The following is a 72,089-nucleotide window of genomic DNA, read 5'->3' as shown; positions in this document are numbered from 1 at the left end:
GCTCATAATAGTATGCTGATATTCAAAACTATCATTTCAAAACTAAGGCAGGATTATGATGCTTTAGGCCATAAATTTTTAAGGCAAGGGACAGGGATGCCTTCCCTCAGCCCCATTTGCACCGGGACTTGGGGCTGGTCCACACTCTTCTAGGTTCTTGGGGGAGAGATTTGGGCTGGCTGAGGACCTGGCGCACCCTTCTCTACCTGGGCCGGCCAGGCAGGCACAATTTGTTTCCCACCTGGGTGGAGGGCACCACAGGAGATGAGGACCGCTTCAGGCCCTGTCCCAGCCCGGTTTACGCCACCATTTCGGCCCAATCCCGCGGCACCTCCGGGCTCCAGTGCCTGGACACCAAGGGTGACCAAGACGCTGAGCAAGGAGTCTGCATTCCAGCACTTTTTGCAGCTTGGACACCTCTGGGCCAACGACCACTCTGGCTTAACCCTGCTGAAGCAGACGCCCCTGCGGCAGGAAGAGAGGCCCCCCAGGATGAGAGGCTCCCAGCCAGGCTGGTTTGCATTTGCACCTCCGCTGGCCCAGCTCCTGACCATTCTACAGACTCGCTCACAGTGCTAGGTCGGCCAGTGGTGAAGCTGGGTCCTGGTGCTTAAAGCCTAAAAATAAACACCCACTTCCCTTGGGGGCATTGGGATTTATTCTGTTTGGATTGTACAGATTGTTTTCATTCCTTGATGTCTAAAGCAGTGAAGGCTAAAATCTGCTTCTCAGCCCTTTGCATATATTTGTTTAGGGATGGAGTTGTCCCTGCAACAGGGACTGCTCCTATAGCAACTGCAGCAAAACAAGATCAGGCCTCCACCAAGGTCCAGGATGAAACCTCCCAAGCAAGCCAGGCGCTGTGATTACTGGCAGGGATCTACTTTTAGGCTTGAGAAGGGAGGGCCTGATTAGGAAGCCTAAAGAAAATCCTGTGTGTATGACAATGATGCTCTCATGATGAAGTTCTACTTACTGTGTACTATCTTGACTGAAAAAAAAAAAAAAAAACCTGACATATGCTCTTCTCATCGGGTTAGAAGGAAATAACTGGAATTCAGAGTTGCATTATCCTTAGTAGTATGAATGCATACACAGTGTATATAATGTGGAATGCATATATAATTACATAATTGTATCATATACAAGACATAGTTTCAGAATAAATGGCTATGTCTTATACATATAGTACTACATTTATTCTGAAACTTTGTAATTCAGAGCAGATATTTGGAAAAAAACCTGTGAACTTTACTCTTTGAAGTTTAAGTTCTTATATTAGTTAATTCCTTTGGATTCAGCCTAAAAAGTCAGGCTTCATTTTCTTCTAAAGGAAGAGTTCTCAAGTCTATCAGACCCATGATCACTTTTGTTTTTGGTGGTGGTGGGGGTTTAATGGGGATTGAACTCAGGGGCACTCAACCACTGAGCCACATCCCAGCCGGATTTTGCATTTTCTTTAGAGACAGAGTCTCACTGAGTTGCTTAGCCTCAGTTTTGCTGAGGCTGGCTTTGAACTTGTGATCCTCCTGCCTCAGCCTCCTGAGCCACTAGGATTACAAGCATGTGCCACCGTGCCTGGCCCAATGCTCACTTTTTATTAAAAAAAAAAAAAAATTCAGCAACAAATGTATGGTTTATTGAAAAAGGTCTAATTTTTAGAGCAGTTCACAGAAAAATTGAGTGGAAAGAGAATTCCCATGTACCCCCTGCCTCCACACATTCATAGCTTCCTCCATCAGAGTGGTATGATACCTTGTTGCAATCAATGCCCCTGTATTGACGCATCATTACACACGGAAGTCCACAGCTTACCTTAGGATTCACTCTGTCTTTAGGGTTCATTGTCTTAAAATCACTTTGCGCTGTTTATTCATTTCCTCCCTTTCCCCTGTTGTCTGGTAAACATGATCTTCTTACTTGTCTCTAAGGTTTTCCTTTTTCCAGAATGTCATATAGAATCAAATGGTATGTAGTCTTTTCAGATTGGCTTCCTTTACTTAATAATATGTGTTTAAATTTCCCTCTTATCTACATGTTTTCATGACTTAAAAGCTCATTACTTTTAGTACTGAATAATATTCCACTGCCTGGATGTATCACAGTTTATTTGTCTACTCACTTATTCAAAGGTATCTTGGTTGTAGCCAATACTTCTCAATTATGAAGAAGGCTGCTACAAACACCCACACATTTTTATGTACAAGTAAATTTTTAATTCATCTGGAAAATACAAGGAACATCATTGCTGGATTATATTGGTAAGAGCATCATTAGTTTATGAGAAACTGCCTAAGTGGCTGTACCATTTTGCATTCCTGGTAGCACTGAATGAGAGTTCCTGTTGCTCCATATCCTGGTCAGCATTTGATGCTGTCAATGCTTTAGATTTGGGCCTTTCTAATAGTCATGTAGTAGTATTGTCATAAGATAAGGGTTCAAGGAAGTCCCTCCAAGGGGGAATTGGGACCTTAGCTTGGTCAGGGCAGGTTCTGGCCTTACACCATTGAAAGCAATTTCAGGACACATTGAAAGCAAGGTATAAGTAAAAAATTATATATATTATAAATTATGGTAACAAAGGTATATGCATCCCCAAAGAAGGGTATGGAGGCCCCTCACTTATCAGAGAAGAAAAGACAAGTGACATGTGAGGGTTGGGCTTCCTTGATATATATTTTTTTCTGGGGAAGAAATGTGCAGGTTCCTAAGCCAGCTTTTGTGAAAATCAAATCCCATTCATATTTGGGGTTCAGAATGTTTCTGCTAGGTTAAGCATTCTAGTCATAAATCAGTTGCGGACACATTGTGTAGGTCTTTGAATCTGGTGACATTTATTGATTTTGTTTTTGTTCTAATTGATTGGGTATAAACATGCACTGGAGGTTTTGTTCATCTGGCAAAAGAGACAAGTATGGATGGTCATGCTCTTGGATCTGGGTCTTCCCCTGCTATGGTGTCTTTCTCACTGTCTCCTGGAGAGTCCACCTACCTCAATATCTCTCTGTTGCTTTAATTTGTACGTTCCTGCTGACTTATGATGTGGAACATCTCATATGCTTATTTTCCATATCACGACAAGTTCTGTAACATCTTCTTAATTATCCTCAAATGCGATTCAGTCAATATTAATTACCTCCAGCATAATTTTGTAAGAAAAATTGATATAATATCCCAACTAAAATATAAAGGAGAAATAAAAAGAAAGTGATTAACAATGATATAATATACAGAGGCACAAGAGGGGACATAAAGAACCAGACATATGCTTGTCCTTATATGTAAAATCACCATGAAAGTGACTACAATGAAGACTAATACAGGCATCTCATATTGTCGCAGGAGAAGAGATGCCTCCAACAAAGGGTCTGCAGAGTTCTATGAGAGAAGGGGAACTTGACTGAGGACCAGCAAGGTTCTTGGCATATGTGATGGAAAAGAATTTCATCACTTGCCAGAGGCATAGATAGAAGTTTATTTAGGAAAGCAAGGGCACATTCAAGGGAGAATGTGGGCTGTCGCAAGAGTGGGAAGTTTGGGGTAAAGCAAGAAATACACATTCAAGGGACAATGGGCCATTTCCTGAGGGAGAAACAGCAGCCTGTTTGGTGTGAGATTTCTATCATCTTGGGCATTTTCTGCATTACTGAGGTTCATGGGTGCTTTCTTTGAGATTCAGTATATCTCCCCCTTTACACCAAATTCCCATCTCAATATTGGCAGGTAAAATGTCCCAAATCACCTGTGGAATTTTCTGAAATGGCCAACAACTCATACTAAAGCAAGGGGAAAATAAAAAGTAGAATCTTCTCTCTTTCACATTGTAGTCACATTCACAGAAATTTAGTGTGTATGGAAATCATGTAAACAATATTTTATATTTATAAATAAAATGGATCAAATTCTGGGCTCAGATAACATAAATAGGGTGGTTTTTCCTACATATATATCTGATGGGATATTAAAAACTTGGCAAAACTGTTTATGCCAATAGTGCTACTTGATAGCATGTAAAAAACACCTCCCCCCCCCGCCCCCCGTTCTGGGGACCAAACCCAGATTCAGAGCTCAAGATATACAAATGCTCCACCACCCAGCTATACCACCAACTCCTTTTCTACCTTTTAAATCACTCTTGTAAGAGATAAAACTCTGAGTTAACAGGAACATTGTGTGTTTTGATCATTGTCTTGAGATTTGAATCAAAGAAAGGAAGGCAAAGTTCCTGAAAATCAGACTGACTTAGAAATCAAAGAATATAATGAGACCTTGTGAAAGGGTCCCTTCCTATTGCCTGGCACTGAAGGAGAGGAATGAAATGACGGGTCTATTCATAGACAAAAAGAGCCAGGTCTTCAGAATTTTCTCCAGGCACTTTGAAGCTGCAGCTGGCGCCAAGTCCAGGTGCTGCCTTAGGAGCTCAGTCATGGGGAATAACATGGATGACGCAAATGCGTGACCAACCACGAGTGAATGAAGAGGGGAGAAGGAGATGGAGTAGTCTCAGCCTCTCTGTCTCCAAACAGCTGCCTGGCTGTAGATGCCATGTCAATCCGGCTTGAGCACAGCATCCCTTCTGCAGGCCTGAGTGTCATTGGCTTGTCTGCTTATCTCACAGCAGGTCCATATGCCATCCACCAAACAGCAGAGTGGACATGCGCAGGGCAGGAAGGCTGGATTGAGGGGAGAGAGGTAGGATGTTATTCCCAAGCCTGGCTGCACTTTGGGATCTCTTGGGAAGTCTTTAAAATATACTGATGCCTGGACCCATTTCCATAGTGTTCTCCTCTACCCCTGACAAATATTAGCTGTGTAATATTATACATGTATGTGTATATATATATATATATATATATATATATATATATATATATATGTATATATATATATGTACATATATATGACACACATATATATGTATATATGTTTATCTATATACATATATACTAAATATATATTATTTTTGAGAATTACCCCTAAATCTTGATTGTTTTCTCCCTCCAGATTCAGAGCTCAAGATATACATCCTAGCATGTCATGCTATGAAATAGGAAAACAGATGACCCGACATTAGTTTCAGTACTCGTCACCCTCTCCTTATAATCGCTCACTCACTGAGGCCAAAAGCATGGTCCCATGCTCTTCTCCCTCTAAGTGATACTCTTCTAACCATGAACTTGCCACCACGTTTTCAATACAAGTTTAGTCTTTTGTTCTTTTTCCATCTTCATCCATGTGGTGTGAAAGTTGTCAAGATCAAAGCAGAGTCACTTTTTTCCCCCTCTTGCTACTAGGGATTGAACCCAGGGGTGCTTTACCACTGAGCTACATCTCCAGCCCTTTTTTTATTTTTTATTTTGAGACTGGGTGGTGCAAACTTGCTGAGGCTGACTTGGAACTTGGTGATCCCCCTGCCTCAGCCTCCTACATTGCTGGGATTATAGGTGTGTGCCACCACACCTGGCTAAAATGGAGTCACTTTTGTCCAATTCTAACCAAAAAAGAAAATAATAAGAAAGAAAGAAAGAAAGAAAGAAAGAAAAAGAAACATGGGAGATGGTGAAGGAGGTGATCTCATGCATGTGTGCCTGATAATAAGAACTACTCACAAAAGGCTTTGCCAGAACCACAGCCTTGCAAAAAGATGATCACAACATTACAAAATAAATAAATAAACAAATAAATAACCTCCACAAGGACATCTGTCCAACAACTGTTCGTTTAATCTTGGACTGACACCATCCATGTTGTTGATCTTCATAGCCAAGGACTATTATTTCAAGATATCTCTTGTAATCCTCTTATTTTAAAAACTTCCCCTGCCTCACCAACCTCCTTGAATTTGCTCATAGTTTACTCTGACACATGTATTCCCCATTGCAAGGCTGTGTAAGACTGTGCTCCTCTCAAATAAATGTAATTAAACTGTAATGAAACTTTCTCTGATTGTCATTTAGTTTGATAGCAGTGAGCTTAACTTATTCTATAGTGATATCTACCTGTGGTATTCTGACTTAACTGGCTGAAAGTATGACTTTGGTGTTGGTAATTTGTGTGTGTGTGTGACTAGAGATTACACCCAGGGCTTTACAAAATACTAGGCAAGCACTCCACCACTGAGCTACATCCTCAAGATCTCACTGAGTTGCTGAGGCTGGCTTCAACTTGTGATCCTCCTGCCTCAGTTTCCTGAGGATTACAGACATGCAGAATTGTGCCCAACTTGCTATTAGTGATTTTAAAGAGCTCATCAGGGTCTGGGGGTGCATCTCAGTGGTAGTAGTAGAGCACGTGCTTAGCATGAGTGAGGCCCTGGGTCCAATCCCCAACAGCAGCAGCAACAACAGAGACTCGTCATTCTATCCTACATTTGGGGTGGAGAACACCTACTGGTGACTGGAAACAAAGGAAGAGTGAAAATTTTCCCTTTTGCAACCAGAAAGTACTTTTTACAAAATAATTAAATAGATATGGATACTGGAAAAGAGAGTCAGGGCCACCATATTGTGTTAGTCCTGAAATACTGGTTTTGTATATGATTCTGTGTCATCTGCAACAGAAGGTAAGTGACAACACCAGCCTATGACTAGGGTTGAGAGTATGAGCTCTTGTGGCAATCACTTAGCTGGCACTTGAGAGGAAGTGATCAGGAGATAACTGCTATTTCATTACCACCATTGTTATTATTTAATGGAATAAAACTTGGAAGATTCATACACATTATATTGGCTTCCATGAAGAAAATGTAGACAATAAATCTTTTTAAGTGATTTCATATTCTGAGGCAGTGTCTCCTTTGAACATAGGCTGGGGGAAGCAATTTAGTAGATTTTGTGCTCATAATTGGATCTCTCCCCAGTTTTTTTTGGCATTCCCAACTTTGAACCTCTGCCTTGTTAATCCTCCTCCACAAAAACCCATATGAGGCTTTATTCATTTTTCTCTCAATATGTCCCATGTCTAGTATCTATGCATTATGCTCTATAAATACTAATTCCAGACTTGTGTAACCAGCACTTTCTGGCTGTAAAGGCCCCACAAAATGGACAAGGATCTTCACATATAATGCGTGGTCCTCTAGGCTGGTCAAAGGTGATGAAATGTTTTGTGGTATTAAATCTGAAAGAGCAGACTGCGAGAGCCAGGCTCTCAATCACTTAAATCATTTCCTAAGACAGGAGAAAGAACAAGAGAAGATAAAGATGGCTGTCATTATTAATCCTCTGGAAAGTCATGAGCTGGAATAAACGACGTGAAGAATTCATACGGGCCAGGCTAGAGACAGGCCTCTGGGCTGTACCTGCAACAGAGAGCTGAGAAGCTTCTTGGGCTTCCTTTGCCCTAAGCCAAGTCCAGTGCAGCCTCTTGGGCAGTCTGATGTGATAAGCCCAATGCAAGGGGTAATAAAAGGGAATGAGCTCCTTCCTGAGAGCAAATCTGAGTGCATTTAATCCCCCCAAACCGTACCTGTCAGTAATCATATTGCAAGCAACAGAATCCAACTCCAATAATTTAAGATGGAAGTCATCTAATAAAGGAATTTTCAGGAGCTGCCATTCATACTGAGAAGGCTGGAGAACAGGCTTAGAAACAGAACCCAAGACCCAGACCTTGCTCAGGGCTGATGCCTACAGGAGCAGTGCCACGGCCACAGGCATGACTGCCTCTGCTTTTGAAACTTGATGAAGCAAATCCTCCAAATGATCAAATCTCAAAAACAGAGAATGACCCCTATGAGAGTGGAAGTAAATGCCCTTGCCTTTGACCCTTGCAGATCAGTGTTGCTCCCCATGGGAGACACAGTGAGAAGAGGACTGGGCTAGATGATAGGAATAGAGGAGAGCGGTGTACTCCTGGGAGTCGGCGCTGGTACCCATGTTGTCACCAGTGTTTCATGTCCTGTTTGGTTTAGGGCAACATTTCTCAGCTAGAGGCCTGTGGACATCCACTGTTTAAAGAAAGTGTTCTGGTACCTGTTTCACTGTCCAGGTTTAGAGGTGAACCATGACAAATATCTCTGTCTAGTTTGAGAGACATTGAGTATATATCAACTGAGAATGCAAGGTGATTAATGGAGATCAGGTAGGATTGCTAATGATTCCGTGACTCTTATCGAGGCAGCCTCTGCTGAGCGCAGTAAGCTTCCATGTTGTTTCCTGATTACCATACAGCACTGGAGAGAGCTAGGTGTCACCCCAAATCCATGTTCACCTTCTTTATTTGGAAAATGCCAAATCAGCTAAAAACTCAACTTTCTAGTCTTCTTTATAGCTAAGTATGGCCATGTAGCTGTGTTTTCACTAGTGGAAGTAAAAGGAAATGATGTTATGAAATGTGGGTCTTAAAATCAACATACTATAGAGATACCTGCATACCCATGTCTATCATGGCACAACTCACAATAGTAAAGTTGTGGGATCAGCCTACAATGCCCATCAACAGATGAAAAAAGATACTATGGTATATATATACACAGTGGAATATTATTCAGCAATAAAAAAGAATGAAATCATAAAATGGTTAGAACTGGAGGTGGTCATCATGTTACCTGACCAAAGTCAAATTCAGCAAGTACCACACATTTTCTCTCATATGTGGAATCTGGGGGTGGGGAAGATGACATGAATGTAGAAGGAAGACTATTAGAGAAGAGAAAGGAGATGGTGGATGGGAAAGAGAAGGGAATGGGTAGATAATGACAGGGGAGAATAGAATTGATGAAAATATGTTATACGCCTGTACTAATATGCCACAATGAAAGTCACTATGCTAAATAATTAATATGTACTAACAAAAACTTTTACAAAACAGAAGGAAATTTTGGCCCCACTTCCTTAAAGCATTCCTGAAATTTTGAGTCTTATTTTCCCCAAAATAATTACACTGGATTTCTACTCTGTCCTTTTCTTGAGTTAGAGCATGTCATGTCAGTTGCTCAATTTTAATCACATAAATTAGTTCATAGCTCTAGGGTGGGAATGCCTTAATCAGGGTTTTGTAAATATTCAAGGAATTTGGAGATACAATCCAGGAGAGTGCATAACCCTACAAGGAAATATATATATATATATATGTGTGTGTGTGTGTATATATATACACACACACACACACATATATTTATATATGTGTGTATGTGTATGTATCTCCAACAACTTGTTGAAGGCTATTAAAATGATAATAATTATACAAATTCACTTTAAGGAGACCATTGCATATCTACATATAATTTTCATTTCAATAGAAATTTCACATAGCCTAGTAAAACACCTCTAGTACTTTAAAACTGATATTAAGAGAAGGAAAATATGTCAATTAAATCTAACTTGACTCTTCCTTTGAATCTAAACATTTATTCCTACCTGAAATATGTTGTTTGAACAGAAATACCTGTATTTAGAAGTTTAAAATAATTTCTCTGTATTCATCATAGAAATAAAAAATGGAAATTGTAATAAATCAATTTTTTTATGAACATACTCAAGACATTAAATCTGTAGCACTCAGCTTGTTTTTGCCATAGCACATAATTTTAAATTTTAATCTAGATTTTAATATACATTTGATCCTAAAATAATATACTATACAAACTACTCTTGAATTAATTTGTTTCTAATTTATTTTTTGCTATATAATTCATTTAAATTAATAACATGTTATGGTCAAATGTGGAGAATCTGAATATGTCTATGTATTTTAAATATTACTAAGGAGTGTATAAAATAAACTCTAATCATTTTTAAACATTTTATTTCACTTTTTCACTTTGTAATTCTTTTTTTGGTACCAGGAATTAAATAAACCCAGGGTTGCTTAACCACTGCGCCATGTACCCAGCCCCTTCTATTTTTTTATCTTGAGACATGGTCTCACTAAGTTGATTAGGACTTTGCCAAGTTGCTGAGGTTGTCCTTCTGCTTCATAAAATGCATTTCATAAGTGAAATTACTTTTGGTATACTCTGTAAAAATGATGAAATTATTTTAAATACGTTTTTGCATCCTAGGTACTGTGGTTTAAATATTAAATAGTCCCCCAAAGGCGCATATGTTGAAAGCCTGGTGCCCAGCTGATGGTGCTATGGAGAGAGAGTGGACTCTTTAGGAGGTGGGGCCTAGGGAGAGGAAGTTAGGTCATTGGGGGTGTGCCCTCAAAGGGGATACTGGAACTCCAGACCCTTTCTCCTTCTCTTTTTGCTTCCTAATGGCCACAAGGTGAGCAGTTTTTTTCCTATCACATACTCCTGACCATGACATTCTGCTTCACCACAGACATAAATGCAACACAGTAAGCTGATCAGGGATTGGAACCTACAAAGCCATGAGCCAAAAAAAGATTTAAAGTTCTATCTCAGGCATTTTGTCACAGTGGTAGAAACTAACACACCAGGTTATACTATAACATGGCTTTGAGGACCAAATAAAGAACTGGACTAATGAAAGGACCATCAGGAAGAAGACCTGGTGTCCAGTACAGTATTAACCTTGTCCCAAAACAGGTCTGGCCTTGGCCTTCAGATCCTGGGAAGAATGTCCTGACTAATAATTTACTGGGAGCCTTGGTCCAAGTAGATAGGCTGTACTAATAGCGTCCTGTACAGTGAGAGCTCTGTGTCACAATGGTATCAGATTGAACTTTGAAAGAACTGGGAACTAAGTTAAACCATGCATGTTGCTAACCATATCTACGTCACTGAGCCCCAATTAAAAACTCAGTACTTTAGGGCTTGAGTGACCTTCCTGGTTGGTTGGTAACATTCAGATGAATTGTTACACACCATTGCTGGGAGGAGCGAATAGCATTCATGCCTGGGATAGCTTTGCACTTGGAACTCTCCTGGACTCTGCCCCACATGCCTCTTCCCGTGGTTGATTCAAATCTGTTCTCTTTAACTATGATAAACCGTAACTGTGAATATATCAGCTTTCAGTAAGTTCTTTTGAGTTCTTGTAACAAATTATACAAACTATTTGTCGTCTTGAGGACCCTTGAACTGGCAGTTGGTGTCAGAAATGAAGGAATGTGTTGGAGACTCCTAATGTCTGACCTGTCTTCTGGTCTTGATTACCACTAACCTGAGTAATTATTGATCCTCTGCTTGGGTCCATGCTGGACAGGGGTCCTCACTCCCACCCTTTTCTGCTTTCCTTTGTACCATTCCCCATATTCCCTTGCTTCAGGGGAAGATCTTGCAGTGGTTCTTCCTGCTCTGTCCTACATCAGTGGCAGCACCAGCAAATGCATACAACAGGGGGCCCAAAGAGCATCCGAGGTTCCCATGGGTCAGTGTCTCCAGATACACAGTGGCTCCAGCCCTGGGACTGTAGCAGCTTCTGACCTCTGGGTAGCAACCCCATTCTTCATTTTGCCTTTCCAGCTTTGCCAAAATTGTTATGGTTTAGATATGGTATGGTTTAACTATGAGCTCATGTGTGAGATAATGCAAGGATGTTCAGAGGTGAAATGATTGGATTATGAGAGCTAGAACTCAATCAGTGGATTGATCCATTGATGTGGATTAGCTTGTTGGTAACTGTAGGCATGTAGGGTGTGGCTGAAGGAATAGGTTACTGGAGATGTACTTCTAGGGTTTATAGTTTGTCATGGTGAGCAGAGAGCTCTCCTCACCACCCGCTTCCTGTTTCCTGATTACCATGTTCTGATCTGCTTCCCTCTGCCACCCCTCCACCATGTTGTTCTGCCTCACTTTGGGCCCAGAGCTATGGAATCCACCAACTATGGACTAAACCTCTGAAATTTCCATAAGCTAAATTAAGCTTTTCTTCCTCTAAGTAGTTATTCTCAGGTCTTTTGGTCACAGCAACACAAAACTGACTAAAACAAACACCTTTGTTAACATTCCCTGAATTAATTTTCTCTCTGCTTTCAGTTTTCCTGAAAGAACAATGACTGGTACAGATTTCCCATCTGTATAAGGGAATAATAATGGTATCTGTGCTCTTTATCATAGAGAAATATTGTGAACATACATTATTTACTTGATGCTAGGTTGCTCTAAAGTTGACAAAGAACCATCTAATTTCACAGTATTATGATCCTGCAAAGAAGAGCAGTCTTATAAGAAAACAAGTGCAGAATTGTAGGGAATTTCTCTAGAACATAGAACAAAGACAGACAGTATATTAAAACTGTTGTCCAATATTTACAGATTTTTATTCTTTGAGGTTACCATGAAGCAGGTGTAGGATGGCTATTAAGAGTAGTCAAATTCCAGTTCACCTTGTATTGACTGTGTGGCTTTAGATAAGATCCTTAACCTCTATTTGCCTTATATCCTCATCTGTAAAAATAGAAATAATCATAGGTCTGCCTCATTGAGTTGCTGTGAGGATCAAATACAATAATAATTAACATATGACCAACACATTATATAAACAAGACATAAGGTTATAATAAAAAGGGAACTTTATTTTGTTTCTCATTGCCCATTTGAAATTTATTCACTGGAAGATATTTCTCTGCCCACAAATAAATAATCAGGTGGTTCCCTAACATTTCTGATTATCTTTAAATGGTTCTAAAACTACATTAAGTTGCAAAGCACAATCTCATTGTGACATTTAAGATGTCACATCCCATATAATAATAAAAGCTTCCAGTTTCACCTAGTTTTCCTGGTTCTTCTAATGAGAAGCCAGATTTGGGACATGATTGTCTTCTTCTCTTTCATATTAACCCTCCAGTCTTGTTCTCCCAATCAGATAAACCTGGTTTCTCATCAGTGAGGTGAGAGGAAAGGTAAGAAGGAGGTATGGTAGTGGTGAATCCTTACTTACCTGGTCTGTTGAAGATGGCTTCCCACTATCTTTCTTGGCAGATGTGTAAAGGTGTGGAATGTCCCCCACCACGGCATTCAACCACACTTCCCATGTTGAGGGCAATGCATTTTCTTCTGGTTGCTTCTACCTTCAGTTTAAACCCATTGTTCCAAGGTTTAAGGGGGCTTCAAGCAGGCCCCCTCACTCATGGTCCAGATGTGGATGGATTCTTTGTCCTGACAAACAGGGAGCACAGGCTGATCTGACAGCAGCAACAACTCTCCTTCACCCTGATAATGACACCGCTGGTCTATCCTTCTCCCTTGCCCTCTAGATTCTTGGGGTGCAAGTTATACAACAGTCTGCTGTGCATTTTCCTGACAGGGGACATGTAACAAGCTCTGTACAGCTCCGGGCAAACCTTTCTTGACCTGAGATGAAGCAGGAAACCTGCCCACCATACCCCTTTGGCCTTTGTGCAAAAGGAACCTTAGAGCACCTCTTTCCAAATAGGTTTTCTTCAAAAACATTTTCTCAGTTTGAATTCTTTGGCAGGCAAGCATGCACTCCGTAATGACGTTTCCCTCCACCATGGACTGCTTAGACCATGGGTCCCATAAGTTATAAAGGAACTAAAAACTGCTGTTGCTGATGACATTCTAGGGTAAGGCATTACTCACAAGTTTGTTGTGTAAACAAGCCTACGGCATTGCCTGTTATAAAGAGCATAGCATGTATGATCACGTGCAGTCCATAATGCATGATAATGATAATAAATGACTATATTACAGGTTTATGTATTTACTATGCCATTTTTATTTTAGAGTATACTCCTACTTATTAAAATGTGCTGTTACACTGGCAGCAGCTTCATACAACCCACATTTACCATGGCTCTTGATTATATCAAGAAGTCATGTGGAGTGATTGACCTATATCATCTGAGTTTGTGTAAGTACACACCGTGCTATTTGGTCAATGATGAAACAAACTGATGGCCAGTTTCTCAGAACATAGTCCTGTTGTTAAATGACACGTGACTGCATTTGGCTTGACTAAAGGAGTCATAGTTTGGTAACAAGTTTTCAACTAAATCCTGTTTTGTGGTCCTTCTGGGGAGATCTGTTCTACAACTTAATTTGCTATTGAATATTTACTGTCTTCATGCCTAGGCCACTAGTAGGAAAGGATGAGCCCCATTTTTACATCTTTTATGTGTAAAGAGTACTTAAATGGCGCTCAATAAATGTTAGCTGTTAATAATTTTTGAGGACATAAAATAGGACCTGTAGGTAGTTTAAAATAAGCAAGTGGAGGGGCTAGGGTTGTGGCTCAGGGGAAGAGCATTTGCCTAGCATGTGAAAGGCACTGGGTTTAATTCTCAGCACTGCATATAAATAAATGAATAAAATAAAGTTCCATCAACATCTAAATATATATATATGCAAGTGGAATGGATATTGAAAAAAATCACTTCTTTTCCAAATAGCCTTCATCCACTTGCTGTTGTGGAATATCTTTTCCAGTTTTATTTTCAGAATGGGAGAGTTTTTCATCTGTTTGGGAGGATTAGCAGCAGTTCAGCTTAAGCAAAGCAGTAGATTTGTGACCTGTCATTGCAGGTCAGTGATACTTTGAAACTCAGCCATACGGAGCAAAGGTGAAGCAGCATTTTTGCTGTGTAAGGGTTTGGTGAGTATATAGGGCCAAGGTGCTTTGCGAAAAGGACAATGTGGAAAGTTTAACATCTGATTCATCTGGCAATATAGTGACTGTCATTTCCTTCAGCAGAGAAAGTAGGGGAACCAAATGGTTCCCCTGTCCACGCATCTGGAAAGGATACTTAAGGTTGACTTTTCTAGGCAGAAAAGGTTCTTAAACTGAAAGGTTTTCACCAGTTGGCAAAGACATCGGAGTTTATTTATTTATTTATTTATTTAGGTTATATAACTGCAGTTTCTATTTTTATACTTTCTTTTGCATAAAAAGATAAAAAGTTGGCTAAATTTGGAGGGGATATAGTTTTGATTGGATCAGTCAACTCTCTGCTGTGAGAGTCTGCGCTGGGCACTAACTGCATCTCTTAGAGCCTTGCTCTCTTCCTCAGTGGAGTAGAGAGAGACCACAGTACCATAGCCCTGACCATCTCACAGAGATTTTTTTTTTCCCGTGTTTGAACTCAGGGCACTCAACCACTGAGCCACATCTCCAGCTCTATTTCGTATTTTATTTAGAGACAGGGTCTTACTGAGTTGCTTAGCATCTTGCTTTTGCTGAGGTTGGCTTTGAATTCTTATTCTCCTGCCTCAGCCTCTTGAGCCACTGGGATTGCATGAGTACACCACTGTGCCTCTTTCACAGAGCTGTTTTAAAGATCTGGTGGGCAGATATGCATGAAATAGTAATAATACTATTATATTATTATGAAAGGAGCTGATTAGTGCTCAGAGCAACCAGTTGTGCTGTTGTGTCTAGATTGACATCTGCTAAACATACATACCATATAGAGCAAGCTGTTAGAGAAGGCAATACCTCAAGGCTGGGAATTTTCTGACTATTAGAAGAACCTACAGAACCATATAATGATAAGTCAGCAAATGCATGGCTTTTGCCGCAGCCCGGCTGGCTGGGCAAAATAACCGGGGGGTGACGACAGGCTTTTACTTCAGAAAACAAATTCCAATTTCTTTAATCAGTATATATCATAGAACAAAATTTTTTTCAGTGTTTTATAACTGGGATCATGAGGTATTTTGTAGCTGACAGTCTTGTCTGTAGGAGTGAATGCGAACTAAGTTTTTACAGTGATTTACCTTGAAAAGCTTAGTCTTTCTCGATAAGTATAAAAAAATGATACTTCCAGCATAAATATGAACTCAGATAAGATGACTGAGCAAGGAGATAGCAAGGGCCAAGGACAGAGATTAAAACAGCATAGAAGAGAGGTTGGGGGCTGGGTATAGCTCAGTTGGTAGAGTGCTTGCCTTGCATGCACAATGCCCTGGGCTCAATCCCCAGCACCACAAAACAAACAAACAAACAAAAATCAGCATAGTAGAGAGGATGGAATAAGCAAATAAACAACTATAATGAGAATAATGGGATTCAGGGTTTTTATTTATGTGTGTGTGTGCATGCATGTGTGTTTTACTGTGGAAGATATAAATACGGGAGCAGGGAGATGAACCCTAAGATGTTGGATTGAAACTGATAATATCAGTGTGACTCCCAGTTTATATAGGCAAAGATAGAAATAGTTATATGGAATTAGATAAAGACAGAAAGAGTTACATAGAGTATGTGTGCATCTTCTATTTCTGTTCATCAGAGAGCTCAGGGCTAGTCACTTTGCCCCCCACTCCCCCCCCAGTAACAAAGGGTATACTGGTTTCCAAACATTCTTTTTCACTAAAAGGAGTCAGTACTTTTTGGAGAACTGGTTAATTCCAAGGCTAGAACAAGGACAACATATTGTAAACTTGTAACATTGCCCAAGTAAGTAAGGAAATGCTTAAAAATTAAATGGAAACATCTTAAAAGGATCCAGGAACTAGTTTGAAGGGAATCCCTTGGTCAAATCTAAATCAATTTAATGGGGGGGGGGGGGATGAGTTAAAACCCATTGAATGAAATTGAAAGCCATGAGTCCATATTGATATATTAACAAACAAGTGGGAAAGCTTGTCTTTGCAGTAAATGTTAACTATATAGAAAGAATGATGGATATAATAATATTGACTTGGGTAGACGTTACCAACTGATGCTAAAGCTTGTGGGTTGAGATTTGATAAGACCCTACATATCAACATAGCTTCAGTGTGCTTCTCCACAAAATATCCATTGCATAGGGAATTAGGGAGATATTATACTAGAGACACTTGACAGACAACGTGATCAGGTGATAAAAGTTGTTGTGGGCTGAATTGTGCCCCTCCAAATTTATAAATTGAAATCTTAATATAAGAGGGCCTTAAGATATTCTTCTTTTTCTTCTTTTTTAATTAATGCACTGCTAGAATTGAACCCAGGGTCTTGCATATACTAGGCAAGTACTCTACTATTAAGCTACATCTCCAGCCAGAGGATCTTTAAAGACATAAATCCATATGACATAAAGAAACATGTTAAAATATGATCATTAGGATAAGGCCAACTTCAATATAACTGCTGTCTTTATAAGAGGAAATTTGAACACAATATGCATTTAGGGAAGACCATGTGAAGACACAAAGAAAAGATGGTCATCTACAAGCTAAAGAGAGAACCCTCTTTCCCCACAAAATTCATAGACTTCTAGCCTCCAGGATTGTGAGAGCCTAAATCTCTGTCATTTAAGTCATCCAGTCTGTGGGACTTTGTTCTGGCAGCCCCAGTTGTTATCACTTATGTTGAAATGGGATGACGGCATGTTCCCTCTGATGTGATGTGTCAAGAAAACCACGGCAGAATTTCTGTGGTCCTTTAGCCAGCAATGAATGATCTGAATCCGTTAATGATGAAACCCTGACAGATGTACATCAAGGGAAGTGTTCATAAGGGAAGGCTTGTAGTCATTAAAACTGTCAAGATGATCAAAGTCCAGGAATGTTCCAGATGGGAGGAGGCTAAAGTGACTTGACAACTAGGTGCAATGTGATCTTGAAATGGACTCTGAATCACAAAAGAAAGAGAAAGGTTGGAGAGGTTGCAAAATTTGAAAGAGGTCTGTGGGTTGAATGGATGGTAGGGTTGACTCCCTGATTGAAAGGGTTGTGTGAGAATTTGGTGGGGAAGGTACCCACCAAAGTACATGGAAATGATGGCACATCCTGTCTGAAGTTGGATGATTTGGGATAGACTATAGTGTAATGAAAGACTAAAGATGAAAGGTGGAGACCTGGGAGGGGGCGGGGGGGGGGGGGGGTGGACAGGAAGTGGGGGAGAGAAAAAGGAAGATCAAGCTCAGGGGAATATGGGGAATTGGGGTGAAGTGAGTGTATGAATTCATACTAATCCTGCAGCTTTTCTATATAATTGTTTCCAAATAAATTAAACTTATGAATGTATTTATAATTTAAGCAATATTATTTCACATCTATCCTATCTCTTAAGTGTCTTAGAGGGCTGGGGTTGTAGCTCAGTGGTAGAGTGCTCACCTCACATGTGGAAGGCACGGGGTTTGATCCTCAGCACCACATAAAAATAAAATTAAGGCATTGTGTCCATCTACAACTAAAAAAAAAAATTCAAAAAAATATTATAGATACATAGTGCTCCTCTGACTACAGGTTTTAAATATTCTTTCAATTTCTCTTCCTTTCCTGAATATCAGTTGTTTTGTAACAAGTGTGAAATTTAGTGGTTTATTCTTGCTTTATTTCCACTGTGGTTGATCTTCTTATATATTCTGAATTTCTGTATTATGAAACAAAAATGAAAATTTTTGAGGCTCCCCAGATCTCTGAAGTCAAATCTTGGAATAAGAACCCAAAATCTGAATTCTTACACACACACTAAAATTTAAGAGATATCGTTTTAAGATTTCTATAGGGTCAAGCTTGGAGATTTTAATACTACTTCAAGAAATGCCTTCAAGATAAACAAAGTTACATCATGAAATTCCCATTTAAATCAAATTAATTTTCAATTGCTGAGAGGACTTGCTCAAACATTTTTATAGGACCCTGGTCTATCTGATAATTTCTGTTTAAATCACTTCACAGGTAGCTTAGTTGAGTTTAAAATTCTTGGAATGCAAACTTTCCCCTTAAAATGTTTTAAATATTATCCATTGACTGCTGGAATTTAGTATTTCAAAGAATCTGAGGACAGTTTAGTTTTTGTTCTGTTTGTAGAGCTCTAGTCTTTTTGTGCCTGGATACTTCTATAATCTTTTATCATTTTAATTTTTCAAATGAGTCAAGATGTGCATTACTTTTGCCTGTTCTCATACTAAGAATTGTTTCAGCACAGGATGATTTTTTTCCATTGTACCTTTGATTATTGGCCCTATGAGTTCCAAACCAGGTAACTTCAAGACTTTTCCCCTTTATCCATACTGTTCTGCATTTCCCCTGAAATGTAACCCCTACCTTCTGCACCTGGAGATCCCCTCTTCTTTATTATATTTTGTCATGTTTTAATAAAACATTTCAATTTATAATTGCTTATACTTTCAAAAACAAAACAGGATTGTGTAACTTTATTCTGTGAATTTTTTAAATTGTGAAATGACTCATAAACACAAGACTTTTAAAAACATGTAAGTATGTACATAATAATAATAATAATAATATAAATAATTTTGTATCCATTATCTGGAATGTGAAATAGGCTTGGGTGCTTTAAAAGTCACCTCTGAGACTTTCCTTTATAGCCTTTTACAAATATATTTTTGGTTTAGGACTTTATGTGTAAATTATATTGTTAGTTTTGAAAAATTGAGAGACAAATTCAAACTTCTCCCTAGCAGCAAGGGCAGGATAGTGCCCATTTGATGAAGACTCTAGATCATCTGAACAGCCTGAATCATATCTGGCTTCATCTTCCTTGATGTCTGACAGGAACTCTTTGGAAGTCAGTGAGTGACATCACACGTGAGGCCTGGGAAACTTGGCACCTAGGGGCATCCAACCTAACTATGGACTAGAGCTCCAGACCCCAGAAGCAAATTGATCAAATGGAGGGAGTTGCAGTGTTTTTTTTTTTTTTTTCTTTCTTATTCTTAACATGCTGTTTTGCCTTTGCCTCTTGAATAATTGAGAGGGATGGAATGAGTATCTTCAGCTGACATGGCAACAGGATTTGGAAGGGAGAATAGGGACATCATCAAGTCCCAATCAAGACAAAGCAAGCACAGATCAAAGTCAAGCCAAAGTCACCAGACTTTGTGTTCCCCTGTTGAGACAGCAGTAGCATCAAGATCTTAATAATAATGACATTGAACATACCATTCTCTTGAGCTTGTGTTCACTAGAGAGTGATTTTACAGAAAAGGCTGAGGAGGATAACTTGCCATCAGTTATCTTCAAGTATAAACCTTGCTCAAATTATGATGGTTCCAATTTCATTCAGCTTTACAGTGGTGTAAAAATATAGTCACACAACCAGTTTGTTTTTTACTTTCAGTACAGAAGTAATAAACTACATGAGATATTTAATATTTGATGATAAAATAGGCTTTGTGTTAGATGATTTTGCCCAATCTAGGCTAATATATATGTTGTGAGCATGTCTAAGTTAAACTTGGTTAAACTATTATGTTTAGTAGGTTAAGTGCAATAAAAGAGCATTGTTGATTTATTTTATTTTCAACTGGCTTATAATCACATTAAAAGTCAGGGAACATATATGCCATCTTTGTGGATGGCCAGAGTTCCCCAGGGAAGAGTATTTTAATGTTGTACCTGGAAGATAAAGGTCTAGCTGCTGCATTCTGGGGACCAAGCTTAGGAGGAGCTTTAGAGGATGACTTCTTAATCCCCCTCATGAGAATAAACATCCTGACATCTGCCATGGGGAGGGAGGGGCCAGGGCTCTAATTGCTTCTTTAGCTTTCACTTAGGTCTTCCTTATCTTAGCTTCCTCTCCTTTGGACTGCAGTACTAGATTTGTACTGTGGAATACCTAAAGCATGCTCAGGAATTCCACTCTTTGAAGATTGTGCTATGTAAATATGGCTGGTTCTCAGCCTTCGCACTTGGCAACATGGGATTTTGTTTTCTCAAAATGACAGTTAAATGACTCACTACTGAAGGATCATTTGTTCAGATTCCAAAATGCTGTTGCTGTTGTCTTCTCTCCTATTGTAGTCCTGTGGGTTTAGGTCTTAAAAAATAATAATAATAATAATGACTCCTATTTTTATGAGATTTGAGAGGGAGGAAAATTAAATGCTTAGGTTCAAGCCACTACTTTAACTTGGAAGTTCAAAAACATCTATTTCTTTTATAAGGCTCAGTTTTGCTGCAAAGCATTCTTTTGATTCATCTGCCTTTTGCAGAATTAATCCTGCCCTTGAACAATTCCGAGTACAATGCACAACAAATTGGATCCTAATCTGTGTGCTTATGTATGCTTCTTTCCCCAGGAAAAGCAAGTGTCCTAAAACATCAAGAAAAAGTTTTATTCTAATTTTCTCTATAGTACTATCACAATACATAGTAAAAACTCAATGTTTATTACATACAGGAACATATGATGGATGATAACCTTTTCAAAAGTTGAATGCTTATATAGATATATTTTCTAGTGACTAAAAAATTTTAATTTCTCTTTATCAATTGCTGTCTCCTCAAACATGCTGAAAACTTATTAGCTCCTTAAGTATCACATGAAGCTGTTAATGGACATCAAATAGAGCAAGGTATGGATTGACTGCCCTCTGGTGGCAGATCAAGAAACTAACTTCTTAGACAACTTGACATATGGTGCTGTTAAACCAAAATGGAATATATCCCTCTGTTTTCTTTTTTAAATTTTATTTATTTATTTATTTGTTCTAAATTTGTCATAGATGACAGCAGAATGCATTTCAATTCATAGTACACATATGGAGCACAATTTTTCATTTCTCTGGTTGTACATAAAGTAGAGTCACACTATTCGTGTCTTCATACAGGTACCTAAAGTAATGATGTCCCTCTCATTCATCCATCTTTCCTACCCACTGCCCCCTCCCTTCCCCTCCTTCCCCTTTGCCCTATCCAAAGTTCCTCCATTTCTCCCATGCTCCCCCAATCCCCATTATGGATCAGCATCCACTTATCAGAGAAAACATTTGGCCTTTGTTTTTTTGGGATTGGCTTACTTCACATTGTTGAGAGCCACAGCCGAAGGGGCCCCAGCAAACTTTCAGACTGCCAGGTGATGATTGGCTCACAGCGGCCCAGCAACTTCTAGCTGATTGGCTCCTCTGCCCTGATGCTCATTGGGCTGTTTCCCCGCCCTTTCAGACTGCAGAGCTGCTCATTGGGGGACTTTTTTTGGCTCCGCCCACACGACCCAGCCAATGGGCTTCAAGAGCAGGAGGAGTGGGGGAGGTTGAGAGGCTTGTGGGAAGCCAGTGGTGGCAGTTGGGCTCTGAAGGTTTTTCCTGAGGAGCTGTTTTGTTTGGCATGTGTGGTTCTAAAAATAAAGTTCGTTTCTTTTGACAAGTGGCTCCTGAATTGTGCCCAGGCAGACTGCGGCATCACATAGCATGATATTCTCCAACTCCATCCATTTACCTGCAAATGCCACGATTTTGTTATCTTTTGATGCTGATGATATAGTTTAGTTGATAGAGTGCTTGCTTCACATGCACTAAGGCCCTGGGTTCAATACCCAGCACCATATTAAAAAATAAATAAAATAAAATAGTCCCTGCATATTCCTCTATTTAAAAAATTTTCCCAATAGAGCATACATGGATTTTCTAATCACAGGAAAGCTATAATTTTCAAAATAAATTGATGAATTTCTAATATAAGACATTAGGAAGCTGAACAAAAATACAAATCTTTATATACATACAATAAAATATGTATGTTTTAAAAATACAATCTATTTATAATGTTTGCTTTATCTATTTTACTTCTCAGTTGCACTTAGTTGACTTCTGATAACCCCCAAATGAATCACTTATAATGCAAATGGTAAATAAGTATCTGAAGTTTTATTATAATAGAGAAATAAAGAGTTTATTTTCTTTTGTGTACTAAAATCCCAAATTGATTTTCTTCCATTCAACTTCAAAACAAATCTGAATTTGTGTGTGTGTGTGTGTGTGTGTGCATGCGCGCATACTAGGGATTAAACCAAGGGCACTCTACTACTCATCTACATCCCAGCCCTTTATTTTTTTATTTTGAGATAGGTTCCTGAGGCTGGCCTTGAACTTGTGATCCTCCTGCCTCAAGCCTCCTGAATTGCTAGGATTACAGGTGTGGTCCATCATGCTGGCTCAAATAACTCTTTAATATGTAGGTTTAAACAGGCCTGTTCAACAAATACCTATAAAAATGGGCATAACAAACTTTCCTGGATTGTATTCTTTTTTGTATGTATGTCAGGGCGTTGTGCATGGCAGACAAGCACTCTACCAACTAAGCTATATCCCCAGCTCTCTAGGTTGTAGTCTTGGTGAAAAGGTCAAAGATTATTCCCACCTTCTCTGTGAGTGAGTTGTGTTCATCAACAAGAGGACACTTTCCTGGAGCTGGGGGTGTGGCTCAAGTGGTAGTGCACTTGCCTGGTGTGCATAAGGCACTGGGTTTGATCCTCAGCACCACACAAAAATAAAATAAAGATATTGTGTCCCCCTAAAACTAAGAAATAAATATTTTTTTAAAAAGAGGATACATTCCCATACTGTAAGTGAAATAGAGGACACTGCTTGTTTTGTGATCAAGGTTAGACAGGACATGAGTTATACAAGGTCGCACAAATGTTTCCAAATGATTGTGCAATACCAAAAGAAAGAGAAAACTATTAGAACAAGAAATTGTTCAGCTTGCCAATTATATAGATAATAAGCATCTAAACTGAATAAAATAATTTAAACCTCCAAATTTTTATATAGAAAAAAGTTCATGTCAAGAAAATATAAGCAAAATTGATTTAATTAAATGGGATCCATGGAAGACAAAGATGGGAGAGACCCTCCTCCTGTCTCCTGCCCACCAGAGCAGAAACCGCCTTCATGGCATGAAGTGTGGGCCCAGTCTTTTCAGTTCCTGCCCAATCACAATTGGTTGTTTCTGTGAACCACTGTTTATGTTTTTCGTTCTCTTCTTCCCCTTCTTCCAAATAAGCGTTCTTATTGTGTTACTCTGCTACTCTATATCATGTATGTCAGACACAAATAACTTGTCTTTGGGGTTTTACGTGGGTAGACCAAGAGGAGCTCTAGCTGAGCTTGATGGAGAGAACAGTACATCACCCAGAGATCACAGACACTGTGCTGGGTACATCTACTGATCAGGATCTGGGATTATCTCCACTGGGAAAGGGGTGTTTTATGTGCAGGAAGAAAGCTGTGCATCCATGTGTAGGGTGACCAGGATTATAGAAGAGATTATTAGTTGCCCTAATGTTTGATCTCTCCTTCCATGGCAATGACTTTCAACTCTTCATAGTTAACTGTTCACAGAACTAAGACAACAACTTCTCCAGCTTTCTCTTCAACTAGTGTGTAGTTGTGTGTCTATTTTCCAACAGATGTTACATAAGCAGAAATAATATTCATGATTTTATGATATGACCTCAGCCCTTTCAATGTGTCCCTCTTGACACTGGCTGGAATGCCCATGGAATGTGGAATTGTCTGAAGATGAGGATGAGGACAACATGCTAGGGATAGTGGCACAACAGGACAAAAGGAAATTAGGGCCTTGACATCTTTGCATTATAGGGCCAAGCTTTAACTGCAAAGGGAAACTGTCTTATTGATGCCACCCATAGTTACAGACTTTTTCATATATATATACATATATCATGGGGAGCCGCCTCAGAAAACACTCTAAGTTTGAATTCAAACAAAAGAGAGCTATATTTACCTGGCCAGGCACTGTCCCCCACCCGTAGCGACTGATGATCTGTGGGAGAACAGCAATTTCCTGGCCTGTGTCTTGGGAATTTAAGGATGAAAACCACAGCTCAGGGGCTGTTCTCAGGGTCTTGCAAGCAAGCAAGTTACAGAAGATAAAAAGAGCAGTTAGCTTAGCTTCATCTTGGGTCCAAACAAATGTTAGAATCCTGAGTTTCAGCTGAGTGGGGGCGATAATCTATTTCAAAGTCATGGTCACCACGACCACCACTATATCCTGAGTTGGATACATTTGGTGGGGTACAAAGTACGGAAAAACAATTTTTATAAGAAAACAGCCATGTAGTTCTCTCTTTCACAGGAGCAGTAACAGAAAAACTAAGACAAAGTCTAGAACAGCTAAGATGGAGTCTCTTCGGCCACATTTTTTGTTCGTATAGCCACAGTGAGTTCATTCCCTCTGTCCCAGTACTAGTAACTTACTTGATGCTTGCAGTTATCTCATTTACTCATCATTTTACTACTGATACCTATAAGCCTTATGTCTACATGGTCAAGCTAATACAAATATTCACAACTATATTGATTCAACCTTGTCTATATCCATATTAACCTACCAGCTTATTTATCTATAACTACACTGGCATACTGACTTATCACCTTTCACTGTTCCATTATCTTTTTCCTGTGGCTTACATCCTATGTCTGACAGTTACATGATTTTATTACTATTACTTAGGCTTACTCCTGATGAACTTATCTATGAATTTATGTCTTACTGTTGCTTAGCTATGTTATCTTACCTTATTCCTATAATCTATAACCTATGTCTATGACCTATTGATCATCTATGTTAACTTGCCTTATACCTATAATCTATAATCCATGTCTATAATTTATTGATTATATTGATCAGTTCATACCACAACATATAGACAAATTTCTATTCTTAAAACAAATCAACAACAACAAAAAGAGATCCCACAAAGGTCAGAATCTAACAAAATCTGAGAGCTTGTGGGAAAAAGTATGGAGGAAGTAAAGTTTAATCTGCAGTCTAACAAGTGAAAGAAAGTAGGTAAGGCTCTGAAATGTGAACTGGCTTAGCATATTGAGATACTAAAATAAGTTAATAATAGGAAGAGAAAGAAAGAAGGTAGTGTGTGCCAAATCAAGAAACATATGAATGGGACTGGAGCTGTGGCTCAGTGGTAGGGTGCTCATCTGGCATGCGTGAGGCACTGGGTTTGATCCTCAGCGCTACATAAAAATAAAATAAAGGTATTGTGTTCATCTACAACTAAATATATATATGTACATATGTATAAATATATAAATACATACACACACACACACACTCACATACACATATTAAAAAAAAAAAAGAAACATAAGCACGACCCAGATCATTCTGAGGTTTGTAGGCAGGCATCAAGAGAGATGGGGAAGAGTCAAAAATGATTCTCATATTTTTGGTGTGATCAATTGTGTGGATGGTAGAATCATTTATTAAGAAAAGAAACATCAGTGAAGTGACAGATTTCGGTGGGGAAACAATATTTTCACTTTGGAATGTGTTGTGTTTGAGGTATTTATGAGTATACAAATAGTTATTTGGGTCTAGTGTTCAGGGCTAAGTAAGATTAAGTTTCTCAGAATTAAAAAAAAAAATGGAGTTTTTAGCAAGTGCATGGTAAAAAGGTTAGAGGAATGGATAAAATCACTTGGGGCAGAAGTCTGTACAGAGGAAAAACTATAAGAGTATAGAAGAGGGCCTAAGACCCAGCCCTGAGAGAATTCTTGCATTAAGTGATTAAATGTGGGAAGGGGAATGGACCAGGGAGATTGAATAGGAATAACCAGAAAGAAAGGAAGCCAGGTAATCAGGTTGTTACTGAGGCCTTTTTGGAGAGGAGATGATGAAAACAAGAAAAGGCTAGCCAGCCCTCCTCAGCCATCAGTTCCTTTGTGCCAGCCCCACCAAGTCCCAGCGCTGGTGGATTATGATCTGTGCAGTTGTGTTACCGCTGTTGACCGGTGACGAGTCCTTGCTTCCCCAATGTTGAAGAATAACACCAGAGAAGCACGCCAAGGCAAGGTCAGAGTGAAAATTAGAAGTTTATTAAAGGACAGCAGAAAAGACTTGTCCCGGAGGAAGAAGGGGACCCAAGAGGTGGAATCCGTGGAAGTGCGGTTGTCTCTCCATTTTATAGTTTTTGGTGATGGAATGTAGGTGGGAAGGCCTGAGGGGTTGGGACAAGGTGGGCCAAAGAAGTAATCTGGACACTTCCGAGTCAGCATCTTCAAGTTTGTAGTTCATTAATTAAATCTGCTGGGGCTGTTCATTAACATTTCTTTGAGATGGGCTTTGGCCTTGGGCTTTTTCCTGGACTTCATTAACATTCCAGGAGAGTTGCTCAACTTTTCCTGGAATTCATTCTCAACATGGCCTCCATTTAGATTTCACTCGATATTAGACACGATTTACCTAACTATACTGACTACCTAATTTTAAATCTGGCTTCAGTTGGTCTGCAAAGTTGCTTCTTGCTAATGAGTAAGATAGGATAGGTAATGGGCCCTAATTAAGGTTGTTTTCAAATGTAAAGTTATATCCAAGAAAATAATAAAAAAATAAATTCCAAACATTTCAGCCAAGTCTTTGTCCTAGAGTGGCAGGAAAATGGTTGTGGGGGCAGACCCAAATGGAGGTTAGAGCAAACTTCAAACTCAAGGCTAAAAGGGCATAGATAATTAGAAGGTCATGGGCTGAACCAAACACATTGGTACTTTCCCAATAACTGTTTAGCATAGATTTTGACCAATAGCCTTGGTACTTTCCTAAGACCTAATTAGCATAGATTTTGATCAACGTCCCTACCCAGTAGCTATGTAAGTGCTTAGACTAGTACAGTTAAGTGGCAATCCCTATTGGGTCCCTTCAGGCCTCTGTGGATTGCTGAGAGCCATAGCCAAGTAGGAATGACACATGGAATTTTGGGTTGAAAGGTGACCCTGCTCAGGGATTAGGGTGGCTCCGGGTTTAGGGTGGATCCTGCTGGGAATAGGGCGGCTCCAGGACTAGGGCGGATCCTGCTGCCTCAGGCGCCCCGCTCCTTTGGAGTTCCTGTTGAGTTCTGGCAGGGTTCTGAGAGAATTGGTGCGCTGAGCGGGGTGGAGGCAGTGTGTTCCCAGAAAGTGCTTGTAGAGTGTCGGTGAGAGTTCGGGAATAAAGAGTTGCTGTTTGAATCTAGAAGGCTTTGTGGTGGCTCGGTTACTTTGTGCCCAGCCAGACTGCGGCAGTGGATGTGTCTCTTTTCTTCTCACTTGAATATATCATATTCCTTCCTGTCTTGCCTTCTCTTAGTGTCTGTGGATCTCATTCTTTGAATTTGTGAGACAAGAACCTGGAAAGAAATCTGCGGTGAGCTGCTGGATCTGCTGTGACACTGGAGGGCAGAGCCCACCATTAAGAGCTACAACACACCACACACCACCTGATAGTAGTGAAGAATCCATCCTTGCCTGCTGTGACACTCAGAGCTGACACCTGCAGCTATCCCCTGCTGTGATTAGCTGCTAATGCTAAAACAGGCTTTCTCAACTGCAGAGGCCTGCGGCTTACACAGATCCCATTTCCAGCAGAAGCAGAGAATCTAGTTTTATCTCAAACTCCAGTTTCACTAAGGGATTAAAGATAAAGCCCTGAGCAGGGTAGCTGCCTGTTTAGCAACAAACGGAAGTGATTAGCAATCTTTCTTATGATGACTGTGGCTCATTGGCTTCTCCCTAGTTCACATCACAAGACACTCCAAAACACATGAGCTCACAGGTCAGCATAACCTGGCACCTATGGAAGAACAAAGAGACTCTGCCTTGCAGACAGCTACTGAAGTACACGTACCAACTGAGTCAGACTCATTAGAGCACATGAATCAAGAATTTAAGGGGAAAAAACATGATGAATATACTTCAAGAGATAAAGGAAAATATTAGAAATATAACTAAAAATTAGAAATCATTAAAAATTGGAAATAAAAGATATGAAAAATTCTGATGAAAGAAATAGTATTTGGCCTCAAAAAGGTAGATGTTCTGATGCAAAGACACTGGCAGCCACGATAAACACCTGTTGCAGAGGCACCCTAGTTAAAATTTCAGAGTTAAAAAAAAAAATCTACAAAAGATTTCAATGGTTTTCTGTGAGACTCTTATTGGCTACTCAATCTGACAGGTTCATCCTACTCGATGCAAACACCACTCTTTCAAAGTGTCGCTTTCTTTCAAATCCCACTTTTGTCTTTGTTTTTTAACACCAGCCTAATGACTGCTTTCCTCATGTGACTAAATTCCTGAAGAAAATTAACTGAAGGTCTTAGAGTTATTTTTTGACTAAATAAAAGAAGTGGGAAGAAAAATGACAGATTCAGTTTAAAAAGAAGAGATTTGTAAAATCAGATTGTGGAACTAGGAAATGGTAGGAGAAGATAAAAATAGAAGAACAAAGTGGGATTCAATATATATATATATATATATATTCTACACACACACACAAACACACACGTGGCACCAGGCAGCAATGGGAAAATGACATAGAAATAAATGTCATTCTCCTCTGCAAAGGTCACATATCTAATTTGCCAATCCTGTTATCTCAGAATACACAGATTTATCACTAACTATGATGAATCCAGAGACGTGACAGATCAATGAGAGGCAGGTATATTTTCCACTGGAGGGAAATCAGAGAAAAGTTGATTTAGAATACAAGTTCCTAAATTTCTCCTTTAGGCTATGCCATAAGGAAGCATCCTTAGCTGTCCAACTGAGGCACATATTTGCTTAAGGAGGAGTGTCACTGGGATTTCTCCTTCAGTGTTTGGGGCAAGTTACAGCACTCAACATGTTAAACAATTCAGGTCTCCTGCAGACGGATCCATCCCGCACTCACAGGAAAGTACTGGACATTGTGATATTTCCTGAACAGTCCAGGCATCTTTCCAGCTCAGGGCTTTTTCACCTGCTGTTCCTTCTGTCTGGACTTTTCTTCTAGATATTCTCACAGTTTGTTCCCTTACTTCTTCAGGTCTTTGCTTAAGTGGCACATCACTGGAGAGGTTTTCCATAACTATTCTATTCAAAATGTCAACTTCCCTTCATGCATGGGCACCCCCCACTCCCCTTCCCTGTTTATTTTTCTCCCTATTATAACCATTTCATTTCTTTCTTTCTTCTTTTGTTTTGTTAATTGTCTGTATTCCACTTCTTAAATGTAAACTCCATTAGGGCAAAGAGTTGTGGTTGTTCTGTTCACTGCTCATTCCTGGCTCAGAGAAGGTGCTCAAAATCTATTTGTTGAATGAATGAAGCATTCCTGTAGATCCAAGCAGTAGTACTAAGGCCTAAAACCAACATTTTTAGCATAGATTATCAGTAGTCGATGGTGAATCTTCTTTAACTAAAAGTTGAGATATATGTCACATATCAAACCAAAATGTTTAGCTACAATAGTCTGTAATTAGTGCTTATTAATGTATATGTAATATGGATCCTGATCTTGTTTAGGCAGTTATTCTTCCTTCTCTGAGAAAAAAGATATTTTCCAGGGAAGATAGCATTTCCCCTAACTTCTCTGCAATTGTACATTAGGGCTCCAAAGTGTTATTATCTAAAGTGAAGGTGAATAAATTTGTCCCCAGAAAACGGGACAGGAGTTGTGTCTTTTTATAATTTATGTACTTTAGTTTATAAGCACAAAGGTTAAGTCTGTGGTTATAAGGTAAACAATGACAACAGAAACCATAAGAAAATTATTTGAGGAGACACCTTGTGATACATTTCTAACTGTGTCTCTCTTTACCGGGAAATCATATTGTAAGGGTAAAAGAAATTGAAGTTAAAGCGTAAAAGTTAAAAGGGTAAAAGACCGGGTGTTGTAAAGTTTCTAAGCTGCAAGGTCTGAGTTAAAATGTAAAGGATTAGGTATTGTTAGGTTTCTATGCTACCTGCAAAACCTGAAATCCCTGTAGCTGTTAGGACAATACTGGAATTGCCCAGTAAATATTCCCACTGACTCCCTGGTTGTCCAATAACTTAGGACTCTGTGTAACTGGTTACGTAGTCCTTTAGGCCCTAAAACCAATCAGTTTGAATGTGTACCCCGTTTAGAAATGACCTATCACTCCAGCCTGACCTGTTCCCGCCAATGAATGAACTAATCATGTTTAGGAGTTGTTGTTTGATTTTCCCGCGGTGTATAATGATTTGTTAAAGGAGACTGTGATGTATGTAAAATCCCTGCCCTCCCAAAAAAAGTGTACTTAAGCAGTGCTCAGCCCCTGCTCGGGGCTCTGGGCTGTTCTCCCTTCTTGAGTGGGCACGGAGCCCCAGCATGCTGGTTCAATAAATCCCCTTCTGCCAATTGCATGAGTGGTCACTTGGTGGTCTCTTTCTCCGACGCTTCGCCTGACCCTTACAATATGTCCTCACCACTGCCATGAAACTTGAAGTGACCCTGTATTTCTCAACTATTTTTTTTCAAGAATGCTGAGTAACAAACCACCCAATGGCTTACAACAACAAACTTTTTTTTTTCTCAGAGATCTGCAGGTCATCTGTGTCGGGGAGGAAAGATTCCAACCTTCCTAGGGCTCCTGCAAGGTCTGAAATCAAAACTGATAAAGACGAATTAACAGAAGAAAATGTGATATAATAAATATATTATATAGTCAAATTTTTACATGTCATAAGAGGGAGACTTCAGAAGTGAAGATCTAAAGATCAAGAAAGTCTGTCATTTTTAATGCTTAGATTTGGCAAAGAATGGACAGCTATATAAAAATGTGACTGAACAAAAAGAGTATGACTTAACTGTAACGGACTAAATGGGGAAACTTAGAAAAGCCTGTCCAGATCCTTCTAGGACTCTGGGCAGCTTGTCTTCCTCCTAGGGAGAGGGTAGAACTTCCAGAATGAGTGCCTTATGACCCACTATCAGACAAGATAGGTCAGAGGATTTCTTTATGGCCAGCTTGTACACAGAAAGGTGGGGCTCATTATTTCTAGGTTTTATGGCTGGTTTGGTGGGTAGCTGGGTTCTAGTTTCTTTACTTGCGAGGGCAGAGAAAGAGAAGCAGAAGAAAGGACTTGAGAAAGATATTTCTTCTGAGCTACTTTCTGTTATTTCCAAGCATTCCACATGCCAAGCACCCTACTCTGGCCTATCACTTTGGGAGCCTCACCAGCTGGGACAGCTTTATTTCAGGATGTGGATTTCCTGGGCTTATGGTCCAAAAAAGTCTTTGTATCACCCTGCTGGTGAAATTAAAATATCTTTATATTTTATATATTTTATATTTTACTTTAGTATAAAATTCCAGGTTGACAGGGTTCTTTTTGTTTATTTTAAAGATTTGGGTTTTTTTCTTCTTTTTTTATTATTATCATTTTCTTTTGACTCGCATGGTTTCTAATGAAAAGTCTATGAAAATTATGATTCCTTTGCATATAATTAATTCCCTTTTGTCTCCTTCTGGTTCCTTTTAACATTTTCTTTCTATTTTTTAACCAATGTCCTTATGATATGCCAGGGTATAGTTCCTTTTATGTCTATCCTATTTGGGCTTCTTTGACTTTCTTGGATCTGTAGTTTATAGATTTCATCAAATTTGGGACACTTTTGTTCATTATTTCTTTGATTTTTTTTTTTTTTTTTTTTTTGGTCCATCCTCATTTCCTTTCTGGGGCTACAATTGTGTATATATTAGGCTTCTTTATATTGTGCGGTAAGTTACTGAGGTTCTATTCATTCTTTTTTCAGTCTTTTTCCTTGTGTGGGTCATTTTGAATTGTTTTTATTGCTGTTTTCGAATTCATTAATTTTTTTTTTGCACTGCCTAATGTGCTACTGATCCATCGAGAGAAATTTTTATCTCTGATATTGTATTTCCCATTTCCAGGTTTTTGTTTGTTCATTTGTTTTTCCGGTAACACTAGAGAGTGAACCCAGGGTCGCTTTACCATTCAGTCACACCCCCAGTCCTTTTTATTCTGAGAGACAGGTCTCACTAAATTGCCCAGGCTGGCTAGAACTTGCAATCTTCCCATCTCAGCCCTATAGTTGGGATTACAGGCAGTGCTACCATACTTGGCTCCAGAAAATTCTATTTGCTTCTTTTTAAGTCTCTCTGATTTCTCAATCATATTTTCTTTTAAATCCTTGAGCATATAGAGCACATTTAAAATACATGTTTAAAGCCTTTCTCTGTAATTCCATCACTATTATCACTTCTGTATGTGCTTCTATTGATTGTATGAAATATTTTCCTAGCATTTGACATGTCTCTTAATTTTTGATTGGATGGCTGACATTTTGAATATGTTGTTGAATCCTGAATTTTATTATTTTTGTGGCGGTTATAAAGGATTAGACTTTGTTCCTGCAAGCAATTAATTTTCTTACCAAGTAGTTTAATCCTTTCAGGGTTTGTTTTTAAGCTTCTGAAGGATGCATTAATTCACTTTGATTTCTACAGTCCCGGACTAGTTTATGCCACTACTGAGGCATGACACTTGTAGGATATCTACTGCAAGTTGCATGTTAGTCAGCAAAGTTTCTGGACTTGATTGCCTGGAACTCAAATGACTTACTGCTCTACAGTAATTGTTCTTTCCTGGCCTTGTGGAGCTTCACATGATATATTCACTCATTTTTATTCAGTTAAAATTTCAGATACTCCCATGCAGAGTTTTGAAGCTCTTTACGTGCTATTCATTCCTTTCCAGAATTTTGCCCCCCTAAAAGTCCAACCAACGTGTCCTCTCCCAATTTCTTAAACTCTACCCCTGTCTTCCCAACTCAGTGAGACCTTAGTTATGAGTTTCCTTTCCCTGAACCAGACTGACAGTTGCCAGTAGGCAAAAAGTCCAGGTGGCATGCGCTGTGCTCATCTTGTTTTGTTTCTATTCTCTCAGGTAAACAATCCAGAACAGTCTGTTGTCTAACGTCTGAAAAGAGTTGTTTCCTACATGTTCGGTTTTCTCATTTTTAGAGTGGGACACCAACTGCAGACCCATTTTCTTTTCTTGCGGCAAGGTAAGACGTCTTATAAGTTATTTCATAAATTGTGTATGTAATGGAAGAAAAGCCTTTTCTTTGTGATGTCCCTGCCTCCTCCCTCAAGAAATGCTGACGGATGATTTTTTTCAGATGATTTCCGTCTACCTACAGGCTCTTCATCTCTACCCGCCCCCTGGCAGCGCGCGGTTTGTCCACGCCCACTCGCTTCCCAGCTAGCGCCTCCCGCTTCTTCCCGCTCCCGCCCTTGGCAGCTGCGCGCTCGTCCCGCGCGCGCCAGCTCACTGCGCCTGCGCGGCGTGCGGACGCCACACGCTCCCGGAAGTGGGAGGTGTCCGCTGGAGTTTGTGTGGCGGCCGCGGGAACGCGAGCTGGGTGGTTTTTCAACAGGGAAAAGCCCAGCTTTGGGGCTTGGTGGAGAGTGAGCGAGTGTGTGCCTCCAGCAGCTGGCTTCTGGCGTGGGAGCCCGCATGGAGGAAGAGCAGAGTGGGCAGCCTAGCGGCGAGGCCGTGGCGCTCTCGCAGCTGGAGGTGCCGCAGCCGGAGGGTGGGGAGGATCCGCAGCACGCGCATCGCGAGGTGAGCGCTGGGCCCGCGTCCCCCTCGGCCCCCGCCGCCCCTGGGCATCCCTTTTCTCCTGGTGTGCAGCTTAAACCGCTGCCCCAGGGATGCCGGGTTCCCAGCTCGGGGCACCTGTCATTGACCCCTCAGGGCCCAATCAGGATGGGTGTAAGTGGTCCAGAAGAGAAGTTGTGTGGACTGTGGTTTTGTAAGTTCTGAGTGGGAATTCTGCTCTAAACATTCTGCGTTCACTGTTGCTGCTGCCATTCCATCATCAGTAATTGGGAAGTTTTTTTTTTTTTTTTTAAATAGTACCATTTGCTCTGGAAATGTCGCTTGAAGCCTGTCTCCTTCCTCACAGCCTTCACAGAACATGACTGTGCTGTCTGCCTGCCTATTCACCTCCCATTTCTGCCCATTTTCTTCTGTTATCTCTTAGACATAGTATATGATTGATTTTTCTAATGAAATCATGTCACTCTTAGATCCTAGTCACATTGGCAAACATGTAAAGCAAGCTTAAAACTTATCTTATTTATTGGAGATAATTATTTTTGATTAGCGCTGTACATTGTAAATAATGCTGAAGTTGGTCTTTACCTCGTAATAACAAATCAGTGTTGAGCCCCTTATAAAGTGGGTATTTGCAAGAGGATTCCTAGGTCTTTTGCTCCTTCCATCCATGAGTTACTTTCTGCGTACAGAAATAATATTCTTTTAATAATCTGAATTTGGGGGACTATTCCATTCCTTGATTACCTTCTGTTGGGTGCCCGCAGGATCGGACTCCATTCTGTTGCTAGTTTTATCTCACACAATCATCCTTTTTCCTGTTGAGCCCCTGGCTTCATTGTCTTCTTTTACAGTGGAAGGTGGTTCTCCTTAAGAGTCTTTATAGGTTCTCTTGCCCAGCATACTCTTCCTCTGGATCTTTGCAAAGCTATCTCATTCTCAAAGAGGACTTCCTTGTGCCCTGTGGAGAACTTTTCCACCCCACCACCTCCTTTATTCTGAGATAGATTTTGTAAGTAACATCATCTAAGTCAGTTTTAAAAAATAATTTTCAAAAGTTTATCTTTAATAAGAGAAGTGTGTTTGAATATACTTCATTAATTTGAAAGTTTTGAAACTTCTTAGGTTTAGCTATTTGAGGCCTCCGTCTGTTCCAGATTGTTTTAATGACCATCATATTTGTTAAAAATTTATTGTTGGATGCTCTAAATAAATGAGCAGACATTTTTTTTCCCAATCAAAAGCAAAGTTGTTTTTTGTTGATATTCAGCTAGTAAATTTCCATTATTACTAGTTTTTGATGCTTTTGTAGATCAATAAAAGCTGTTGCATTTTTATGTTTTACCAGGTAGGTTCAAATTTTATCAGAACTCTTATTTTGGAAGAATTTTAATCAAGATAAGTTGTGTTTTTTTAATGTATAGATGCAAATAGGTTAATTTAGTTTTTTTGCAACAAAATTATGGAAACACTAAAACACTGTTTTCAGATTTTCTTAACAGAAAAAGATACTTTTTGATAAGCAGTTACTTTGAAGCTTATTTTTATTTATTTATTTTATATATATATATATATATATATATATATTTTTTTTTTTTTTTTTTTAGTTTTCGGCAGATACAACATCTGTGTATGTGGTGCTGAGGATCGAACCCGGGCTGCACGCATGCCAGGCAAGCGCGCTACCGCTTGAGCCACATCCCCAGCCCCTGAAGCTTATTTTTAAACCATACTTTATTTCTTGAAACAATAGATTGTGTTCATTAAAAAAATCAAACTTTTAGAGATCAAACTATCACCCCCTTCTCAGTACAAATAAAAAAGGATAGCAATTTTGGAATATTTAATGTTAACCGTTCTGTGAGGTGAATCTTTCTCTTCCTATTGCAGAATCCATCTCCCTCTTTTGTATATGGCTAGTACTGTAAGTGACATTTGACAGATGGACATAGAGACTGGAGCAGAAGGCAGTTCCAATCTCAATTTAGTAAATGAATGTGTTTTTGCAGATTAATAGTATATATGGGGTTTCAAATTTTTCTTTCTGTTTCTTGATGGATTGACTTGTGTCCTAGACCTGAAGAAACACTAATCACTGAGAGGAAGACCTTGACTACTGTGCTCAGAACTGCACTGAAACAAGAGGTCTGCAGTTGGTTGTAGGAGCAGAAACAAATCTTCATAAAAGTCATGATTTGTAGCATATGTAGAAGAGGTGTGTTAATTTGTAGTAAATTTTGTTGCTGTAGTTTTACATAAGAATTCCAAGTGAATCTGAGAATGGACTTATCCAAAGAGAAAATTTGCTTAAACTATGTGAGAGTCTGTTTTAGTAAGATGGGACTTAAAATTCAATGTAGGTTTAAAGACAAAGAATAAATTATGTTGTTTAATTGTAAAGACAGTAGCCAGGTATCTTTTATAAATTTAATGTATTAAAAGCTAAATATTTTCTTAGTCAAAAAGGCAATGTAATAAAATTTGTTTTTATTTTTAAATGATTGTTAACTAGGAATCTCATGCTTAATCCTATTTATGGAATTCGTACAGTGAAATTGCTAACCCCTTCCTCAAAGGAGATGAGAATGAGTACTCTGGCACAGTACCTAGCATTACATTTCCAATAAATATGTGTTGCATTAAAGTAAGAGTTTAGAGTGAGAAATAGCCCCTGAACCATCCGGAGTAATTCTAAGCCAGGGATGGCGGCCTTTTGCTGTTATCCCTCCTTAGTCTGTAAGTCAAAGTTCACATGGGAATAGTGTAGTAAATTTTGACTAAGTTAATAAGCATTAATATGTTAATAGTATCAAAGTATTTTTGGAAATTCTGAAACAGCTAATATTGAAACCTTACATAGGGGAAATAATTGGATTATAAATGAATCTTTGGAGCATAACATGATTGTAGTTTGGGTTTATCCATAGAGAGAATAGAATTAAGTCATGTAACAGATTTAAAATGAGAATAGGTTTATAATACAGTAACTATAGTTCTGAATTATTGGATATGTGTGACTTGAAAAAAGTTAAAAAAATTTTTTTTTGAGTTTTAAAACAATACAGTTCCTTTGTTTTGGTACTAGGAAGTTTTTTTTTTTGTTTTGTTTTGTTTTAAATTTTGTTTTGTAGTTGTAAATAGACAGAATGCCTTTATTTTATTTGTTAATTTTTACGTGGTGCTGAGGATCAACCTAGTGCCCCACGCATGCTAGGCAAGTGCTTTGCCACTGACCTACAGCCCCAGCCCTGTACTAGGAAGTTTTGAGTTAGATTTATAGCATATTTTGTTTTTATATTGGATTGAATTAAAAGATTGTCAGGAAGTCACTGACTTACACATGTATAGTGTGAAAGTTCATTTAAAAATTAGCTATTTTGTAAGTTTATAAAAAGGTCTCTTTTACTGCCTGTGATGATAATAAATAAAGTTGCCATTTATTAATAATCACTGCTGGATATGGTATTAGGAACTTGCTATATATGGTCTTATTGCATGCTTATAATAATTCTGCCCATATACTATTTACTGTTACGATTACTAAATACCATTTGAGATAAATACACTTTTACTTTATGGGTGAGGAAACTTAAGAGCAAAAGCTGATAAGTAACCACCCAAGATTATGCTGCTAGTAAATGATCAGCTCAGATTCTGTACTCAGGTGGCTCTGACTCCAACACCTTTTTGCTTAGCTTCATCTCCTTTGAGGAGCCTCATGACTCAGAGAAGGATAAATTATTTTGAAATATATTTTTCATCCTGTCCTCCCTCCAGAAGCTGCAATGGGTGCTTTTCCTTGAACATGTAGCATGAAGAGGCCTCAGGAGTTTGAGTCTTTAAATATAAGATGTTTGTACTATTGATAAGCTGTATCCTCTCCCTACTTTTTTTCCTACAGAAAAAGCATCGATGTAGGTTTGATGGCCAAGAAACAAAAGGATCTAAGTTCATTACCTCCAATGGAAGTGATTTCAGTGACCCAGTTTACAAAGAGATTGCTATTACAAATGGCTGTATTAATAGAATGAGTAAGGAAGAACTCAGAGCTAAGCTTTCAGAATTCAAGCTTGAAACCAGGTAACTAAAAATAATTTAAAAAAATTACATGCTCACTTTAGGAAATTGTGAAAATACTGAAAAATTAAAAATTATCTGTATTCATACTTTAATAACAATTGACAATTCAAGTAAGAATTGTAATTGATATTCTTGTACATAAATCTTTGTGTGCAACTCTATTTCTATCAGTCTTTTAAATGATAAAATAACACTATTCAATCGAAATTCAGGAATATCTGTTAGCATAGCTAGGAGTCTATCTAATCAAAACAAATACATTTAAAATTTTTGTATGGTTGCTTTGTTTACTTGATAGATAGTTCTATCTTATTAATGATGTTGAATATTTTTGTTTTTATTTTTCTTTGGCCATTTGTATTGTTTTTGTAAGGAGAATTGTCTGAAACCAGGTAATTTAAATAAATCATTCATTTTTCAGGAATTTTTTTTATTGTTTTAGCTTCTAAAACTAATGCAGAATGATTGTATGTATTATATTTCACTGTGTATTGAAAGAGAAAAAATGTAGCTTAGACAGCTGTTTGTGTATTTTTAGTAAGATAAACACATACCTAAATTTTTAATATATTTTATAAAGCAAATTACTTTTTTTTTGGGTGTAGGATAGGAAGGACTTGGAGTCCAGAAAAATGTATAGATTTTTAATGAACAGTAGAATTGCTAGGCATCAAGAAAGAAATTGTATGTAATAGATAAAAATGTATTAAGTTTGGGCATCCTTTAATCCTTATTCCTATCTCAGTAGAATTCCTCCTCTTTGCTTTAAGATAGAGTTTCACTGCTTTTCAGAAGAGCACACATAATTTTTTTCCCTTCTAAATTGTCTGTATCATAATTCGTGAAGAAATTTTTGACTTCATTTTTCCCTGACTCTTTCTACTATGAAGGTCCACCCTATAGCCTACAGAAGACTTTCTGAGCAAAATTTTTATCCTTCCCAGGTGTGAAGATCATTTGCTTGCTTCTGGCTTGCATGGGAGCTAGAGATCTAGATGTATGTTTATACATTTATTCAACAAGCCTGTATTGAATTCTAAGCACTACACTAGGCATTTGAAGTTATAAAGGTAAATACAGATATGTTTCCCTGCTTTGGAAATCTCACAGTCTTTTGGGAAAACACAAAAATAAATAAATACAGTACAGAGTGGCCAGTACTATATTGGAGGCCTGGCCAAGTGCAGCACAAGGATATAGGAGAGAGTGTTTCTCAGGAATTCAGGAAGGTGACTTTTGTAACAAACAGAAAATAGCCAGAGGAGGATATTTCAGGCTTTTTTGTGAAGAAATATTTGACACCATTTGTGAAGAAAATTTTGACTAAAAATCTTTTGATTCCTGTTTTTAGATTTTTTTTGTTATATGATTTGCCTTTTAAAAAAAAAACTACTATAAACCAGTTACAGAACATGAAAACATACCACATATTGAGGCCAGGCCTATAGTATGTTTTGTCTGCAGTATCTGATATACTGGTGTGCAGTGGGGAAGCAGGGATGTTTAACAGTGATACTGAAATGATAGGTCATAGCAGTGTGAGGAGCACTATACTGAAGTTTGCATTTTACCATGTAAAAAGAATGGACCTGTAAAGATGGTTCGGTAGGAACTTGGCATTGGTGCTCAGTTCTTACGTAAGGTAACGAACGGATTTGCTATAGTGCAAGAAGCTGATGGGAGCTATAGCAAAGAGAATTAAGGAAAACCAGATTCTGAATGTTATTTTGAAGTTGGAATTAGTAAAAGTGGTTGAGTATGGGAGGGAGCAAGGGAGATATTAAGGATGACAGGTTTTTATCCTGAGTATTTAGTTATATGTTTGCACTACTGTTTGGTTTTTCAGGTAGCCATTTAGTTAGTATAGTTTCTCCCCCTGGAAACAAATAAACAAAACAAAAAGGAAAAGAAATTTTAAGACAAAGTACTCTGAAGTAACAGAGGTCACTTACAATGACTTAAAATGAAAGGGGTTGAAGAATTTGCTTGTTAGGTTTCAGTGATTTGGAAAATCCCATAAAACATTTTGTCTTAAAACAACCAACTAGTTGATTATCAGTGTTATCATGGGTAGGATTTCTTTGTCACTGCTTTGTTGAACTTAAGAAAGGAATATAGGCAAAAAAGAAAACAAAAATACAAAAACCTTTCTTAAAGTTCCTAACTGGCAATGTGACCAAAATACCTTACTTGGCAACTAAATATTAATTATAAGCTAGAGCCTTTTATTTTTACTACAGTTTTGTATTTATTTGTAGGCCGGTTCATTATTGAGCCAAGTAACAGTGAAGGAAACATAAGCACTGGCTGTGACATTTTTAAGTTATTGAAGAAATACATATTGTTTGAATATGTGATCAGTATTTATCAACCATTGTTATCTATGTAGGAGGACCCTTCCTTTCTCTTCCCTACTCATTTGTAGAATATGTATTTTAAAGCTTTCTGAAATATTGAAATTTCCAGATTATATTTTCCCCAAGGTAATTTAAGAAACTTCTATGATAATGTTCTGTGGATTATAGTTTACTCTTAGGATGGTATTGCTAAATTAGTTATACAGATAGTCAACTTTATGTTCTAGGCTCATAATGCTTTTATATCACATGGAGTTTTTAGTTGTCTAAACTATAAATGCCAAAAGAAAGGAGGAGATAGTAGAGTATGTTCAATTTACTTAAATTTTTGTCTCTCAAAAGTATATGGCCAATAGAATGATTCAATATTAGTTTTTAGTTTTCATATCATGTCATCTTAATAGATAAGGCAGTATGGCTGAGTTAGTGGTATAGGCTGACAAAATTTATAGTTTAAAATACCAAATATATATTAGAGAAATGCTCTTCTATACCATTAAAATGAACTGTTACTTGTGAAGGAAAATGTTGATGTTTTATGCATTTTGCTGATTTAGCTTTGAGTCTTACTTTGCAATTTAGCTAAAGTATGCTGTGACTATCAGTGTTCAACCCATTGCCAGCAGGTAAGAGTTCGGAATTTTGACTGTAAAATTCACCTAAGTAAGTTTTTTATTCTTTTACTTAGAGGTGTAAAGGATGTACTAAAGAAGAGACTGAAAAACTATTATAAGAAGCAGAAGCTAATGTTGAAAGAGAGCAGTTGTGCTGATAGTTACTATGACTACATTTGTATTATTGACTTTGAAGCCACTTGTGAAGAGGGTAATCCACCTGAGTTCATACATGAAATAATTGAGTTTCCTGTTGTTTTATTGAATACTCATACCTTGCAAATAGTAAGTGAATTGTTATATCTTCATTTTATTTTTAGCAGCAACTATTTTGGTGTTCACTAGTAAGTTGGAGGGTCTCAATTGCCATTTTAGCTAGAATAGAATTTTAAAGTGAGCTTTTTGCTCTTATATTAGCTTAACGGGAAAAAAAAACTATAATCAAACAATAGTGGAAATAGCTTCTCCCCCTTTCCAGTAGCTAACATTATACTAGTGTTTTTTGTTTGCTTGTATCTCAGTATACATCAAAACCACTTGGGGGGGAAAAAAAACAAACAAAAAAACCCCAAATCAAACTAATGTTTGGGGCTGGGTTTGTTGCTCAGTTGGTAGAGCATTTACCTTGCATGTTTTGAGGCTCTGGGTTCTATCCTCAGCACAACATCAAAACAAATAAATAAAATAAAGGTATTCTGTCTACAACTAAAAACAAACAAACAAAAAAACCCAACAGATGTTTGGCTCTATTCCCAGAGGTGCTAGTTTAGTTTTTCTGTCATAGGGCCCCTGACATCAGCATATTTTTTTAAAAAGCATCACAGATGGTTTTAACTAGTCTTTAAAAATGACAATTATAAATTCTATAAGAAATAACTGGCCATCTTTTTGATGGAAAGTTTATTGAGGGAAATGGCTCTTATAACCTTGGTTTCTAAGCAACATAATATGTATGCTTTAGATAATTATTATTAGTACATTCATAGTTCAAGAAATCATAGAATAAATTCCCCAGAATAGTGCTTTTATAAAATCTGAATGAGTATATATCAGAACATCTTATCTATCTGAAAATCACTTCTGTAATAACTCTAGTGTCACCAACACACTGGCAGTAAGTATAAAAAGGCTTTGCATGAAAATGAATGGCTTTTTCTGTTGATAACTCTTCCATAATCCCAGTGACTTGGGAGTTCGAGGCAATAAGTTCACGGCCAGCTTGGGCAATTTGGCAAGGCCTTGTCTGAAAAAAGGCTAGGTGTGTAGCTCAGTAGTCGAGTGGCTCTGGGTTCAATCCCCAGTACCACAAATAAACAATTACCTGGAAATTCTGGTGACTGAATTTGTTGTGTAGGGTCTGTCATATATTGGGTCATATTTTTAACTTGTTATCCTTTTCTTTAGGAAGATACGTTTCAGCAATATGTAAGACCAGAGATTAACACTCAGCTTTCTGATTTCTGCATCAGTCTTACCGGAATTACTCAGGTTATAATTTTGTGTTCCTTTTTCTAAAGCTTGAAAGATGTTTTTTAATTTCGGATTTATTTTATAGATGGTTTTAAAAAGTCATTGTTATGAACAATTTCTGGCGAGTCTTTTTTCTTAACTGTGTTGTGACCACTGGCTTATTCTGCCTATCCTCCTGACTTCCAGACTGTAAGGATACTGAAGATACAGACTAACTAGACTGTGAATGTTTTCCTTGCTTGGTAAAGATCTTTCATATTATAATAAAAAGACTTAGAACTTGGCATGAGGGCTTGGCCCTAGCTACACAGAATGCTGAGGTGTGATGATCAGTTGGGCTCAGGAGTTCTCATTTGGTCTGGGCAAGATAGTGAGACCTGCATCTCAGAAACAAAAAGCACATTTTACTTTTCTTTTATGGAGGTGTAATTGTGCATCTAAAGATTTCCTGTGTAAAATGGAGCATTAGCAAAGTAAGTATTATTGTGATGTACTTGAAGATAAGGTTTAGAATGTATGTGTGTACAACTTGACTGTATATGTACCTTAATTTGTTTTTTAGTGTGATTTTGTTGTTGTTGTTGTTGTTGTAGTATTCTAATAAGTAGGCCCTTCGTTCATTCATTTATCTAATCCACACATATTTGACTATCTACTGAAATATATGTTATAGAACTAGGGAATCAGTCTAGTCAGTCTCTGTCTTCATCTTTCTTATGATCTATAAGTCAGACAAAATAATCCACGTGATTAGGAAGAGTGACAAATCAGTGTTTTATTAGGGTATTGTGGGCATCTATAAAAAGGATTTTTGTATGTGTAGAGGGCTATCCTAGGAAAAGCTTCCTCATGTTGATGATCTTTGACTGAGTCATGATAGGTAAGTAAACAGGAAGGAGGGTTGAGCATTTCACGTGTTAAACAGCAGATACATATAGTTCAGGATGGCTCAAATGTGCATGGGCTAGTGAAAAAAATGGTCTAGGTAGCCAGAGGCAAATCAGATCATGAAAGCTCTTGTGTGTCCTTTTATCCCAAAGCCTTGAAGAGTGTCTGGAAGATATTGAGAGTGATAGAGTAGGTCAGATTTACATTTTAGTAAGTCCAGTTTGGCAGCAGTGTGTGTATAGTGTGGTGTGTAAAGGTGTGAGACTTGAGTTGGGAAGACCACTTCATAGGCTATGGCTTTGAGCAGATAAGAGATTGCCCTTTTTTCCACTCTGAAGAATCAGTAAGCTACTAGGTTAAGGCCTCTAGAAAGAGAACCATTGGGGATGGTCTTAGGTCTTAATTTTGGGAGAATTATATACCTCAGTTGAAAGTAATATCTACTACTTGGCTATAAACAATTTTTAATTATTTAGGTGGTAGATCTATCTAACTGAAGGAAACTCTGAAGAATTTAAAACATAAGTAAGCCATCCTCTTATTGATAATTTTCTTCTTGTATATGTCGGGGTGTTTTGTAGAACTATAAGTGGTTGTCTTAATTTTTACATATTTTACTTGTATATCCTCAGGATCAGGTTGACAGAGCTGATACTTTCCCTCAGGTACTGAAAAAAGTAATTGACTGGATGAAATTGAAGGAATTAGGAACAAAGTATAAATATTGCATATTAACAGATGGGTAAGTATTTAGGGAATTTACCTTTTTAAAAATCATTTTTTAGGATTAAAAATTACCTTATTTAACTTAGGATACCACTCTAGGGACTTTAATAAATAAAAATATTTATTAAAATATTTCAATAAATAAATATTTGCTAAAGGCTCTAGAGTTATCCCATAGGAGATAGTATTTTCCCTTTCTTATTTTTACTGCTACTTAAATTTTGAATCCTAGAGATCAAAGAGGAGGGAAAGCAATGATAACATTTTAATCTAAGACTAGAGTTCTAGAAAGATAAATATTAATATGTGAAACTAAATGTCTTTCCTAAAACTGATTTTTATCACATTTGCCTTCTTGCAGAAGTTCAGCTTGGCATTCAAGGTTTCTCAGCCCACTGTATCCATTTAGCCTAATCCACCTGCCATTATTCATTTTTAGTCAGGCTGCCCATGAATTTACATGGTATATCCTTTCTTTGTGTACTTCATGTTTTCCTGACTGCTGAGAATCTCTTTCTCATTATTTCTTTGTCATTATTCAAAGCCTTAACGTAGTCTTTTTACCCAGATTTTACATTTCACGTTATTTGTTAAAGTCTTATACCCTATATGATGTACTTCATTCTGACTACATATTCTTATAGATGTTTATTCATGTAGGACTTATTTTTGCAAGGAAATTAAAAATCATTTTAGGGTAAGGATTTTTATTAACCAATAGTCTTCCACAGTGCTTAAATGCTGAGCCCAAAGTATATGCCCAACAAGCATTTGTTAAGTGAAAGGCTAAATGGGAAGATCAGAAAGATTAAAACCAGGATTACAGGCATTGTGCAAGAGCAACTCCTATGCCATAATGCCAATAAGGTTGAAGAAGAAAATCCCAAATAATTTATGTTTTAAATTGTAGATGGTTTGTACTCTAACGCTGAGATGTTGCCAACCTGAAGGATTTGGGAATCTCTCATATAAGAGCATTGAATTTAATCACATCATAGTTGAGTTTAGAAGTTTGGGAAGATGTTGATGGACCTTTGTGGAAATCTGTCACTGATTTTAAACTTGAATAAGCAATATTCCTGCTAATGTTGACAGGTGCTTCTATCATACCACAGTATATGCAGTTCTGTAAACACCTCAAATTCTGGGACAAATCATTGGAAAACCTGTGCAAAACAAAAACAGTAATTGATACTTTCAGAAATATTTGGACAGCCAGGCAAGCAACTTCTCAGGCTCATTAGAGGTTGCTTCAGGATATTAAAAGTACGCAGACACAGTAGGATCCTAGAAAAAGGCACTTGAGTTTAATTTTCCTAAAATACATTTGAAAGCGTTCCTGTTGTGCCAGGGTAGCTGCTGAGTTGAAGCCTTTTTTATTTCCTGCTGAATGTTATAATTTCTATTGCTCTTCTGATTCCCCTTGTCTAAGAAAAACCATGTGTGAACCAACACAATTTCTATATTGCATACTCAGTATTGACTACCTTAACTAAAACATGTTGATTGGTGTTACAGAAAGATATAGGTTGCAAAACAGACATTTTAACCCCATTATCTATAAGCATTCTATGTATTTGTTTTTGTTTTTTGTTGTATTTTAAAACTTATCTAAGAACTTACTAATATGGCATACCTGGCATTATACAGTTATCTTAACAATTACAAAATAAAAGAGAGAAGGAAAAAAAAACACCTTAGCAAGACTGAAGACTGTCCAGTCATCAGCACCATAAAAACAATCAAAATGAGCCTAACCAAATTTAGTTTGTGAAAAAAAACTAATATGCCAACTTTCATCCCACCTTTAAAGTTAATTTTTGAAGTAAGGTGTTATAAAAATTAATTCTTAATTTTCTAAGCTTGATGTTTTGTGTGAATATGGGAAAGTTGATATGTGTAGATTAAAAAAAAAATAAAATGACTTAAAATACTCATTTGTGAGAATAGTATAGCCCTTACTTTATCCTCTTTTCCCCTGTTTCTGATTTATAAGTTCGTGGGATATGAGTAAGTTTTTGAACATGCAGTGCCAACTGAGCCGGCTCAAATATCCTCATTTTGCTAAAAAGTGGATCAATATTCGAAAGTCGTATGGAAACTTTTACAAGGTAAGATTTTTATATCACTGATTGTATTATTCTTTTAAAAATGTTTTTATTAGTGCACTATAGTAATACATAACAGTGGGATTCATTTGGACATAATCATATGAACGCAGAATATAAATTGCTCCATTTCAGTCCCTGGTGCTTCCTCTTTACCGCCCCTCCTCCCTTTGCCCTGGTTATCCTTTTATTAATGAAAAGTTTGATGTTTTGCATGTATACTAATATGTGATTTTCTAAGTGTTTTTTACAGAGGAGTTCTATATAATTGTTACTTACTAGATTCCCATTTAGTTATGTTCAATTTAGAAAGATAGACCATTTTTCTCAATCTGTTTATTTAAATAGGCAGACTATATATTGAAATGGCAAAAGTTTGAAAGAATGTAAGGGTATTCATATGTGGACTGTTTGTGGAACAAATGGTCCACAACGGATTTTAATTTTACGTCAAAGTTAGAACGTGTGTAGTGTAAATTTTAAAAGTAGTACTACAATCCTTATAACAAATGCAGTCATCTGCCATGGCCCTCAGCAGAACTGGTTCTTATTCTCTTGAGGCATACATTTTCAACTATTAAAAAAACTGTTTTGTCAGATATTCATCTTTATATTTCTAAATTGCATGCATTTACTGTTTCTTGCATTTTCACTTGATATATCTATTGAATTCCTGCATTGAAAGATGAAGGTTTAGTTCCATAAACCCTCTCCTGCTTCTGCATGTCCTTCCCTGCTCTGCATCTTTTGAATTTAGTTGTATTACTTTTGTAGTCAAATCATTATTTATTATTGATGGTCTCTGACTAGAGAGTATTCACAACTTTTCTCTAGATTTAGTAATTCTTTACTCTTTACTTATTTCATTACTCTCCATTCAAACTGAGTCACTTCTCAATATTGAAAATACTTAGTTTGTGTATTGGTTGTTCAAGGACTACTTACCTGAAGCCTTTAATCTTGTTCAAAGCTGAATAATTTGTTCTTTAGTCTTCTACGATCATCCTAGGGGATTTCCTTTGCTTCTCTATTATGTGTTAATACCCTCTGTGATCTTTCTCCCTTCAGTTTCATTTTGGTTAAACATTTTAAAGTAGTTTCATGAGAAAAGGTGTTTTTCCTTAAAAACCTTTTTTGTCTCTTTAACGTTTTGTTTTTTTTTTTAAAAAAACTAAGAATATGGGGAGAAAGACACATTCATACATTGCTGGTGAGATTGTAAATTGGTGCAACCAATATGGAAGGCAGTATGAAGATTCCTTGGAAAACTGGGAATGGAACCACCATTTGATCCATCTATCCCTCTCCTTGGTCTCTATACCCAGAGGACTTAAAATTAGCATACTATAGTAAACATAGCCACATCAATAGCTAAGTTGTGGAACTAACCTAGATGCCATTTAGTAGATGAATGAATAAAGAAAATGTGGTGTATATATACACACTAAAAATTACTCAGCAATAAAAGAGAATAAAATCATGGCATTTTCAGGTAAATGGATGGAGTTGTAGAATATTATGCTAAGTGAAGTAAACCAATCCCCCAAAACCAAATGCTGAATGTTTTCTTTGATATAAGGATGCTGATCCATAATGAGGATGGGGTGGGGGAGCATGGAAGGAATAGATAAACTCTAGATAAGGCAAAGGGGAGGGAGAGGAAGAGAGGGGGCAGATGGGTAGGAAAGACGGTAGAATGAGATGGACGTCATTACCCCAAGTACATGTATGAAGACACGAACGGTATGACTCTACTTGGTGTATAGCCAGAGACATGAAAAATTGTGCTCTATATGTGTACTGTGAATTGAAATGCATTCTGCTGTCATATATAACAAATTAGAATAAATAAATTAAAAAAAAAAAAACAGAAACATGTATACAGAAGAGTAGAGTTGGACACATTGTTTGAAAGTGAATGCCCTTGTAACTTCCATCCGCTTTACTCTTTCCTTTCCCCCCCAGAGCTAACCATATTTCATGGTAATCATTTTTTTGTTTTTCTTTATAGCTTTAATATTAATATGTATCCTTCTGTAACTTGACTTTGCTTATTTTTGAACATGATATAATTAGTATTATAATGGCTGAAGTATTTATTTTGCTTTTTTGCTTAACATTGTGCTTGAGAACCATTCTTTGTATATATTGCTGCATCTCATTTACTTTATTGCTCTACAGAATTCCATTGTGTGAATATACCTGTTTATTAGTTCTACTTTGGCTGACCATTTGAGTTATTTTTAATTTCATACTTTTTCAAATATTGCTGCTATAAACATTTTTATACATATCTTCTGATGGCTTTGTGCAATTTGTTTCTGTAGGGTTTAAACCTAAGAGTGGAATTGCTAGGTCAGTGTATTGTTGACATTACTAGATGATTCAAAAATAGTTTTCCAAAAGTGTACCAGTTTGCACTCTCATCAGCAGTGTGTGACTTTACATTTGGTCTAGGTCTTTGCCAGCATCTGATAATTGCCAGGAATTCTAAATGTTTGTAAATCAGATGGATGTGTGTAACCATGTTATTAACCTTCTGACTTGTATTTTCCTGTTTACTCATAAGGTTGAGCTCCTTTTTTTTTTTTTTTTTGTATGCTTATTAGCCATATAGATTGATTTTTTTTTTGTGAAGTCCCTGTTTAAGTCTTTTGCCCAGTTTTTTGAAATTGGATAGACCTTTTGTTATTAGTTTATAGATCTTTATTTTGGAACTAGTTCTTTGATTATATTTGATAATTTTCCCCCTTTTTTGATTTTTCTTTTCACTCAATTTATGATTTCAAAAATTTGTTATGGAAAATTACAAACACATAGAATAGAAAGGTGTAATGAATCCTCATGACCCAGTTTCAACAGTTACAAATTCATGGGCAATCTTGTTTCAGCTATATCCGCACTTTTCTTTTCCTTATTATTTTGAGTCAAAGCAGACATCATCTCGTTTGACCTGTAACTATTTCATAAAATAGGCTCTTTTGATACACCATTATTGCACTAAATAATTAAGAGTAATTTCTACTGTTGTCCAGTAGTCATGTGTAAGTTTTCTTTCCTCTCCCTTTTTCCCCCTAGCAATTATTGTACTTTTCTTTCTTTTTTTTTAAGGAACAGTTATTCTTTTTTCAGTAGTATAAATTTTGCTATTGTGTTCTGTAGTGTAGTTTCAAAGGTGCCTCTGTCCTCTTAGATTATGTAACTTTGTAGGGGCTTGATCACCTGTAGGATCTTTTTTGCTATAGTTCCCAGATGATAATGCATCCTTATATTAGACCATTCTTTCTCAAACTTGGAACTTAGATGAATAATTTATTTTAAGACTTGTTAATAGTTAACTAACTCTTAAGATGATTTTTAGGTCTGAATAAAAATATCTATAGCTTGTAAAACATTATTGTAATTATAACCATAATGCAGATATTATAAGGCAATACGATTGCCAGTGCTCTTGAATAGATTTTGGCCATTTCATTGGGTGTGGTTTCCCCTCTTTCATAATAGATACCAATCGTAATGCCAATTACAAACATAAGTAGAAGAAAGTTACAGTTTTCTTTTTTAACAATTTCCTCCTTTTTTGTTTTGTTTGCTTTATTCAGTTTTATCAGAAATTTCTACTGTGTATGGTGGTAACCACATATGGTTGATGGTATGTAGTTTATACCAGAGTTGTTTTTGTTTTTTCTCATTTTTTAAACTAAAAATGAGTTTTTACCCTACATCTCTTGAGGGTGGAGGGTAGAAATGGATAATTAGAGAGTAATTTTTTTTTTTTACTTTTCATAAATTTAAAAAACTTAGAAGGTGCTGAGTATGGTGACACATGCCTTTAATCCCAGTGGCTCATCACTGAAGCAAGAGGATTACAGATTCAAACTATTCAAAAATAGTCAGCAACTTAGTGAGGCCCTAAGCAACTTAGGGAGACCCTGTCTCAAAATAAAATATAAAAAGGGCTGGTGGTGTGGCTCAGTGTTTAAGCACCCCTGAGTTCGTCTCTGGTACCAAACAAACAAAAATCGTAAGGCAAACTTTGTATATTTTTGTGAAATAACCAGCTCTGTTAATTAGCTTTTTGTCGGACAAAATATCTGACAAGAACAACTTAGAGGACGAATGACTAATATTGGTTCACAATTTCAGAGAGTCAGTCCATGGTCTGCTGGCTCCAAGGAAGAAACATGGCAGGGGAAAGCTTCTCGGCTCATAGTGGCCAGGAAATAGCAAGAGAGCGAGAAAGATGGAAAGACAGGAAGGGGTCAGGGACAAGAAATTATCCCCAAGACCATGTCCTTGGTGGCTTGCTTCCTCCAGCCACAATTCCTCCCCACAGTTATCAGTCAGTAGTTCATTCAAATTATTAATTGATTAAATGGATTAATCTACTGATGAGGTTACAACCTTCACAATACTACCATTGCCTAAAAATCCCTCCTCTGAACCTTGCTTCATTGGGGACCATGCTTTTTATACATATGCTTTTGGGGGGACATTCTAGATCCAAACCATAACACTGGCTTAAACTAAAGTAAGATTTGATTTTTCTAAAAGTAGACTGAAACAGTGTGAGTTAAAATAAAGTCTAAGACAAATTTGTACAAGATTTTGGGGAAAACTCAACTACTTTCTCTGCATGGCATATCATTTATATGATACGGGCTTAGCATTTATAAAATTATATGAATGTGATATTTGTTTCATAGGCCTATATGTTCATAAAAATGATATTTTGAAGTCTAAGTGAAGAATAAAATATATCTCTTTCCTGTTAATCCTGTTCTTGGTGTGTGTGTGTGTGTGTATGTGTGTGTGTGTGTGTGTGTATGTTTGCTTCTTCCTCTACAAATATTCATTTCTGGGAAGAATTTAAGCTCACATGATTTCTATTTTCCATAGAAATTCAATAGTGCTTGTCATTTTTGTGCATGCTCCCTAGAAACAGAAAAGGCTTGTTTACACGTGTAGAAATCCCCAAAATCAATGAAGTGTTCACTGCATTCCTGTGAACTCTTACAGAAAGAGGGGGCAAGGCAAGCATTAGGTCTCATCTCTAGTGTAAGATCAGATTGTACCTACAGAGCTCTTTCTCATTGGCTGAGCAGAAGAGTTAGAGAAAGGATTCTCTCACCTAGTTTTCTAGTTGAAGGGAGGAAAAACAATTTTCTCCTAGAGTTTTCCCAGAATGCTTTCAGTAAGACTTGATACTTTGTAATCACTTTCCTCACCATGAAGCCCAAGCAAAATTGTGAATATTTTAAGTTTCCTTTTGTGACATTTTATTTCTAAAGACTCCGTTTCTTTTTACTTCATTGATTTGTTACTTGAAGTGGATCATTTTCTCCTAGGTATTATCAGGACTTGTTTAGCTGGTTGTGATAAAAAGTCAGTAGGCTGAGTCTTGCAGCTCATCTTTAAACCACTCTACAAAATCTCCCGCTTGTTTTCCTGCCATTCACCATTCAGCAACACCTTGTTGAGAACTTTCCATCTAAGCCAGAGGAAGCAGGAGGATTATGTGTTCTCTATCCATGTTTTCACTTTTTTTTTTAAACCAACATCCTGAAATGAATTTGCCTTTGATTAAGTTAACTGTTTTTCTTGCACTATCCAGGACTTTTTATCTCTGAGATTTTTTGTTTATGTGTGATAAAATATGTGTAACATAATATTTACCATCTTAGTCATTTTTAAGTTTACAGTACATTGGCATTAAGTACATAGTTGTACAGCCATCATCACATCCATCTCCAGAACTTTTTCATCTTCTATAACTGAAACTCCGTTCCTGTTGAACTTTCCTCGATTTCTAGACCTGGTAGCCATCATCCTATTTACTGTCTTCATGAGTTTAACTTCTTTGTGTACCTCTTATAAGTGAAATCATACAGTATTTATTCTTTTGTGATTTTACTTGGCATGATATCTTCAAAGTTTTTTTCACATTGTAGCTTGTACCAGAATTTCTTCTTTTCTGAGGCTGAGTAATATTCATTATATAATAATTTCCTTACTATCTGAATAATGTTTCATTATATGTATAGATCACACATTCTAAAAATTTATTCATCCCTTGCTAGATACTTTTTGGCTATTGTGAATAATGCTGCTATGAAGATGGATAGTCAAATATCTGTTCAAGTTACTCCTTTCAATTTGGGATATGCAGAGAATTGAAGGTGGTGGTCATATGCCAATTCTATGTTTAATTTATATTTTGAGGAATCTCCATACTATTTTCTCCAGTGGATTTATCATTTTTTTCTCCTAGTAATTTACATACCAGTAATTCACAAATTTCAATTTTTCCACATCCCTGCCAATGCTTGTTATTTTTTGCTTTCTTTTTGTAATGGTCCTTCTAGTACATATGAAATAGTATCTCATTATGGGTTTGATTTGCTTTTACCTAGTTTTTAGTGATATTGAACATCTTTTCATGTGCTTATTGGCCGTTTGTGTTTTATCCTCGAAGAAATGTATAAACATGTATAGCAAGTTCTCTGCCCCTGTCCCCTTTGCTTTTAACCATCCATAAGAATTTTAAAAAAAAATATTTGTTTTTAAAAAATTCAAGTTCATTATCCAGAAAAGATTAACAGTTTTATTTATTATTTTTATAAAGCTAAACTGCTAAAACATTGAAATATTTTGACTTGCATTAATGTTTTATGTTCCCACATTTATATTACTAATTCACACACAAAGGAAAATGGAGAAATTGCTAATACCTGATTTCTGTCACCTACTTTTCCACTTAAAATCATATACTTAGGTATCTTTTGACCCATGGGAAAAAATAACTAATGTTCTGAACTACCAATAACAGAAGAGAAAAAAAAAATTTTTTGAGAGTGAAATGTTTTTCATCGTAGTAGATCCATGCAGGTAATATGCTTAGCTGGATGTCTTTTCACATAATTGTTAAACATTTGGCATGAATTAGACAGGTTTATGTCTTCATAAAGGCAAACCATGTAGACTTCATTTGTTTCAGACTCTTTGGGGTTCTTTGAGAGTTCATATGAATCTTGGGATGGAATTTTCTATTTCTGCAAAAAAAAAAATTGCTGAGGCTGGCTTTGAACTAATGATCCTCCTACCTCAGCCTCCCGAGCCACTGGGATTATAGGCATGCATTACCACACCAAGCTGTCATTGGGATTTTGATAGGCATAGCATAGAATCTGGAAATCCCCGTGGATGATTATTTATTTATATATTGGGGGACATGGTCTTGTAAGTTCCTGAGGAAGATCTTGAACTTGGGATCCTCCTGACTCAGCCTCCAGAGTTGCTGAGATTACAGACATGCACTACCATATTGGTATGTTGATATCTTAATATTAAAAATAAGTCTTACAGTCCGTGAATATGGGGTGTCTTTCCATTTATTGGTGCTTTTTTCCCAGCAATATTTTGCAGTTTCACTGCATAATTCTTTTGTCTTGATTTATTCCTAAGTACTTCTTAATGTTATTTTATTTTTTGTTATTGCTGTCATTATTCAGCATTTTATTCATGTTACAGAAATCTTTTAGGAGAAAAATGTCATGCAAATGGGCTAAAAAGTCTAAAGGAAATTAATCCACTTTATTCCATTTAAAATCTTAAAAAATATGAAAATTACTGTTACAAATAATCCAAACTCTTCAAAAAGCCGCTTTTAGACTCTTTCTTCCATCCTCCTCATAATACAGTTGTTTCAATCCAGGTCAGGACTCTTTCTGTACCTACATATTCCATTTAAATCACATTTCTGAGTCTACTTGGGGAAAAAAACCAAACAAACAAGCTACTGTTTGAAGGCATTTTCTGAAGTCTCTTACTGAAGCTGTTGGTGCATGGGCAGAGCAATCTGAGGAGGGACATTAATGAATCTTTCACTTAGGAGAAAGCCCACAGGCTTGGTGGTGTCATTTAAAAGCTTGTCCATCTGTTCAACCACACTCTTTTCACAGTTCTTCTCACAGAAGCTTAGAACCAATTCTTTAATTTGTTCAGCACACTGGGTATCCTTTCTTTCAGTTAAATTTAAAAGGCTTATAAAACCAAAAATTTCATTTTCATCTGCATCATCATCATCATCGATGTCTTCTGAAACATTTGTTTGCTTAATCACACTTCCAATATGGTTCTGTTGAATTAAGAGATCTGTTAGTTCTGCAGTGTTCGCAGGAGCCTTTAGGAAAAGCTGCTGCAGTAATTTCTTAATTCCGTCATAATTATTATCTGAGATGGAATAAGCTTCAAATTCAATATTCACTTCCTCGGCAAGGACCTCGTCGTCTTCATCCTCTTCTTCGACATTATCGTCTTCATCCTCGACTAAGGCCTCGTTTGGCCCCGGATGCCGTGCTGCCGTCCTTGATGTTATTTTAAATGGGATTATTTTTTTAAATTTTCATTTTGGGTTTTTATTGTTAGTGTATAGAAATTCAACAGATTTTTGTGTGTTGATTTTGATCCTGCTTCTTTGTGGCTTTTTGTTTGTTTTTGGTTACTGGGGATTGAATCCAGGGGCACTCAAACAATGAGCCACATACTCAGTCCTTTTTTGTATTTTATTTGGAGATGGGTCTCGCTGAGTTGCTTAGGGCCTCACTAAATTGTTGAGGCTGGCTTTGAACTCATTGTCATCCTGCCTCACCATCTCTGAGCTGCTGGGATTACAGGTTTGTGCCACTGCATCCAGCCGCTGTTTTTTATATTATAGTTCCAATAGGGGTTTTTTTTGTTTGTGTGTGTGGAATCTTTATGATTTTCTACACATATCCTCTGTTACCCACAAATAGGTAATTTTATTTCTCCCCTTTTGGATAGCTTTTGTTGTTTTTTTCTTGTGTGTGTGTGTGTGTGTGTGTGTGAGAGAGAGAGAGAGAGAGAGAGAGAGAGATAAGAGATACATACATACATACTACCACTGAGTTACATCTCATCCATTTTATTTTTTGTGACAGGATACCAATCGCACACATGAGCTTTAAATTTGTAATCCCCTACCTCAACCTCCTGAGTTGCTGGGATTTCAGGTGTGTGCCATTGCACCTGGCCCTTTTATTCTTTTTCTTACCTAATTGTTCTGGGTAGAATTTCTAATACTCTGTTGAAAAAAGAGAGTGTAGTAGATATCTTGTCTTGTTCCTAATCTTATAAGAAAAGGTTTCAGTCTTTGACTACTGAGTATGATGTTAGCTATGGGTTTTTCACATAGTCTTTATTTTCAGGTATTTTTCTTCTGTTAATTTGTTGAGTGTTTTAATCATGAAAGGTTAATTTTGTGAAATGCTTTTTCCTTCATCACTTCTTATGGTCATGTGATTTTTTTTCACCTTTATTCTGTTAATGTGGTAAAACATTGATTTTTGCATGCATGCTGAACCTTTTTGAATCCCAGGAACAAATCCTACTTAGTATTGTGATGATCCTTTTTTTTTTTTTTGGTGGTGTTGGGGCTTGAACCTAGGGCCTTATACATGAGAGGCAAACACTCTACCAACTGAGCTATATCCCCACCCCATGGTAATCCTTTTAATATGTTGCTGAATTTTGTTTGCTTTTATTTTGTTGAGGATTTTCTTTTTTTCTTGGGTACCAGGGATTGAACTCATGTGCCCTTGACCACTGAGCCACATCCCCAGTTGTATTTTGTATTTTATTTAGAAACAGGGTTTCACTGAGTTGCTTAGTGCCTCGCTTTTGCTGAGGCAGGCTTTGAACTAGCGATCCTCCTGCCTCAGCCTTCGAGCCACTGCGATTACCGGTGTGTGCCACTGTGCCTGGCATATTGAGGACTTTGTATTGTGATATTCAGAAGGGATATCGATAATTTTCTTCTACTGCCATCTGGTTTTGGTATCAAAGTGGTGTGGGCCTTATAGAGTATGTTAGAAACTGTTCACTTCTTTTCATTTTTGGGGGAGTAGTTTGAGAAAGATTGGTGTTGATTCTTTAAATGGTAGAATTTATCAATGAAATTATATGGTCCAGGGCTTTTCTTTTATTAGGAAGTTCTCAATTAACTGATTCAATCTCCTTTCTAAAAATAGATTAGTCAAATTTTCTATTTCTTTATGATTCACTTTGGTATTTTGTATTTCTAGGAGTCAGTCCTTTCCACCTAAGTTATTCATTGTATTGCAAAGGTTATTTTTAGAAGCATATTTTCTAAGTGATATTTAGAAGAGGCATAGAGTGCATTGTAGTTGTATACCTTACGATGTTATCATTGTTCTTTTGTATATCATTTTTGCTTTGTGATTCTACCAGTAACCCTTTGAATAAACAATACAGCTGTTAGTCCTATTTTATAGATGAATCTGAAGCTCCGTGATACTCAGGTGACATAGCTATACAAACCATAGAACTTTAAACTTAAACAAATCTTCTTGATGGGAATATGCAGAAAATATAAAAGTTGTTCTCAGAAGTGAAGGAGCTTTTTAGAGTTTGGGAAATGTGAGATTTGGGAGTTTATCACAATGGAGCAGTTTTTTAAAATAGGTTGAAAAATACCACGACATCATCTTTCATTCTTGAGCTTCCTTATTTTTAGTTATTTAAAAATGGTAAATATTTTTATTACTATCTAAAGTATTTGTAGAAAAATATCATGCAAAAATATTAGGTTAAAAATGTGAATCTTCAACTTAGGTGTTCAGAACAGTACATTTCCTTTAATAAATGATTTGTTTAAGTATAGTACTGCAAAGGTTTTCAATGTCTGAGGATTCTAGCCATATTTTCAGTTAAAATTCTAAGATCGTTTGTTAAAGCTCTGAAAATTTGAGTTATTTATTTGCTCATTGATCAAGAATATTGTCCTTTGCCCAACATAATTTTATTACTACTATTTTCAGTTTCTTATTTTTCTGTGGCTTTATATTACAGTTTATAACACTAAAGAATTATTGTTTATATTTCAGGTTCCTAGAAGCCAAACCAAACTGGCAATAATGCTTGAAAAATTAGGAATGGATTATGATGGACGACCTCATAGTGGTCTTGATGACTCTAAGAACATAGCACGAATAGCAGTGCGAATGCTTCAAGATGGATGTGAACTCCGAATCAATGAGAAAATGCATTCAGGACAACTAATGAGTGTGTCCTCCTCCTTACCAATAGAGGGCACTCCAGCTCCACAAATGCCACATTTTAGAAAGTAATAGCATTTTGTCTTGGGATCATTCTAACTGGAGTTGCTACAAAAGAGGTAGCAGATGGATGCTCATTGACTGCAGTGCAAACTTCAAGCACCTTAAACATGAAAAATCTTTGTTACAATTATATGTATATATATTATGTATGTGAACAGATTTTGTGGGAGGGCATATTGAATTCTTTCTCACCAGCACTTTTGATATGAGCAGTATTTGTTACACAGTAATGTCCTGCTTATAACTAAATTTTTTAAATTGTCCAAGATTTTAAGGTGTCCAAGATGTACTCTTTTTGATTTTAAAATGCAAAATTTTATTGACTCTTCCCTTAAATGTCATATTTTATTGATGTTGAGATATAGAATGTATTTCTGAATTAACATCATTTCATTAAATCATTCTTAAAATGCCCAAAAAAATTGAAAGGTAGGCCTATGTTAACCTTTGGATTTTATAAATATAGTCCTCTTGACTTTTGAAGTTTATATATGAAGTTCAACTACAGTCCTCTCTCAGTACTCTTGGGTTTAGTTCCAGGACCCGGTGTGGATACCTCAAGTCACTTACATAAAACGGCATAGTATTTACATATAACCTACATACGTCCTCCCATATACTTTAAATCATCTCTCATTTATCATACCTAATAAATATAATTACTATATAAATAGTTGCTGTACTGTATTGTTTAGGGAATAATGACAAGGAAAAAAGTTTATTCTGATACAAACAGTGTAGACTAACCTACATAGTATAGGAACAAGATGCGGGACGAGCAATGACCAAACAACATGTGCTGGAGAGAAACTAAGCATCTGTGGAGGGGCAGGCTGCAGCAGGGTGTGCTCGCACATCACTTTTTTGTGTGTGAAGATTCATGAAAGTGCTGGATATGTGGAAAATTTTCCCCCAAATATCTTCAGTCTATTGTTGGTTGAATATACAGATGTGGATCCCAGACTGGATATATGGCGAGTTTCGTAAAACTATTTGGTGTACATATCTGCTTTTTTTTTTTCTGACTTATAATTGCAAAACTTGAGATGGATTATAGGGTTAAAAATTAAGTTACTAAAGAGATTAATGAAAAGTAAAAATGAATACTATTTCATAGGGCTGTTGCTCAAACTTTATAAAATAGTGAGTTCTTTTGGATTTGATTGATTAGTTCCCTTCCCTCTTATGACATATTTGCCCTAATTCTTAAATCTAAGATGCCACACTTAGAAGTAGACATTTAATATTACATTTGTATTTAGTTTTATAAATGAGGTTAAAGTCAAATAATGTTTCCTACCATATCTTATGCTTTTATTTTTAAAACCTCCATTGGCCACTAGTGTTGTTTAGTTAATATATTCTTGATTGTCAGACTTCACTTAATATATGACCACTAGATATTGAGTAGTTCTTAATTCTAAAAACAAAGATGGCTTTTGGATTAGTAAAGTTGATAAAATAAGACTCTTATTAGAGACTAAAATATGTATTTTTAAGAGTTAAATTTCCTGTGGCTTTCTCATGGACATTGCTTGCTTTTCTTTTACCTTATAATACTTGTGATTCTACTTTAGTGATTTGTGTATTGTAATCAAATGAATTAGCAAAGATTTCCTGACACTGATGCATAGAAGAAGAATATGAAAGTAGATACTTTCTTGGCATGAGAATTTTCTACACAGGGTTGTGGTTTTCTTATTTGACCCAATGAAGTTCTGCCTTTGAGCAATAATGATGTAATAATGAACAATATTGTGTAGGTAATATAAGGCACAGAGAATGAATGTCCTTAGATAAAACTTATGGATTATAGTAAAACAGTGAATCCAGGAGTTTTAAGTTTACAGTAAACTCTATGAGTGAGAGGGATATATAAAGTATCCTAACAGTTTTAAATAATTTCCTCCAAATTCTTACTGTGCCAGGACAAAGGAGTAGAATATAGCAAGTCATTGTTGAGTTGATTCTGGATGCCAGGAGGCCTACTAGATATATTCCTTAGGTGATTCTTCTACATAGCCACCTTACTAGAGGATCAAATACATGCCCTAGTAAAACTAATTGCTTCCCACCTACTTCCATAATTGCTTAGGAATAGATGAAACTACAATTAGAAAATCTTAGAATGGCAAGGAAATATTAATTGCCCTTTTACTTTTTTATATCAAGTTGTTTATTTATTCTTGCCAAGTACCCAAGTACTGAAAAACTCATTTATTTTGAAGAACTTCACTATTATAAATTCTCAGTACCCTTTTGGCTCAACCAAATATTTTACTGTCTTAATTTCTTTTTTTAAAAAACAAATTTATTAGTGCATTATAGTTGTACATAATAGTGGGTTTCATTTTGATATTCATAAATGCATATAATATAGTTTATTCTGTCTCAATCCTCAGTACTTGCTGTTTCCCTTCCCTCCAACCTCCCCAATCGTGTTCTCTTTATTTATTTTTAATTGGTACATTATAGTTATATAAAATTGGAATGCATTGTAATATATTCATACCTGCATATGACAGTTTGATTGACCTCATTTCCGTTTTTTTTTAACTAACTGCTGAGTCTTTGCTCCCTCCCCTTTAATATGATTTGGGATTCTGAGCTGAATCAGGTCTGTTCTAATGAAATGATCTTAAACATTAGGAGTACTGCTTTTTTGCTTTTTGATTATTGTTGTGTTGTGTTGTCTTTAAGGTATAGAGTACAGATAATTCTTATAAGGAAAACACTTAAGAGATTAATGCCATTCTAGTGTCTCAGTCAAGATAATACTTGCTAATACTTTCTTGTTAATGTCAATATTATGAACATTAATATTCTTTGCAAACAATCCTTTTGTTTTTTATTAATCATTAGTTATGCTAATTTTCTTGTTTTTTTATGTTTCACTTGCTCTGACACAATGACATTGGATTTCTGCTTTATTTTTTTCAAATTCAGTTGTGAGAAACAACTGAAGTATATACTGGAGCACTGTATTTCGCCTAGTTTTTGGGTCTGTTCTGTGTTTTTTAGATAAAAATACTTAACATTTTGCTCTGAAAAAATTTTTTTGATTAGATCAAGCAGAAGAAGAAAAAGGTTTTTTTTTTTTTTGATGTGTCTTTTCTGCTTTAAGAAAGACCTGTTTGTCCTTTCTGATAGGGACAGGTTTCTTTAACCTGGATTGAAATTAAAACCACAGGAGTTACTAACATGTAAGGAAGATGCCATCTCTTGAGATTAGTTTATTTCCGTGTATATTTTTAACAAATGGGACCAGTTGACCTTTTATAGATCATCCTGAATATCATCTCCCAAATGATAGTGCTAAGCAGTAATTTGGAGGAAAGGGGAAGAACTGGTAGTAAAATTCCTGGGGAGGGGAGGAAAGGTAAATGGTCAATATAAATAATGCATGTTTGGCCTAAGCTATAGGTGGAGGCAATCAAGAAACCACTTGTCTCATGGATGAATGCCTGTGTGTGTGTGTATGGTAAAAATCTGAGAAGAATATACTGTGCTTGGAAGGAAGACCTATTTCTATGCTTCTGTAGAGAAGTATAAGCTACTTGAGGGCAGTGACTACAACTTGTAACATTTTTTATTCCAACAATATATAATAAAATGTTTTGTATAGTTGAGTGTGGTTTTGATAAATAATTGAAATTAAGTCTTTTTATTTTCTAGTATATTTAGTTTTCTCTTTCTTTTGTACCACCGACCTATATTTCAGATCTCCCTGCTCCCATGAAACTTCCTAAGAATAGATTTGTTAATATAGAGCAAGGATTAGAGAACTCATCTATGAGCCAGATCTGGCCTGTTGTCCTTTTTTTGTTTGTTTGTTTGTTTGTTGTTTGTTTGTTTTTTATGGCATAGAAACTATGGTTTTTGAATTTTTAATGAAATCAAAAGAATACGTAGCATGAAAATATGAAATTAAATTTCACTTTTGTACGTAAAGTTTCATTGGAACAGAACTACCATTCTCATTTGTTTGCATGTTATTTGGGGCTGTTTTTGTGGTACAGTGGCAAAGTTGAATTGTTACTAGTAAAACCATCAGGCCAGCAAGGCTTAGACTATTACTTTTAGACCTCTACAGAAAAAGTTTGCTTATCCCTACCTTTCTGATCTCAAGCAATATATAAGTTCTATCAATTAGTAAGAAATTGGTAAGATAACCTAGAGCAGAATGTTGAGCTATGATAATATTTATTGAACACTCAGTTTCAAACTCAGTCTGACTGGTGCTTCTGTGCTTTACCCCTATACTAGGCTACCTCCTCTTGTAGACATAAGCTCATTTGATAATTTAAGAACAGATGGGTTGTCTAACATAATACCAACATCTTCCTGTTGCTAGACATTTGCAGTGTTTGTATTAAATATTACATTAGGAAATAATTTGATGTTCATTCTTTGTGTGAAATGTAAAATAACTGTTCACATCAGATGTAATAGGCTCTGAAGCTTTTGGAGGATGGGAATAGGTGGGAAAGAAAACGGATTTTTAAAATTTTTCCAGTGTTTTTAGGGTTAGAAATGTTATTGTGAGTCAATAGTGGGACAGAAGCAAAAAAGATTTCAGTTGCAGTGTAGTAATCCCTATATAGTATCTTTGGGAGATTGATTCCAGGAGCATTACAGATAAACAACTGAGGATGCTACTACAGTCTTTTGTATTAATGGTGTACTATCTGCATAGAAGCTGTTTGCATCCTCTCATAAACTATAAATTTTATCTAGATTACTTTATAGTAAATACCTAAGGTAAATGCTATAAGTTCAGTACAGATGCAATTTTCACTAATTTCAGTCTGGTTGGTTGAATTCTACAGATGTAGAACCCAACTAGTTGTTTTCCTGGATTCTGTATTAAGATAGGTGAGGGACTAATGATTCTGAGGCTTTAGACATGGATTGCTTTTGTACTTCCAAATGTCTGTTCTCCAGATAAATTTTTTTAGTTTTTCTGGAGTGAATAGTGATTGATCATTGTAGTGTCATGTAATAGTATGATCAATAACAATCTTAGACTATAACTCCTTTCCTATTTAATTGAGCGAAGAGAACAAAGTAGTGTATGATTTTTCTCCACGCTAGTATATTGAGTTGCAACATAGCTAGTTATGGCAGAGGTCACACATTGAACCTTTTCCCTTCAAATGGCTATTTTTACTTGCTGAATGTGTTCCTTTGAATAGAAATCTGTTTTCCCTTTGGTTTTGGTTTTGTAAGTGGGACCATGACTATCACAATTACATAGGCTTGAAACCTTGGAATTATTCATGGTCCTCTCTCCCCAAGTTAGCATAATGTCCATTGATTATTTTTCAGTCATATTATCCTTGCATCAGTATTTATATCTTAGATACCCCAGACTTTTGCTAAAATTTAGTTGGCTGTTCTCTGCTATTGTCTTAATTTTTCTCACCCATTGTCCGTCTTAGTTCACTTTATGATGCTATAACAGAATACCATGGACTGGGTAAATTATGAAGAACAGAGATTGATCTCTCCTATTTTGGAAACTGGAAAGTTCAGTATAAAGGGGGTAATATCTGGCAACGGCCTTTTTGCAGCAACATAGCATGGGAGAGGGCATCATATGGCAAGAGAATGTAACAATGTGCCAGCTTAGGCCTATTCCTGTTAGAAAGCCATTCATTCTGTGACCACCCATGGAATTCCCTGAGCCCCCATTACCTCATGTAACTGTAAGTACTTCCCAAAGACCCCAACTCCAAATATCATCCGCATATTCAGAGGTTAAGTTTCCAGCACATGAATTTGGGTGGACACATTTAAACCATAGCATCTTCCTATATGCTCCAGTCATAGATCTTCCTAAAATGTTTTGCACATTGATCTCAGAAACTCATTTCTCACAGAATAAATACCAACAACACTCCCTTGGCCTTTAAGACCCTCCACACTGTGGTTTCTTATTATTTTCCAACTTTTACAGTTGCTGTGAGTTGTGAACTAATTACATTCTCCTAACCATCACGTGCATACACATTCACCATTCTACTTCTGTGTCCAGGAAATGAGTCCACAAGCTTGTTCTCTTGATTCCAATTTTTAAAAGTTCTGCTTTGATTCTAGTCTTTTCTTCCCAGAGTACCCTGCCCTTTGGCAACATATCCAATACTCCTTGCACTTTTGATGAACTTATTGGGTTCTTAATTTCTGCTACAGAGATTAAAATTTTCTGGGATCTTTTTTTCTCCTCTCAACAATAGTGCTAATTCTTCAAGCATGTTCTTACATGTTGTATCCCCAGAACCTAACATATGAGGTGTTCAATGAAAACTAGTGATGGTAAAATATATTTCATAATGTCAATACTTTTCCAAATGTTTTATAAAGTAGAAAGCATATGTCTTGACCATACATTTTTAGAAGCTCCAACTGAGGAACAGAAATCTTGAATCCCTGTCTGTGCATGGCTTTCCCTCTAGGTGCCAGAAAAGGCAAACAAATGTTCAGCTCTCCTTCCTAGTTGTTCAGTCTGTGTGCTCCAAGTATCTTTGGCCTTGAAAAGGGTCATTTGCTTGCTTTTCTCTGTCTAGAGTAGTGATTTACAAACTTCTTTGCACAAATACTTCCTAATAATTTAAAGAAAAAAAATTTACAAGGCAGCCATATGCTTTATTCCATTATACATTTAAAGCTATTTCTAAGTTAAAATATTGGCAAAAGATATAATATCCAGCTTAGTGTAAATATTGACATTTTAAAACAAAACATGCATCAGTTATATGTTTAGGGAGTCTGAATACCATAGAAATGTAATGCCATTACCCATATAGAAAGAGCTACATTTAGAATTTTACATCTTTCCATTTTCTTTTTGTATTTTTCATTGCAAGTTCCCCACAAGATTTTGTCTAAATGAAATATGGGGAAAACCATTGTAATGCCTTTGTGGAACCTGCAAAAATCAAGTGGTGAAAATGTGGTGTCATTTTGAAAATATAACTTTTTTTAAAAGTGTGTTTTAGTTTGTACTATCACACAAAAGGACAAAAGTAAAGGTGGCAAAACTTGTACAAACTGACCATTTACACTTAGAAAGTCCCAAGGCAGTCACTTTGTAGTCACCATCAACCCCTGCTATCCCCAGAGAAGCCTAGAGCTTTCAGCTCCTGTGTTTGAGATGGGCACTGGACCAGAAGACAGGGGCCAGTTCCATTAGATTCAGTTGGGTTTCTCCTGGAGGTTGTTGTCATAGGATTTTTAAATATATTTTTATTCCTGAAAGTCATTTTGATCATTCTACCATACATCTATGCAAGAAAAGTACATACATCAAAAATTTTAAATTTCTCTATTGTGACCTTAAGACTTCATTCACTTTCTTCTATTTTGTTATTAAAATTGTTGTAAATAACAGATCAAAATATAAATATGTTTTTGATACTTGTTAAATGAAATGTAAAAGTTTTGGAAATACTTTAATGCTATTATTTTTTCTTCCAATTAAGTTATATAACCTCTGATAAATATGACATTGCTAGAATGAAAGAGTGTCAATTCTTCTGTTCTTTATTTCTTTTATAAAAGCTGAAAGTATCCCCTACATGAAGAGGAATGGAAGTAATTTACTAAAGCAGTTAGTTCTTTAAATTCCATGCCAAAGGTCACACTGCGATTTGTCTTAAAAATGATTTTTTTAAAAAATAATCCTCCAGCTCACAACACAATTAGGTTTCTGATCATTTTTGTTGTTGTTGTTGAATACATGTTGGAAGTCTGAAATTTAAAGGTGTTAACAAATTTAGAATTATTCATTCTCACATTTGGGGATGCACACTTACTGGGTTTTGCCAAGACTATCTAGTAGTGATTAGTAATTGGATCTATTACTTTTTTAACTTAAAAAAATTGGACTGATTTTGTCAGGAAAAGTCTTGATTTGAAAATTCAAATACTATGTTCATGAAATTTTTTCTTTTTCTTGCTCTAATTAGTTATACATGATAGTAGATGCATTTTAACACATCATACATAAATGGAGTATAACTTCTCATCTGGATGTACATGTTGTAGAATCATATCGATCATGTAATCATATATATACACATATATATGCACACATATACACACACACACATACATACACACACACATAGGGTAATACTGTCTGTTTTATTCTACTACTATTCCTACCCCCATACCTCCTCCCCTCCCTTTACTCCTCTTTGCCTAATCCAAAGTACCTCTGTTTTTCCCTAGTCCCTCCCCTTAATGTGAATTAGCATCCGCATATCAGAGAAAACATTTGGCCTTTGGTTTTGGGGGATTGGCTTCTCAGGATTTCATTTTTCCAGCTTCATCCATTTACCTGAAAAATGCCATAATCTCATTCTTTAAGGCTGAGTGATATTCCATTGTGTATATACACCACATTTTCTTTATTCATCTGTTGAAGGGCATCTAGGTTTCTTCCATGGTTTGGCTATTGTGAATTGAGCTGCTGTAAACATTGATGTGGCTGTGTCACTTTAGTATGCTGAGTTTAAGTCCTTTGGGTATAAACCGAGGAGTGGGATAGCTGGGTATGTTAATGAATTTTGAAGACGATTATAAAAAATCCTCTTCTAAAGGATTACTAGAAACAGTCAAGATTTTAAATATTGTAGATTTTACATAATAAAAGAACCCTAAGATCAATCAATATGCTATTTTTCATTATTTAACTTGTAATAAATCATAGTCATCTTTGTTTAATTTATTTAGGAAGAAATTAGGTTGGTAAAGACAAGATATTTTTTCAGTAAAGGTGTGTACATATATTGAACTAAGGTGTTTGGTAGAATCAGCAATCAGAAAGTAAAAGTTTTACTCATAGGATCAGACTGTTACATACTGCTAAAAACTGTCAGGTGGAGTCTAATTTGGTTTCTGCTGTAGTTGTATTTCATAAGATGTAAGTAAATCAATATTTGCATTTGGAGTGCAGGTTTCATGATAGGACTAAAAATTTTCTCTATAGGTTTTATTAAGTACATCATAAAAATTTTGGTGTACCTAAAAATATCACAAGTTACAATTAAAATAATAAACATAAAGTAGGTATGGTGGTGCACACCTATAATTGGGATGCTGAAGCAGGAGGCTCAGGTCCAAGGCTTGCCTGGGCAATTTAGCAAGAACCTGCCTCAAAAAAAAAAAAAAGTACTGGAAATGTAGCTCAGTGGTAAAATGCCCCTTGGTTCAATCCCCAGTACCAAAGAACAAATTAATAGTAGAAATAATAATAAACATAACAAAAATGTTCTTGTTTTGACTATCCAAAGGTACTTTTCTTTTAGTTAGTGATTGTTCTAAGGGTGTTTTTAAATAGTTGGAAAACAGGAGGACAGCTATTTGTTACTTTCAGTATTTCTTACAGATGCTTGCTGCCTTAGTGGAATTTCTGTCCGGAGTGATGAATGTTCTGGCAGGAGTCTTGGAGATAGAAGTGGCCAATTTGTCAAATAAAAATAGTTAATTCTACTTTACTGCACTTCCCACATATCCAAATTTTGAACATCCCTAACAAGTCCTCAAATATCCTCATTTGTAAATCCTCTTAACAAAAGTTTAAAAGCAAAATTCAGGAAGCCTTGAGGCTGTAAACTGCTGAGGAAGCTTTGTAGGAGGCTTCTACCTTTGGGCCCTGTGGACTTTTAATATCTCAGCCTAGAGTGGGTTGGGGAGGTGAGTGGTGGGCCTTGGCTTTGCAGAAGGAACAAAAAAAAAAAAAAATGTGAATGCAGTGGTTTTGTGTGTGTGTGTGTTTTCCAGATTTCTCAGTTTGAGGAAAGAGTATATATGAAAAGATCTGGTTACTGGTGGCACATGCCTGTAATCCCAGTGATTTAGGAGGTTGAGGCAGAAGAATCGCAAGTTTGAGCCCAGCCTCAGCAACTTAGTGAGACCCTGTCTTAAAATTAAAAAGGGCTGGGGATGGGGATCAGTGGGTAAAGCATCCCTGGGTTCAATCCCCAGTAAGTGCCCCCCCCCATCCCCAATATGTATATATATGAATGACAGGGAAGAATTTGGAGGAAGATTCCTTTAAAATACCCTTCTTCAGGGACCCTTAGAAAATCCTGAAGTACCCCTAGTGTTGAACATAACTCGCATTAAGTCCTTTGTTCTGGAGTGTTGAAATTACTTGTCCTCATTTGTACATAGTCATAAAATGTTTTCATGGGTGATAAAAATGTGCTCTTTTTTTCTTAAAAAAAGTTCTTCCTTAGGAATTGTTTAGAGAGCACTGAGAAAACTGGGTTAATTTTTTGTATGAGGAGCATAAAACAAACCTGCCCCTGCCTCATTAATGTCATAAAGTCTATTTGTCAACCGGCAACACCAAGTCTTGTAGATTCCTTTTACCTGATAATATCAGGCACACCTGGGTTAGTATTAGTTCCCCTGCTTAGTCCAGTCTAGTGCTTGCTTCATCCTGAGCCATGTGGGAACTGTGTACACGCTAGGTGTAGTGTACTGAAACAGTTTTCAGTGTCAATAGCCAAACTACCACTTGCTGGGCTGAGTGTTTCAGTGATTGCATTGCACTTGTGCTACCTTGCTTAAGAAATGTCATGAGTACTTTGGGAAAGTAACCGTGTCTTTTGTTCATTCTGTGTTCATAGTGAGAAAAATGTGGGAAATCCAAACAACTTGGATGATTCAGGAAATTCAGGTAAGACAGGTAAGATATATAAAGAAACCTTAAGTCATAAAACTTCCATTAAATTCTACATTGCTTGCTGTAGGCAACTGCCTTTGTTGAACCATTGAGTGATTCAAGAAGCAAGAAGGAGGGCTGGGGTTATGGCTCAGTAGTAGACCACTTGCCTAGCATGTGTGAGGCCCTGGGTTTGATTCTCAGCACCACATATAAATTAATAAATAAAATAAAGGTCCATCAACAACTAAAATATGTTTTTAAAAAAAGCAAGAAGGAAGTGGAGATTTTAAAATTAGGTGTAGGAAAGTTTCAACTTAACAATTTAAAATGTTCTTATATGTGATTCTTTGTTCAGATATACAGACTGATGATATGCAATAAGAATGTGATGCTGTCTTTGAAACCTTTTTTTTTTTTTATTCTTGAGAAAGGTTATTCAAAGACCATATTCTACTTCCACGTTTTTTATGACCGTACTAAAATCACTTATTCCTGGGCTCTATTTTAGATTTGCAGTGAAACTTTACTACTATGTTTCAAGATAGAAGGAAACTGAATAAAATTAGCATTAGAATTTCTCAAGATTCAGAGAAATTTTTGCACAAAAAAGAGGAAGAATTTGGAGTCTGTACAACCAGAACGTTTTATTCAGTGTGTTTCCTTAAACTTGAGTCCTCATCTGGCTGTATTTTCTTCCTGTGATGGACAGATTTATTTGTCACCTCTGTCAGATAGTCCTAAAATCTATTGCCCTGACTTCTCTTTAGAGTTCCAAAAATTATTCTCCATAAGCTTCCTAGATATTTTATGGATATTACCAGCACCTTAAATCCAGTGTATTAGGAAACAAACATGTGCTTATTCCCTCACCATCCATCCTTTCTCCCCCGCAACACACACAACCTGTGCTTCTGTTCCCCAAATCAGGGAGCACCCCATCTTCCTCCTGCTCAAATCTGCCAGTTCCCTTTTCTTTGCAGATGCTTGGGCTTATTTGCTACACTGCAGGTATGCTGTGGCTTTCTGCCTGCAGGAGGCCTAGATATGTTTACCCTTTGCATCTAGCAGGAAAGTTTCCTAACTGAGGAATTAAGTGTTAACACTTTTTGGAGTTGGTACCTGAGGCTACTTGAATCAGTCTTTCCTCTACTTCTCTGAAGTGTAGGGTCATTTATCTACTCGGCACATGCTCTGTATACAGTCTATTTGAGACTCTGGAACAATTTGCTGTAGCTCTTGAGAAAAAAGGCTTGTCTGGGGGCTGGGGATGTGGCTCAAGCAGTAGGGTGCTCGCCTGGCATGCGTGCGGCCCGGGTTCCATCCTCAGCACCACATACAAAGAAAGATGTTGTGTCCGCCAAAAAATAAAAATAAATAAATAAATATTTTTTTTAAAAAAGGCTTGTCTGCTTCTTCCTTGCAGTCCTCTCTTCATCTAATAGGTTGTATTTTCTTTTGCTCTTGTGTCTAAGTGCATCTTTTTAGTAAGTGCATCTTTTTAGTTTTCTAGCCCTTGAACCATGATTGTGGAGAGGGTGTATAATTCTGATTAATTTTTAGTTTTTGTACTTCACATATAATTGAGGCAAACCATTCCTGGTATCCCTTATGCTTGTGTCTTTTAATACTCATGCTTTAAGGAAAGTGATGAATGTTTTCTTGTGCAGCCCAGTTGAATATGCAAGTGATATGGCTAGGAAAAATCTGTGTATGCAGTCCTTCCCTGACCACCAATTTCGAGCCTGGCTTGTGTGACTTGTGACTATTGTGAGTACTTAGAGCTATGGCTGGGCCATCCTCCTATCTTGACACAGTACTTTACACATTCTTAGACCCTACTATGTTAGGACAAGCCTAAAACAATATGGAGGAAATTGGGCTTCTTTAGGATTCAGGAATGTCTTGTGAAAATAAGAACAATTGTGGAGAAATCTTTTCATCAGCCATGGTAGGCAGATGAGATACAAATACTCCTAGGCACACATTTTTTTTTAGAAACTTTTAAATAGATACCTCTAGGAAAGCAATGATAATTTTATTGTTTGTCATCAACTGAGGAGTATTTAAATATTTTATCCTGAGAAAATAAGGCATATAAAGGAAAGACAGCTAACAATGAAAACTAAGTTTCAGAAGGGGACTAAAGTACATTGTGGTATCTAAGAGTATGAAGTTGTGGTCACATCTAGGTTTTGTTCTTATTTCTGACACTAGTGGTGTAGCCTCAGTAAGTTACTTAACCTTTCTGAGATTCCAATTTTCCTTACAAAATTTATACAGTGGTTGTAGGAGTCAAATGAGAAAACATCTAAATTATGCCAAGTGAATTATGGCTGATTTAGTGAATATCTTAGAGTAGAATACAAATACAACACCTTCAGAATTCATGCTGATGCTAAAGTATGTCCTAATTGGCATGACATGCTAGATTTGTGTCTATAGGTCTAGAACTTTTTATATTTTGTGTGATTGAGGAATTAAGGATCCCAGATCCTGGAATGGTATTGAGATTGCTGACAAATGCAAAGTAACTTTGGCTGAGGGAATAAAGGAAATGTGAGGGACATAAAGAAAGCCAGGGATAGAGCTGGTAGACACATTACTAGACGGATTCAGTAGAGAGTTCACATACAGGTAGATTTAGTTGCCAGATTGTGGACCACCCATCATAAAATGGAATGATAGAGAAGTGACTACAAAGTGTTCATCAATGTGGCCAAAGTACACAAAGCTCGTCACAGGAGCAGAAATAAAGATTAAGGGGCTAGGGAATTAGAGGGCTTCGGAAATGTAAACTAAGTCTTGAACAACAAACAATAGACATTAGAGAATATGTAATAGTTTACCATGTAGCAGGAACAGCACATTTAAGAAATAAAAATATGTATTATGAAACACAACTTGATTCTCTGAGATGGTATTTTCCCAGAAAATTCTACTTTTACTCAGTGTGAAGATACAGATTCTAAGCCTGTCCCTGACTCACTGTCCCTCAACACCCGCATCATCTGCTTGGCTGACATAGCCAGATTTCACATGTTGAGAACTGTTCTTGAAATCTTGTTGAAGAGTCTGAACTATGAGGCCTTTAAAAGTAGTAATATTAGATCCAGCTCTGAGCTGGCTTCTCAGATTCCCACTAGACTTGTTCTATAGCCAGAGCTCTGTAGAGTAGGAGTTGCCACTGTGTATTTGCACTGAAATGAATTGCTCACTTCAGCACTATAGTAATAGCCTATACAAATAGTAGGCAGCCTGTCATTAGACCTTAGTGGAAAGATTCATGGATACCAAAGACTTGTGTTTCAGTGGCTTTCAGATCTAATTTATCATCAGAATCTTTTCTCAGGTTTTAATGCAGAGTCCCAGGCCCTACTCTTTAAAGATTCTAGACTTGGTACCTGGCTTTTATTTACAATGAAGAAAGTCTCCCTCAGTGACTTTAGTAATCAGCCAGATCTGGAAACTGTGGTTGAATGGACAGCCACTAGCTGTTGCCATTGGCTGTGGCTGATGGATTCTGACCAGTCAGAGTCTTTTCCTTAAGAATTGGTTCAGAAAGACACTAGTCATTCTGAGCACATCTCCTGAGTGGAAGTGATGAGTGCTACCCTCTGAGTGAAAGTGACATTTCTCCTTCCAGGCAGGCAGTAACAGCCAGTTAGCAGGGAGAGAACAGCACACTTGCAAAGCTACAGAGATGAGACGTGGCAGAGATGCCCTGGCAGCTCTCCAATTCCCAGCGCCTTCCTGAAGCTTGGCCCTGCTCCTCTCCTGGCTTCCATGAGATGCTCCTTCATCCTTATAATAAATTCCTCTGTATGACTAAGGCAGGCACAAGCTGGTTTCTGTTACTTGGAATTAAAAAGCCCAACTACTATGAGCCTTACTAAAATAGCATCCCTAAAGAACAATCATAGCCATGCTTTGAGTGCTGTATGGTGTGAAATACTAGCTTGCTTCCCAAACAAGCCTGGGGAAGAGAAAACAAAACACTCTCACTGTTGACTAGTTTGTTCAGCTATTAACTTGGTACAAAGAACACTGCATTATGAAAAAAATTAAAGACACTTTGATTG

At 36.9% G+C, this 72,089-nt stretch overlaps 1 protein-coding gene and 1 pseudogene across 2 annotated transcripts; one reads left to right on the top strand and one right to left on the bottom strand.

The window, feature by feature from the left end:
• Positions 1-33,689: 33,689 nt before the first annotated feature.
• On the top strand, positions 33,690-60,961 carry Eri1 (exoribonuclease 1). Of its 2 annotated transcripts, XM_027922705.2 has the most exons (7): positions 33,690-33,936; positions 37,832-38,010; positions 41,056-41,266; positions 42,386-42,469; positions 43,972-44,081; positions 46,062-46,176; positions 57,099-60,961. In XM_027922705.2, exons 1-7 carry the CDS (start codon positions 33,829-33,831, stop codon positions 57,339-57,341), a joined length of 1,050 nt encoding a protein of 349 aa, XP_027778506.1. In that variant the 5' UTR covers positions 33,690-33,828; the 3' UTR covers positions 57,342-60,961. The 2 variants fall into 2 exon arrangements, with proteins under 2 accessions (XP_027778506.1, XP_071466509.1); XM_071610408.1 differs by lacking the exons at positions 33,690-33,936; positions 37,832-38,010 and adding an exon at positions 38,977-39,080.
• On the bottom strand, positions 53,999-56,696 carry LOC114081107 (BRCA2 and CDKN1A-interacting protein pseudogene; annotated as a pseudogene).
• Positions 60,962-72,089: the final 11,128 nt, after the last annotated feature.

Source organism: Marmota flaviventris, chromosome 3, assembly GCF_047511675.1.
Source record: "Marmota flaviventris isolate mMarFla1 chromosome 3, mMarFla1.hap1, whole genome shotgun sequence".
In the NCBI taxonomy this organism is placed as follows: domain Eukaryota; kingdom Metazoa; phylum Chordata; class Mammalia; order Rodentia; family Sciuridae; genus Marmota; species Marmota flaviventris.
The sequence above is the reverse complement of the archived record's forward strand: the minus strand, read 5'-3'. Positions and strand labels throughout refer to the sequence as shown.

What these genes read in the sequence shown, in the direction of transcription:
- Eri1 (XM_027922705.2), top strand. Translation starts at nt 33,829, where the DNA reads ATGGAGGAAGAGCAGAGTGGGCAGCCTAGCGGCGAGGCCGTGGCGCTC. An exon ending in CGCAGCACGCGCATCGCGAG is followed by an intron (nt 33,937 to 37,831) that starts GTGAGCGCTGGG and finishes TTTTTCCTACAG; the next exon opens with AAAAAGCATCGATGTAGGTT. An exon ending in CGTATGGAAACTTTTACAAG is followed by an intron (nt 46,177 to 57,098) that starts GTAAGATTTTTA and finishes TTTATATTTCAG; the next exon opens with GTTCCTAGAAGCCAAACCAA.